At 29.5% G+C, this 72089-nt stretch overlaps 4 protein-coding genes and 2 pseudogenes across 6 annotated transcripts; 3 read left to right on the forward strand and 3 right to left on the reverse strand.

The window, feature by feature from the left end:
• The first annotated feature begins 13583 nt into the window (after positions 1 to 13583).
• On the forward strand, positions 13584 to 14504 carry LOC111297747 (large ribosomal subunit protein uL13w-like; annotated as a pseudogene).
• Positions 14505 to 17270: 2766 nt separating this feature from the next.
• Positions 17271 to 21676, forward strand: LOC111297748 (putative disease resistance RPP13-like protein 1). The gene is made up of 2 exons (XM_089741686.1): positions 17271 to 20624; positions 20778 to 21676. Exons 1-2 carry the CDS (start codon positions 17367 to 17369, stop codon positions 21654 to 21656), a joined length of 4137 nt encoding a protein of 1378 aa, XP_089597812.1. The 5' UTR covers positions 17271 to 17366; the 3' UTR covers positions 21657 to 21676.
• A 3323-nt stretch (positions 21677 to 24999) lies between these two features.
• Positions 25000 to 25733, reverse strand: LOC149515867 (formate--tetrahydrofolate ligase pseudogene; annotated as a pseudogene).
• A 12556-nt stretch (positions 25734 to 38289) lies between these two features.
• Positions 38290 to 43367, reverse strand: LOC111296560 (phosphatidylinositol 4-phosphate 5-kinase 6-like). Its single transcript, XM_022890927.2, has 8 exons — positions 41684 to 43367; positions 41023 to 41190; positions 40595 to 40760; positions 40147 to 40263; positions 39847 to 40040; positions 39442 to 39563; positions 39268 to 39346; positions 38290 to 39048 (listed from the first exon to the last, which is right to left on the reverse strand). The coding sequence occupies exons 1-8, from the start codon at positions 42799 to 42801 to the stop codon at positions 38760 to 38762; spliced, it is 2253 nt and encodes a 750-aa protein (XP_022746662.2). The 5' UTR covers positions 42802 to 43367; the 3' UTR covers positions 38290 to 38759.
• A 9418-nt stretch (positions 43368 to 52785) lies between these two features.
• On the reverse strand, positions 52786 to 57392 carry NQR (NADPH:quinone oxidoreductase). 2 transcript variants are annotated; one of them, XM_022892544.2, is made up of 4 exons: positions 57034 to 57392; positions 56740 to 56931; positions 54883 to 55176; positions 52786 to 53453 (listed from the first exon to the last, which is right to left on the reverse strand). In XM_022892544.2, the coding sequence occupies exons 1-4, from the start codon at positions 57128 to 57130 to the stop codon at positions 53062 to 53064; spliced, it is 975 nt and encodes a 324-aa protein (XP_022748279.2). In that variant the 5' UTR covers positions 57131 to 57392; the 3' UTR covers positions 52786 to 53061. The 2 variants fall into 2 exon arrangements, with proteins under 2 accessions (XP_022748279.2, XP_089597215.1); XM_089741089.1 differs by lacking the exon at positions 52786 to 53453 and having other exon boundaries at positions 54872 to 55176.
• A 4125-nt stretch (positions 57393 to 61517) lies between these two features.
• LOC111296993 (hydroxyproline O-arabinosyltransferase RDN2-like) lies at positions 61518 to 66759 on the forward strand. Of its 2 annotated transcripts, XM_089741090.1 has the most exons (10): positions 62265 to 62371; positions 62816 to 62865; positions 62958 to 63430; positions 64245 to 64312; positions 64403 to 64604; positions 64931 to 65028; positions 65117 to 65186; positions 65293 to 65364; positions 65502 to 65615; positions 66466 to 66759. In XM_089741090.1, the coding sequence occupies exons 3-10, from the start codon at positions 63011 to 63013 to the stop codon at positions 66526 to 66528; spliced, it is 1107 nt and encodes a 368-aa protein (XP_089597216.1). In that variant the 5' UTR covers positions 62265 to 62371; positions 62816 to 62865; positions 62958 to 63010; the 3' UTR covers positions 66529 to 66759. The 2 variants fall into 2 exon arrangements, with proteins under 2 accessions (XP_089597218.1, XP_089597216.1); XM_089741092.1 differs by lacking the exon at positions 62265 to 62371 and adding an exon at positions 61518 to 61874 and having other exon boundaries at positions 62816 to 63430.
• Positions 66760 to 72089: the final 5330 nt, after the last annotated feature.

Consider the following 72089-nt stretch of genomic DNA (forward strand, 5'->3'; position numbering starts at 1 on the left):
AAAGGTGATTTGAGTAGAAAATTTATCTAAGTTGAAAACAAAAGAGGCAATAATGACGGGTGGAAGTTCAATATAATTTAAAGGTCCTATGAAATTGAGCCATGGTTTGATTAGCTCAAAATGATTTAAAAAGTCAATAGAATGAGTTTTTTTTTAAAAAAAAAAATTGAATTAGAATTCAACATCATTTTAATATTCATTATTTGGAAGCCATTATCCTATCTAAACATTTGTTGTAGTGACTTGCTTTCGTTTATTGGCTTATTTGTTCTCGAGCATATTACTTTTATTCTTTTCTGCAAAGAATACACTTTTTTCTTTAAGTTATTTTATTCTTTACCACTTTTGCATCCTCGTCATGAATAGAGAAAATGTGTGATTGCATTATACTTGTTATTGAAATGATGAAAGTAAATGGATCATAATGCTCATAAGAGACTATTGCAAATGAAATTTTGAAAAGATGTTTTAGAAAAGGTAAATGGGGTGACCAAATGAAAATGGTGATGGATCAATTAAAGAACTTTTGAGTGGTGACCAAATGATGAAAATGACAGTGGATCAATTGATAGAATTTGTGAAACTGTTAGTGTTAAGAAGTTGAAAAAGAAAGATGAGATAACGAAGTCTTGAGAACCTTATTACCGCAATCAGAATTACATGAAATAGATTGACATTTGCACTCCATACATTGCATTCATGATAGTCACTTGATAGATAAGAGTTTTGACTTTCAATTTTGAAATTAATCCTATCAAAGGCTAAGGAATTTTTTTGAGAAAATGTTTATTCTTGGATGAGGAAAATTTTTTAGATAAGATTTTGGCATTGAAATGAAAATGAGATTATGTTTCTTGATTGAAAAGAGTTTTTGGTTAAAATGTAAAACATTGAATAAAGATGATAACTTAAAAAGATTTTAAAGTTGTTGAGCCTTTGTTTAGGAGTCTTTTTTTGTCAAAAGATTTCTCTAATGAGAATTTCTAAAATGTGAATCCCTAGGACATTAAATTTTAGATGTGAAGTTTCAAATGTGAATCTTTAAATTTTTAGTTAAGAATATGTAAAAATCTTTCAAAAGTGAATTGTTGAATTTTGGATGCGAATCTCTTGAATTTTTTGAATATGAATATTTGAACTTTGGATGTGAATTTTTAAAAAAATTTTAATGTGAACCATTGAATTTCTAGTTGAGAATTTTTAAAATTTTTTCAAATAAGAATATTTGAATTGTGGATATGAATCTTTAAGATTTTTCAAATTAGAATATTTGAAATTTTTTATTGAGTATTTCCAAATGCAAAGAATCATATCAAATAATATAAAATAATTAAGAATTGTTCCACAAAGATTGTAAATAGAGAAAGATTTTTTGAATTAGAATATTTGAAATTTTTGATTGAGTATTTTCAAGTGCAAAGAATCGTATCAAATAATATAAAATGACTAAAATTTGTTCCACAAAGATTGTAAATAAAGAGAGCTAATTACCAAAATTGAACCTTTTAAATATATTTAGAAAACCGAAAATTAAAGCAATTACTAAATTAATTAAGCAATAAACATAAATTTAAACTTCAATTACACATGTAAATTAAACATTGCAAGAATGTAATTAAACCTTAATCTAATACGCATAACCATAAATCAACAAAAAAAATCGAAATTTAAACCTACATTACTAAACCAAAGTTAAATCAATCTTAATTAAATAGCAAGAATCAAATTAAAGAACTTAAAAACATTCATTAACCCTAAAATTGAAAATGGAAACTAAAATTAAAAAACTAATCAACTAAATTAGATTGCAAAGCAAAAGGAATTAAATTGCAATAACAAAAAATAACCCTAATTAAATATTAGGAACCCAAAACCATGAATTAGAACTAAATCACTTTAAAATTATAAATTACATGAAAGTTAATATTAACTTTGCAGAAATCAAATTTTAATTTAATTGCAAGAACTAATGTAAATAAAATATTAAATTAAATTGCACGAAAGTTTAAATTGAAAAGTTTAATTGCAAGAACAAAATTTGAATACCACAAAATAAATCAAAACTGAGTTTAAATTATAAAAAAACTTAAATCGAATGCGCAATAATTAAATAAAAAAAAAGAATTGAAAGAAACTAATAAAACTTGAAAATAAAAAGAACAAGAAAGCTAAAAAAATTGAATAGGTTGGTTTGCCACCCCACCCCTACATGTTCTTTCCCTAAACAAGATATAGCTATTTATAGATAGAGAAACCTAAGGGTCGAAGTCCTGATAGAAAGCAATATGCTTCTTCAATTTGGAGTATAGTTCTTGAATGAAAGATGGCTTCTTGGAAAGTTCTTTTTTATTTTGTTTTTTTGGGTCAAAACATAATTTTAATTCTGTTTTGTTTCTCCCATGCATCTTCTCATCCTTTATCATGCCACATCTCCATGCAACGTAAACTCTTCAAATGCCACATCCTACCAGATTTAGGAATTCAAATTTAATCTATAATGTCTCCATGTAGCAACTAAAATTTCATGCGGCCTTAGCTTCTTTCAATGCCAGGTCCATTAGCCTAGGACTTCAAGACTACAATTCATGCAACTTCAAGTTAGCTTGCTTCCAATTAGCTTTTGAGCCTTTAAAACCTCAACTTTCAAGCAAGCTGTGATGTCCAATTTAATCCCAATCAATTGCCATATCATCCCACATAATTCTATGCATGTGTTATCTACACAAAAGTAAATAGAATTGCGTGAAAATTGAACTTGAAAATTTGCTAGAATTGTCTTCAAATTTGCCCAAAAAAATTTACCTTGATTTTACTTCAATTTTAGCTCCAAAACATCTTCATAAAATCTCAGTTTAGCTCACTAAAACTAAACATAATCATCCTTGTATTTTAATTCCAAAATCTAGCCAAATTGCCTCAAAATTCATCTTTTTCCATTTTTCCAAAATTTTTTCCTGCACATGCACAAATTAAACTAATTAGGGAGGGAAATTAAATTATTTTGCCATGAACTAATCAAAATTCACATAGTTAAGCACTAAAAGTAACTATTTTTTTAGAGTTATCAAATCTCCAAAATTTAACTTTTGCTTTTCTTCAAGCAAAATAAAACTTAGCTAAATCAGAATAAACATGCTAGAATCAATCATATAACTCTTAATATTAGATTCTCATAAGTTCCTTAAAATTGCACAATGAGTATATCTTAAAGAAAATCATTAGCATAGTTTAAGCACAAGAATCATTCAAGAATACGTAATTGGAAATGAGCTTTTTTTTTCCTTGTCCCTACAAAACAAAATCAAACAAAATAAGCATTATTTGTCCTAATAAAAATCAAAATAACAAATTTGATCCTAAATATGAAAACATTGAAATTTATAATTTAGGTTACCTCTCAAGTAGTGCTAGTTATAGTCAAGCTTAACTATATCCAAAATTTCATTCATTTAAGTCCACCACACCCTTCTTTGTATATGCATCCATTCATCTCACCATCTTTTTTTTTTTTCATGATCTCATTCATTGGATGATGCTTTAAGAAATTGGGCGAGCATGTTTCAACAAATGCAATTCCCTTATACACACTTTTGTTACTCATTGTAATCTTGAACTAGTTGATCTATTCTTTCTCCATGATATTGCATCCTTTACTTTATTTTTCTTCTTTATTGGACTCCTATAAGTTCGCTTTGGCTTTACCATCATAAGCTCATTCTTCACCAATTTTGGATCTCCATTGAACATTTCTTTCACAGCAACCTTCTCTTTAACAATAATAGGATCACCAATCTTGAACATAATGTTTCTTTTTTGAAATCTCATGATTAATTCTTTATTGTAAACATCAATTAATGATATTGAAGTTGCTAAAAATGGCTTTCCTAAGATGATAGAAGCTTCATTATCATTAGCTATATCAAGCCCCACAAAATCAACAGGGAAGGCATACTTATCTATTTTCACTAAAATATTTTCTACCACTCTCTTTGTATACTTCACAGAACTAATAACACTGTAAAATCAAAAGAGAAGGCATACTTATCTATTTTCACTAAAGCATTTTCTACCACTCTCTTTGGATACTTCACAAATTTTTGAAGGCTTCAACTCTCAAATACCAAGCTGTATAAAAATAGAAAAAGGCATTAGGTTTATGCTATATCCTAATCACACAAAGCTTTTTAAATGAAAATAAGTAGAATAAGGAATAGAAAAACTCCTAGATCATTAAACTTGGTGGTAAATTTCTTTGAAGCATAATGCTACACTCTTCAGTAAGTGTAACTTTATCCAATTCTTGAAGTAAAACATCCAAATTAGGCTTCTTTACATGTGGAGTAACATCAAATGACAATCAATTTTGAATGGACATTCTAAGAGTTAGCTTCATCTTTTTTGTTTTACCTTTTCTTCTTGAAATTTGAAATTAGTAGCTTTTTCTATGAAATCTAAATATTTAATTTTAACCTTCATTTTCACATCTTTTTGTTTCTCACTAGAAACTATACCTTTCTATTCTTTTTCATTTTTCTTCATCATCAATCACTAGTTTCATCTTGTCTCCTACCAAAGGTTCTTATTTCCTAATTTTAATTTCTTCATCTTTAGTATCCATTAATGTCAAATCTTTTTCTTCTATAGAATCTTATTCAATTGCTTCATCTTTAATCATTGAACCTTTATCTTCAATAAGATCTTTCACTACCTTACAAACCTAAACATCTTCACCACAATGGGTTCCTCTATAATATCATCATAATTCTAATCATAATCTACCCTATTCAACCCCTCATCTTTTAATGAATTAATAACATTGCATTCTTCCCTTCTTATCTTTTTTGATTTGTCTCTATGTTATTTAGTAAGGTGTTTTAAAGATGGCTACTTAAAGCATTGGCTAATTAACCCACTTGCAACTCAAAGTTTTTTATGAAAGTTGCTTGATTTTTTATGGTTGTTGTTTGGGTTTAAAGGATTTGGTTGAACATTTCCTCCAAAGATTGTTTCTATTTTTGGAATGGTAAGGAAGGTTAGTACTATAAAAGTGGTGTTTGGTATTGTGGGGATGGTAGTTGAAAACTAAAGGGTTAAATAGGTTTGAAATTTGAATATAAAGTTTGGCCTTGGTACCCTATGAGAAGTTTAGGTGATGTTTCTAAGGTTATATGTGTCATTATATGCATTATATTATTGCTTGGGTGATGTAACATATTAGACTGTTTCAACTTGTATAGGACATTAATCACTAGAATGGCTACCCTTATAAATATCATAAGTAAAGAAAGGGCTTTGAATGGATTAGACTTAGGAAGGGATGGTATTGATTCTTATAACTTTTACCTTTTTGGCTAAGGTTGTAACTTGGGTGGTTGAGGCAAAGTAGGCATCAGTCTCATAAACACTAACATTTTTTTTAGTGATTAATTTTTCATTAGACCATTGGTAGTTATTGGTTGCCATATCTTCAATCAATTCATAAGCATCTTCAACAGACTTACTCATCAAAATACCCCTAGCAATAGCATCAACGATGGTTCTAATCTGCCACACTAAACCATTATAAAAAATTTGGATATGTAACTACTCGACAGGCTATAGTGTGGGCATTTCTTTAACATCTGCTTGTACCTGTCCCAAGCTTTAAACAAGGATTTCGATAAAAACTACATAAAAGTTGTGATATCATTACGCATCATTGCAGTTTTAGTATGAGAGAAGAATTTAGCAAGAAACTTCTTTGCTAGATCATCCCATGTAATAATAGATCTAAGATGAAGAGACACTATCTAGCTTTTAACTTTATCTCTAAAAGAGAAAGGAAACAATCTTAGTCTAATGGCATCATCAACAATACCATTATGTTTAAAAATATCACATATATCAAGGAAATTTGATAAATAAATATCGGGGTCATCACTAGGCAACCCCTAAAACTATGTAAAAGTTAGAACCATTTGTATAATTGATGGCTTTATTCCAAAATTATTAGCTTGTATGATAGGCCTCCTATTTGAGAGCAGAAAATCAGCTATTTATGAGACTACATAGTCCCCTAGTGTTTTAGGCTCTTGAGGATCGACCATAATATTTTATAGAGCAAGAGCTTGTTTTCTTTCTTATCTTAGCCTCTTAAAAGTTCTTTCATTTTCAAGGTTAAGAGAGATAAGCTCTAAACTCTTAAACCTATGCATCCAAGAACCAAAACAAATTAAATCAAAATAAAATAAAAATATGAAAGTTTTACTACATCAGTCCCAGGTAATGACACTAAAAACTTGATTGAGTATCTGCAAGTGCATAAAAAGATAAAAAAATTAAAGCAATTGTCAAATTAATTAAGTAATAAACATAAACTTAAACTTCAATTACACATGTAAATTAAACAATGCAAGAATGTAATTAAAGTTTAATCTAATATACAAAACTATAAATCAACAAAAAAACCAAAATTTAAACCTAAATTACTAAACCGAAGTTAAATCAATCTTATTTAAATTACAAGAATCAAATTAAAGAACTTAAAAACATGCATTAACCCTAAGATTAAAACTAGAAACTGAAATTAAAAAGCTAATCAACTAAATTAAATTGCCAAGCAAAAGGAATTAAATTGCAATAACAAAAATTAACCCTAACTAAATATAAGCAACCCCAAACCATCAATCAGAACTAAAGAACTTTAAAATTATCAATTACATGAAAATTAATATTAACGTTGTAGAAATCAAAATTTAATTTAATTGCAAGAACTAATGTCGATAGAAACTTAAATTAAATTGCTAGAAAGTTTAAATTGAAAAATTAAATTACAAGAACAAAAATTGAATTGCATGAAATAAATCAAAATTGAGTTTAAATTATAAAGAAAACTTAAATCAAATGTGCAAAAATTAAAGATTGAAAAAAAAATTGAAAGAAACTAAAAAAAAACTTGAAACAAAAAGAACAAGAAAGCTAAAAAATCTAAATAGGTTAGTGTGTCACCTTAACTCCTACATGTCCTTTCCTTAAACAAAATATAGCTATTTATTGTTAATGAATCCTAAAGATTAGAGTCTTGATAAAAAGTAGAATGCTTCTTTAATTTGGAGTAGGGTTCTTGAATGAAAGGCTACTTCATAAAGAGTTCTTGTTGATTAGGTTTCTTGGGTCAAAATAGAATTTTAAATCTATTTTGTTTCTTCCATGCAATCTTCTCATCCCTTATCATGCTACCTTTTCATGCAACATAAACTCTTCAAATGCCACCTCCTACTAGATTTAGGAATCCAAATTTAATTTGTAAAGTCTCCATGTAGCAACTAAAATTCCATGCATCCTTGGCTTTTTTCAATGCCAACTCTACTAGCTTAGGACTTCAAGAGTGCAATGTAACTTCAAGTCAGCTTGATTCTAATAAACTTTTAAGCCTTTTAAAACCTCAACTTTTAAGCAAGTTGTGATGTCCAATTTAATCCCAATCAATTGCCATATCATGCCATATAACTCTATGCCTGTGCATTTACAAAAATTACATGGAATTGCATGAAAATTGAACTTGAAAGTTTGCTAAAATTGACTTCAAATTTGCTTAGAAAATTTAGCCTTGATCTTACTTCAATTTAGCTCCAAAACATCTTTATAAAATCTCCAATTCAACTCTCCAATACTAGACATAATGATCCTTGCATTTTAACTCCAAAATCTAGCCCAATTGCGTCAAAAGTTATCTTTTTCCATTTTTCCAAAAATTTTCCTACACATGCCCAAATTAAACTAATTAGGGAGGGAAATTAAACTATTTTGCCATGAACTAAGCAAAATTCATGGAATTAAGCACTAAAAATAACTTTATTTTATATAGTTATTAATTTTAGATGTGAATCTCTAAAATTTTTCGAAAGCAATTCTTTGAATTTTGATGTGAACTTTGAAATTTTTTATGTGAATCTTTAAAGTTGTTCGAATGAGAATCTTAGAAATTTTAGATGTAAATCCTTAAAATTTTTAAATGCAAAAATTTGAATTTTTTTTATCTAAACTAAGAAATTTTATATGTGGATTTACAAGAATTACAATTGCAAATCATTGATGTCTTTTGAGAATCTTTCAATTCTTGCTAATCTTTGAAACTTTTATGAACCTTGGGATCTTTTACAAACCTTAGAATCACTTATGAACCTTTGAATATTTTTGTGAATACTTGAATTCTTGAGAATCTTTAAATTGTTGTGAATCTTTAAAACTTTTACTAATCTTTGATTATTTTTGTGAATCTTTGAATTCTTATGAATCTATAAACTTTTTTGAATCTTTTTTAAATTCTTGAGAATCTTTGAGTTATTCCTAATTTTCGAACTCTTATGAATCTTAACCCTTGAATCTTTTACAAAATTTTAAATGTTTTATGAAATTTTCAATGATTTGCCAGTCTTTGAATATATTTGTGAACATTTGAAATTATTGAGAATCTTTGGATTTTAAATTGAAAACCTTTGAACTTTAAGTTGGGAATATTTGAATTTCAAATTGGGAATTTTAAATGTTTGTGAATCTTTGATTTTACAATTAAGAGTCTTTGGCTTTTATCATTGTAAATTTTTGAAACTTTTGTATATATTCATATTACAAATCTTTATTTCAAATGATAATCTCTAGATTTTTATTTTGAGTTAGACCCGAATGTAATAAGTGTATATATCTTTGCACAATTCCTAATGTACAAAAATTTACAAAGAGTTGTAACTGTAAACACCCTATTTTGTCCTTAGTCATTTGAATTGTTCTTGAAGCTCAAGTTAGTGTTGAAATTTTGATTCATAATGGTTCTAATTGGGCTTTAGATAGTCAACTTGTGTTTGGGCTTTACTTATTACAATAGACTTGGTTTTAGTGAAGGCCTATTTTCTTTCTTTTTTTAAATATTTTTCACTTTTTAATACTTTTTTTAAATGGTTATTTATTAAAAGAAAAACAAAAAATTTGGATAAGTAAAATAATTCATGAAGCTGTTGGATTATAGTAGTATTCTTTTAAAGATTGCTCTAGGGTTGATTTTCAAAGATAAGTGCAAAATTTTTTATGTTTAATCTAGTTTTAACTAGTCTCTTATTAGAATTGAGGTTTATGGCTTATAAAAATAATGTTAACAATAAGGAGTGGAAGGGGCTTAATTTGAGTGTCATACTGGTTCTAAAATTTTTAAATAACCTGATTTCCAGCAACAATTGGTCAATAATTTACCCAGCATTATCTCATTCTTCAAGCACCTACACCACCCAACTGTTAGCAATACTTAGACAAGGAATCAATCATAATTCAAACACAAAACACCCACAGAAATGTAGCATAATCAAGAACCGCTAGCAAACCCAAAGGCTAGCAAATAATTGCAACACACAAGCTAGAGCCACAATTACACAAAAAGCAAACATCATTTACTAATCAACAATTTTCAAACACAATATACAATAAGTAAATAGGAAATACAAATCTTCTAGATCATTTTGTTTGAGGCACAAATAGACTTATTAAGGCAAAGTAGAGACATGGCCAGGTAGTAGACAATCTCTTTCTTTTTGTTGAGTTTTTTCTGATTCAACCTTCAGATTAATAGGTGATTGACATTTGGCAAATGTAGATGAGGCACAAACTAGACGCTTAATGGATTCCATAAAAGATTTTGCTAAAAATAACTTCAAGATAATTATTTTATACAGTCTTTATGAATGCTTATGAATATGCAAAAAAAAAAAGCAAAGAAATAAGTTAGTTAGTATAGTAAAAGAATAACAAAGAAATAGGTTAACAAATAAAATACAACAACATGATTCCAAATTCAGGTTAATTCTAAGGGAAAGGGAAACATGACTTTACTTTCAAGTTAGGCCTAAAAGGTTGACTATACAGGGTTTGGATTAAATCTAAAGGTTCCCAATCTGTTCCTCACATTATTATCGATGACAGACTAGTAAGGCACCTCAATCTTCACCCATCTAAGCTACAAGCAAAAAGAGTTCAATTTGAGTGGGGTTATTTCGCTAGCCCATGCAAAGACATGAATTCTCATAAAAGTGTAGGTATTTTACCCTCTCTTAAGGGATGGAGCGCGAATATAGAGCTTGTGTTATGTAATGCATATAATTAACATAATAGTAAATATTTGAAAATAAATAAAAAATATTAAATTTATTAAATTAGGCTTGGATGGCACGAATTCATTTATTGGCCTAACTCTCGACTACCCTAATGGGGCTACCAAACTGTTATAACGTATAAGTCTATGAACCTATAGCTAGAAAAATTTTAAAAGTCATCACTAATCATTTTTGGTTAAGTACGATTGGTCACTTAATTAAATCTATCCTCCTTTAAAGAGAAATCTTAAATTTGACTTAGGTATAATTTAAAAAGATAGATCATAGTCTACAAAACCAAAACTAAATCTAAAAGTGTAATTACACATGATGAAGGTTATAGCATCCTCACAACTCTCATCTAAATGATGGGATCAATTGATTTCATGTTATACAAGTCTTAAAACAAATTTATAATTTTATCAAATAAATTTAATATTAAAAATTAATTTTAAAATTACTCTAATAGTTTGATAATAAATTAAAAAAATTTCTTCACCTTAACAATATTTATGAAGACTAATGTTTCACTATGAAGAGACGCCATTGTCGGATTCATTAATGTGTTTTCAAGAAATTAATTATTTTCAAAATCAATAAAATCTTTCAATAGTATGATAAAATTTTATTTCAAGACACATCTTCTAATAGTTTATAAGATTTTTTTTCAAAAGTTTATTTATGAATTTGTTTAGAAGAATCATTAAATCTTTCAAAATTTTGATAAGATTTAATTTTGAGATTTAAATCTTTTAATAATTTAATAGGATTGATTCGAAAATATTTTTAATTTAATTTTATTATGAAATCCTCCAATAAGATTCATAATTTGAAATCATTTTTAAACTCACGAAAATTTTCAAATAATTTAGTAAGATTCATGGATTTATTTAAAATATTTTTAACAAAAATTGATTTAAACAACATGAATAAATAAATTTTAAATTAAATAAATAAAAAAGAAAAAAATTACCAAAAAAAATCTCAACGGCTTCGCTTGTCGGCGACTCGGTTGCAGATGATGGTTTCGCGACACGATGCATGGCTTGGCTCGAGGCTTTAAAGAAGTAAGTCGATGGATCTTGGCGGGTCATATCTGCAATCAATGCGACATGCGGGTTGTGTAGTATAATGAGATACAAAACGGTGCCGTTTCTTCAAGGTAGAAAAGTATATTTTTGTTTTCTGCTTTACTTTTTTTCCAGCTTTCTCTCTCTTCGGAGTAGTTCTCTAACGTCTCTCTAAACTGCATGCCAAAAATTAGTAATGTCATCGGAAAGTCTAAAGTTTCGCCAAATTTTCAATGGATTCTGGGAATAGTCAAAGAACGTGGGCGGGAACTGGGAACTATCACTGGAATCACGTTGGGAATTGGGATTTTCGTCAAAAAATCCTAACTTTCATTGAAAATTTTAAGGAAATCCAGAAATCTCCGGAAATTTTGTAGAAAAATTCACTTTTGACAAAATTCAACCTTTCAATGTTGTTCTGCCCTCTAATTCCCTCCAATTCTTCAAAACGACTCTGAATCAAAACAATAAACACGTAAACTAGAGCAATCAGTGCCTATCTCACTCTCATATTTCTCTTCGATTATTCTCCCTAATTTCTGTGTATCTGTTACTGTTAAATACTGGTTTATTTATAGGGAAAATATTCAGACTTCATAAGGATTACAAGTTGAATAAAGATTAAAGTTTCTGATTTTCAAATATTACCAAGAACAAACATTTTAAATTAATCTCTTTAAAACAGACCAACTTGATCTAAATCCCTGTAAGTCCCATGAATTATCAACCTCAAAAAAATATACACATTTTCGCATTTAGCCAAACCATCACTTCGTTTTTTCATTTTTGGGTTTTTTTTTTGAACAAGCAAAGTCAAATAAAAATAAAAATAACATAAAGATAAAAGAAGGATAAATAATATAAATAAAATAAAGATTACTATAAGATAAACATAAGATAAATATAAAAAAATAAAAATTGGACATTGAACATTTGAATTTGAAATTAACCCGAGCTCAATTGATTTAGATTTCAAAAAAAAAATGAACTGTCTTCAAATAGCTTTGGCACAATCCTCCTTTCAATATGCCATATGAGCAATTTAATCTTTTTTCTTTAGTTTTTTTTAGGAAAGCTGGAAGCAGTGACAACTAACATAGTCTTGATATCAACCATTTTAAAAAAGTCAGTGGCTTAATAACATTCTACATTTTAGAAGTTGCACTAAATCCCATACATAGAACAAATTACCGGCCTCTCATTTCCCCTCATTCACACCCATCAGTAAAAACCGTGATTCAAGTAAATGTGTTGTCAATCATCATATTCTTAATCAAGAAAAAAAAATTCAAATATACTTCAAACCTTACAAAAAGAAAAGCCAACTGACTCCATAGAAATATGAGAAACCAACTAAAAAAAAACAACAAATGCAAGTTCATTGACAAATTCATGGAAACAACTTTTTTAGATCTTAACCTTTTCCTATAGCAATAACAGTGACGCAAGAGGCTAGCATTTCATTTGCTCTCTCTTTAATAGGTTTACTCTCTAGTTTTCATGTTCTTTTCCTCTTTAATTTTATGTTGTTTAAATTTGCATTAAGATAAAATAATAGTTACCCGTCATCGTAGAAACAAAAACTCAAACCTCTAAAAGCAATGATTTAATACAAAACTTAATATATGACTTAAACAGTCACAGTTCATGGAAAGAAAAGATCCTAACTAAGTGACTGTATTGTTGGCTTCTAAGTAGCAGAATATGAGTGGGAAAAAACTCATCTACATGGTTTAGAGCATAATAAATGACTATCAACATGTTAAAAATAGTCTCACTTGATTAAAAGTAAAGGTAAAAAAAAAAAATTCACTTACCTGGATGTGCTCACTAGATCCAATATAACGAAACTATCACCATCCCATTTCTTAACAGAAGCGAATACAACAGTTTTTGTTATCATATTTTTTTTTATTAGTTTAACAATCATATTTAAACCCATTACAAACTGTAATAAATAAAATTCATCATGAAAGCTATTCAACATTAATATATGAGATATAAATATAATGAACAATACCATAAAAACATATCATACTATCAGAAATTGATTTATTATAGATAAAATTTTTCTATCAATAATTATCGATGAATTGTTAATGAAATATAATTATAAATATATTCGATCACCACGATAAAATATCGATAAAATTTATTGATAGATTTCATTTTGTCAATAATCTATAAGTAAATATTTCACAAAAATTAACTAAAAGTTATTGACAATATTTCCTATCGCTAAAAAAATTTTCTGAAAAAAAATTTTAAAGGTGCCGATTAATCTGTCAGAAAATGAAAAAAATAAAACCCCTAATCCCTTAATTCTGAAACCTTAATTTCCGCATTTTCAAAATCTCTAAACTCCCTCTCACTCTTCTCCCTGTCTCCCTCTCTCCACCGTGACTCTCCTCACCGACCGCATCTCTCTCTTGGCTGTCGCGCCCCAGCCAAGATCTTCTGGCGCATCGTTCGTGGGTCAGTTTTTAATTCTCTCTCATTCACTCTCTATTTGGCGTGTTTATTTTGTCTGATTTTATAAAATCAAGAGCTAAAGTGAAATAGGTTTGTAGAGATTTGTGTCTTCTTTTATTCTGTGAAGAAAGGAAGCTAAACCCAAATAGTTAAATGCTTGCATTTTGAACTCTAAATCGAAAATTGTTTTATTTTTAATGAGATTTAATGGTTAATGACATTTGCAGAATGATACCCCATATGACTAAGCGTGGAGCGGCGGCCCTTGCTCGTTTGAAGGCTTACGAGGGTATTCCCCCCCGTATGACAAGATTAAGTCCCTGATGTTCTTAGGCAAGTTTCTCTTCTAACTTTCATTTTTTTTTTTTATTGTAACGTAATCTTTTGAATTTTGTTCTAATATTTTTTGCTATCTTAAAAAAAAAAGGGTAATTATAGCCTTGAGGCTTCATTAGGGGCACAAGTACTGCTTGTTAGGCCGCTTGTCATCAGAGGTTGGATGGAACCATTACGACATCATCAGGGTGAGCTTATCTTTCATTCAGTGTTTTTCTATAGACTGTCCTTAAATTGATCTACGCCTTTATGAGTTATGTCTTGAAATTTACTTCAGAGTCATTCTTTTAAACCTCGAAGATATTAAGTTGATAATTTGATTGAAGTTTTGTTTATAATTATACCTTGGACTCCAGGAGCTAGAGAAGAAGACGAAGGAAAGGGCCCAGGTTGCATATGAGAGGAAGAAGTAGCTGAATAAGCTTAGGGTAAGGCTGGGAAGGTTGCGAATGAAACACTTATCTCTCAACTAGACATCTTTGCTCCTGAATTTCTAGTGGCTAGCTAGTTTCTTACAATTTTGTTGGTTTCAGTGTTTAATTCTCTTCCAGATGTGAAGGCTGAAAATTTGTTGAATCTGACTTTCTTGTTTTCCTATTTTGGCCGTAGGATTCTTTCAAATATGTTTTATTTGCTATTGAATTTTATATGTTTTGATCACTGAGATGGTTGTGCGTGGATTCATCGTTAGCAAACATAGACAGTTTATAAATTATGGTTTTGTTATCAATTTCCTGTTTTCCAAAGAGTTTAGTGTAGCACTTGGAAGTTGGAACTTAGTTCATTTCATCCGTACATCCCTGTTCCGAGAGACAACATTTAATAGATATAAGTTTAAATTTTAGCACTTATATTTTTTTTATCTCTAGCTTACGTATTTTTGTTTAAAAAAATAAAATAAAATAAAAGTGGGGTTGATATGCATTCTGCACTGGTGAAAATTCGATTTCCCATTTCTTATCAATCACTTCCTTGCCAGGAGTTGGGAAGTCAGGGACCAAAACTGTAGTTTTATTGGTGTTGAAAGAAGGGCTAACGAACTTAAAAGGTATAAACAACCAGGCATATATGGTAGTTTCTTACTGCAAGAGAAAGAAGCTATATTATAGCTTGATCACAATTCACAAAACTGGATCTATTCAATAGTGTCATAACAGATTTAACAGGTTCTTGAAAAATCAAGTGGAAAAATTTTGCTATTTAGATCGCAGATTAGGAAAGAATTAGTTCATAATTTAATGAGAAATATTGATTGTGAAGGTTCTTAAAAGCACCTTTTAGTGATCGATTATCAATCAATTATCAATAGATTATCGATAGATTATCGATATTTTTATCAATAAATTATCAATTGAATTACCGATGGAATTATTATCAACAGAATTTATAAATAAAAAATTTTATTGAAAAATTATTGACAAATTTTACACATTATCGATGAAATAGTATTACTGATTTTTTTATCATTGACGAAAAATTTCAATGAAAAAGATGCTGTTACCAATGAAAAATCTCATGATAAAAGTGAATTTTCTATAATGATGAAAAATAGTTGATTGAGTGATGATTTTATAGTTTGTAACAAAAATGCCTTTATAAGGCCTTTCTAGAAAAAAGAGGCTTCACTAATTCTTTGATAACAGGAAGAAGATCAAAATAATGTACAGCAATCGGTAACATAAAATAGTGTCCATTTTATACTTTTTTCTTGAAAAAAAAATTAAATCCTTTATTGATATAAAATTAATAAATTAAGACATATTTGGGTTGTTTAACTCAATTATTGAAAACAATGTTAGTCTACCCGTACTTTTATTAGCAAAAGATTTTCAAAATCAAATACACCAAATTAATCTTTACCAACGTCACTCCTTTTAGCTAGCTTAACTCTTTTTTTTTCTTTTTTAATATTCATAATTAAAAGATTATTCATAATTAAAAAACTAATTGGTAAAAAATTGTAAAAAAACTTTAAAAATAATTCAAAATTTTAAATATTAGTAAATTATTAATTTGAGTTATATTTATTATTTTTATTAAATTAATATTTAAAAATAAAATTATACCTAATTTAAATTTGAATTATTTTCAATCATTTTTGGTTGAATTAATTTTTATTAGAATAAATTCAGATTCAAATTATTTCAAATACTCAAATAATTTTAGATTCACATTATTCATGGATTTGAGTTATTTCTAGATAGAATTGAACAAGCTCAAATCATTAACTTTTTTATTAAATTGAATTGGTTTAATTTTAATTCGAATTAGATAAAATTTTTAATTTGAATTAATTTAGATGGATATAGATAGCATAATTGATGAAATAGATTTTCATTGATGATGCGAAGAAATTTAAATTAAATGATGGATATTGAATGATAGATTAAGAATTAAAATGAAAGCTGCTTAAGGAAACAACCCATCTGTTTTCCAAACAGCATCCCCTTTTGTTAAAACATTTTTGTCAACTTCTGTTAGTAGCAATTCCACTTTAGTTTGTCGCAGATATCACCTCCCTTACAAAGGCTAGCACTAGCAAGGAAAAGAGTTTCCAATAATAATAGTCTGATATAATATAGTCTCCAATAATACCATTTACTTATACTTAATTTGACATTATTACACAATTTATATTAAGATGTTTGATATAAGTCCAATATTGACTTGCAAAAGATTCCCGAAATCAAGGAGCAAAAGAAAGAAAGAGAAACAAAGATCATTCAATACAATACAATTCATCTTTAACCAACTTCACTTGTTCCTGCTAACCCAAACTCTTTTCTCAATTTTCTCTACTCTCATTTCTTCCCAAATTCTTTTTTCTTTTTTTTTTCTTCATTTTGGATTCTGAGAGGTTTGATTTTGGATGGATTTGTCAAAGTCAGATATATTTTCACAATTTCTTATTTACAAGATGGTAATCACTTTATTATTTTAACTAAAAATATAAATTTTTCATGTTCCATTCCAATTTGCCTTTTTCTTTCCAAGAGGTGAAAGCTTAAATATTAAATAATTAGTACTAGGGCTAGAGGCGCACTTACTACCTTTAAGGAAAGATGTGATTGACCTTCCACTACCCGATGAAATTTGATTTTAAAATTTATAAAGTCCAATCTCCATTAATTGGTTTTTGCACCCTTTAAAGTTGTTGTTAATATCGCCATTATCGGGGAGTTGTTGGAGTAAACGCTAAAAAATAATATTAAAAATCAAGGGGAAGCTTGTTGGAACGTTCCTCCTCTCGTAGTTTTTAATTTTTTGAATGATTATTATTCAACATATCTTCTACCCACCTCAAACTCTTTTCTCTATTTTCTTTACTCTCATTTCTTCCCCTAATTTCTTGCGAGAACGCAATCCAATCATGTCTTTGCTTGGAGCCCTGTCCACTATACGAGAAGTTGTTGTCTCCAAGTTCTTTGACTATCTCTTAGACAAGTTGGGTTCTTCTGAATTCCTGCAATTTGTCAGTGAAAAGCAGATTCAACAGGAGCTGCAGAAGTTGAAGAAGGAATTGTTGGAGATTCGTGCGCTGCTTGATGACGCCGAGGAGAGGCAGATCAAAGATCAATCTGTGAAAATCTGGTTGTCAGACCTCCAAAACTTAGCATACGATGTGGATGACATTGTGGACGAGCTTGAAACCGAAATTGCCAGGCGTAATTTGATGTTGGAACGTCATGGTAGCTCAACTGAGAAACCTAGACTCATTTCTGAGACATTCAATGTTGTTTTGTTTAACAGAGGCATGATGTCAAAGATAAAAGATATCACTGCCAAATTGAAAGATTTAGAGCCTCGGAGAAATCAGTTACAACTGAGAATGATTGACTGCTCGAAATCCAACATAATAAAAGAAAGGCAGCAGCCTACTTCTCTGGAGATTGAAACTCTGGTGTGTGGCAGAGATAAAGACAAGGAGATTATACTTGAATTGGTCTTCAACAGTGATGATGAAGGAAATTTTGTGATTCCCATCGTTGGCATGGGAGGGATCGGTAAGACAACCCTGGCCCAGCTTATTTACAATGATGCTACTGTTCGTAATCATTTTGATCTCAAAGCATGGGTTTGTGTTTCTGAAGATTTTGATGTCACAAGAATAACAAAAACAATTTTTCAAGCTGTCACTTCTGAGCCATGCAATGACAATGATTTGAATTCTCTTCAAGAAAAATTAAAGAATAAATTATCAGGAAAAATTTTTTTGATTGTTTTGGATGATGTCTGGAATGAGAATTATCATGACTGGACCATTTTGCAGTCTCCTTTTCTAACAAGGACTCCAGGAAGTAAAATTATCATGACAACAAGAAGTTTTGCTGTTTCATCTACAATGGGTGCTTCTCATGCTCATTCTTTACAAGTTTTGTCAGAAGATGATTTTTTGTCTGTATTTGCTCAACATGCATTGGGAGCAAGAGATTTTGGAAGACATCCAAATCTAAAAGAAGTTGCTGAGAAAATAGTGAGGAAGTGCAATGGCTTGCCTTTGGCTGCTAAAATCCTTGGAGGCTTGCTTCGTACTAATGTTGACCATGATGCCTGGAAAGAAATATTAGAGAGTGAGATATGGAAGCTATCAGACCTTCGGTGTGGTATAATTCCGGCTCTCCAATTGAGTTACCATCGTCTTCCTCCACATTTGAAGCGGTGTTTTGCATATTGCTCCATTCTTCCTAAGGACTATGAATTTCAAGAGAGAGAAATAATCTTGTTATGGAGGGCAGAAAGCTTTTTACAGGAAGCAAGAGATAAACATAGCATTGAAGATCTAGGCCACAAGTATTTTAGAGATCTAGTATCAAGGTCTCTTTTGCAAATATCAAGTAAAGATAGATCTCGATTTATTATGCATGACCTCATCAATGATTTGGCTCAATCAGTTGCCGGAGAAATATGCTTTAGAATAGACGGTGATCAGAAAATTTCAAAGTACGCTCGCCACTTATCTTACATTGGTGGCGAGTTCGATGGCATCAAAAAATTTAAAAGCATTAGTGAAGCACAACATTTACGTACTTTTTTGCCATTTAGGCTGTCAAATTATTCGAGTTGCTGGATAACTAATGATGTTCTCACGCATTTGTTGCCAAATTTGAGATGCCTAAGGGTGCTTTCTTTGAGAGGGTATGTAATCTGTAAGTTGCCGGATTTCATCGGAGATTTAAAACACTTACGGTACCTAGATTTTTCTCACACTCCTATTAAGTGCTTGCCGGAGTCTGTAAGTACCCTCTATAATCTAGAAACCCTTTTATTAAGGGAGTGTTTGAATCTTGAGAAGCTACCTTCGGAGATGGAAAACCTAGTCAACCTATGTTATCTTGATATCACTGGTGCATATAGCTTAGAAGGCATGCCGAGTAATTTTTGTACACTAAGTGATCTTCAAACACTATCCCATTTTGTTTTGCAAAAGGGCAAAGGATGTCAAATAAGGGAGCTAGAGGGTTTACCAAATCTCAAGGGTCAACTTTGTGTTTCAGGGTTGGAGAATGTGGTTGAAACTCAAGATGCATGGGAGGCTAAGTTACATGAGAAATCAGGACTGGATAAGTTAGAATTGAAGTGGAGTGGATGCTTTGAGAATAGAAGAGGAGATATTGAGAAAAACGTGTTGCATTTTCTTCAACCTTCCAAAAAGCTTAAGGAGCTTGCCCTCGAGTTCTATTGTGGTGTGAGGTTGATGGAATGGATAGGAGATTCTTCATTCAATAAGTTACTATCTTTATGCCTTGATGATTGTCCAAATTGCACATCATTGCCATCAATTGGGCAATTGCCATTGTTGAAAAAATTACGCATCAAGGGATTGGACAACGTAACTAGTGTGGGAGTGGAGTTCTTTGGAAAGAATGCGCCAAATGCATTTCCTTCGTTGGAGACCTTAGAATTTGAAAACATGCTTAAATGGGAAAACTGGAACTTTTTTGAAGTTAACGAGGAAACTAGGAAATATCCTAAACTTCGTGAGCTTAGTATTGTGAATTGCCCAGAACTGTTGGGGAGTATTCCGGAAAATCTTCCTTCTTTGGAGAAACTTGTGATTTCTTATTGTAAGAAATTGGTGATTTCAATTCAAAGCTTTCCAATGCTTTCAGAATTGGATGTTCGAGGGTGCCACGAGGTACTGTATAAAGGTTTTAGAGACAACAGCTCATTAAAAAGAGTGTGCTTTTCAAGAATTCCCAAGTTTACTTGTGTAGCTGAATGGTTGACATTAGGATCAATAAAAGTAGATTCCCTTGTGATCGACGATTGCGAGGAGTTGTGCTCTTTGCAAGAGAATAATTGGGGATTACTAACTCAATCTATGTCACTTAATGAATTGAGTATTGGAAAGTGGTCGCAGCTTGTCTCCATAGGGGCAGAAGAGGAAAGAGAAGAATCGATGCAACTGAAGATCCCTTGCACAATTCAAAAACTAACAACAAGGGATTGTGAAAGGTTGGAAAAGCTGTCAACTACCTTGCACTTCGTCACATCACTTAGGATGCTAGTGCTTTGGTATTGCCCAAATCTGATTTCTCTTTCAAACAACAATTTGCCTTCGAATCTAAAATGCCTAAAGATTGAAGGTTGTGTAAATTTACGGTGTTTGTTGGAAGAGGGAGAGCATGTTAACCTCAGTAGTGCATGTCCTCTTGAGCAGATGAATATTAGCTATTGTCCATCTCTGATTTCTCTTTCGAAGAACAATTTGCCTTCGAATTTAAGAAGCCTAAAGATTGAATGTTGTGTAAATTTACGGTGTTTGTTGGAAGAGGGAGAGAATGTTGACATCAGCAATGCAGGTCTTCTTGAGCAGTTGGATATTAAGGCTTGTCCATCTCTGGTATCTTTATCATCAAAAGGGGAGTTACCTACGAGGCTTAAACAACTGGCAATATACAGTTGTGAAAAGCTAGAGTCCATAGCTCAAGAAATTCAAGATAACTCTTCTCTTGAAAGTATTATTATAAAGTGGTGCAGTAATATTAAGTATTTACCTCAAGGATTGAACAAGCTCAGCCATCTCCGGTGCATACACTTGGGTAATTGTTCAAATTTGGTCTCCTTTCCAGAAAGTGGTTTGCCAACCTCAAACCTCAAAGTGCTCTGCCTCTATTCATGTGAAAAACTCCAAGCTCTGCCAGACTGTATACACAACCTCAGCTATCTAGAAGAATTAGAAATAAAAAATTGCTCAAGTCTGACATCCTTCCCAGAAGAGGGCATTCCTACTAATCTCAGACAACTTACCATCGAAGGACCCAACATTTGTAAGCCACTAATTAAGTGGGGATTGCATAGACTCACTTCTCTTAAATCTCTCAACATTTCAAATGTATTGTTTCCACAAGAAGAGATACAAATGACGCTGCCCTGCTCTCTTACCCATCTCACCATCATCAATTTTCCAAAACTAGAAACCCTATCCTTCAAGGGCTTTCATGACCTCACTTCTCTAGAGTACTTGTCCATTGATTCTTGCCCAAATCTCATGTCTCTTCCGGAAAAGAAAATGCTTTCTTCACTTTTGCAGCTATATGTTTGGATATGTCCAGTGCTAAAAGAACGGTGTGAAAAGGATAAAGGATCAGAGTGGTCCAAGATAGCCCATATACCTTGTGTGGAAATTGATAACAGACACATCCATGATTCCTGCTAACTCTATTTCAGAGGATAATGGTTCAAACAACAATTCTTCAAAGCAGCGAACTTTAAAAGAAAACTAATAATGACTCAAAGTGGCAGGTATGTCAATTTCGAGTTTATTATAACCCTTACAAATTTTTTTACGATTATAGTGTTCCTTACATCTTGAAATTTATACATTAAAGAGAAAGGTAAACACTTTGAATTTATTTTATTAATCTTCAGACATTTATTTTTTTTTAGGTTCTTGGTCCTTTGATTTTTTTGCATTAATTCAAAAAGAAATTGAGATTTTTGGTTATTTTTGCAGGATATGATACTAACCATGACCTTATCTAAATTGCTTGTTGTCTGCTGAGGGTAAAGATTGAAGTTGCAGAAAAGGATTTTCTTTGGTTTTTTTGGGTAAGTAAAGTGAATTTTTTTCTATAAATAAAGTCATTTCATAGCAAACCATCCATACTTTGGCATTAAATTAACACCTTTGACGCAAAAACCTCCCGATTTCCATAACACAAGTATAGCTCTTTCTATATTCAATCTAAATATTTACTATTTTGGAGCATTAGCAAATTTGTTTTTATCATATTAATGGTTGAATTGAAAACACTAAAGTAGAGGCTAGTCAAGTTAACCATGCCATTGTTATCCGTCCTTTAAACTATGATTTAGTCTATTTTGGTTTTTGTAGGACCTACCAACTATGGATGTCTGGAAGGTTAAATGATTTGTGAGACCATAGCTGCAGTTGTGAAAATGACATTGGTTGCATCTTGTAACTTGAACTCATCTCCTTTATCAAGAGTTCCGGACTAGGATAACTAATGGTTCTTTCATTTTATTGAAAAGAAACAGAAAATCCAGGTATGTCTTTTTGAAAACAATAATTTTTTCACGTTAACAATATTTTTGGGATAATTTTACATGTTTTAGTTTCTTCTATAGCTAATTGAACATGTAATTATTGGGAGTTATGATCCATCACTGCAACAGTTTAAGAAGCCCTCATTATTTGTTCTTGCAGAGTTCTTGTGCTAATTTGTGAAATAACAGCCTTTCACCTAAGAATACATGGATAAAAGATTCTATTATTAGAAGGTGGAATCATTTCATCTCATGGAGAAGAAAATGGCATAAGTAAAGAGTATACCTTTTTCCATATTTGCAATGAAACATAAGTAAGGAAGTTAAAAACTACATTTTGTTTTTCTCTTTTGCACTACTTTAAATAACCTTCATTATTTATATATTTACAATTGTACATTGCCAACAGAATGGTGCAACGGAAGGTGACAAAGAACAAGAGTCGTTCAACATTGTCCACGTGCTCTTTTCCAAATTGATGATAGTTTCATATGTTATCAAGAGGAATTTGACTAAAATCAATTACAGGATGTCCCAGGTATGACAATTTGGAAATGCATTGGAATAGTTGTAACACTTAAAACTTTAGGAGGATTTCGGTCCACAATTATATATATGATATCGCATATAAAAATCAATTTTGAGAAATTTGCATTGCCTCTGACCAATTCTTGCATATGTTACATGTGGCATAGAAAGGTTCAGTTTATTTTGTTATATATTTCAAAGATGAAATTGATTGTATATTCATCTATGATCCAGAGAAGTCAAATTGAAAGCTGTTTAATCTCTGAAAAGTAAAGGGAGGAATCAGGGATTACAAATTTACATTATCCTTTGCTTATACTCAAGGTTAGGTATTTCAATTTGTAAAAGCTTTTCCACTTTCCTCCTAATGGATTTCCAATTTCAAAAAACATTGCTGTTCATCTTACTTCCATTTTGAAGCTTACACCATATTATAATTGTTCATTTTTCAGGCGTGCGAGGAGTCTGTACCACCTGTCACATGGATCTTTGTCTGGTGTCTGTCTTTCCTGTCAATTTGATTTTCATCCCTTTTTAGCATGAAATGACATTAATTAAGACCGGCATCCCAACTTTGAGTTAGGAAAGAGGGAACTGATAATTTTCAGTTTACAGGCATTCATGGAAGTTGCAGAATGTGCAAGACAATGTAGATGGTAAGAAGCTAGTTTTATTTAATGTTCAGGCATTTACGTATTTATAGCTTCGTTTTTGTGCTTCAATTTCAGTAATTTCAGTCGAATTGGAGCTCAATGAAGGTCTAGAATCCAGTTCCATACTGAAAAAAAGGTGTAAAAATGGATGATGGGAGGAAAAGATAATTACCAACAGAAATAATACTTTTTTCTGATCCAATGGTAAAATTCAAAGATTTGCTAATTCTGAAACCTTTGATAAGGTCTTTTATTCCTAAATACTTCTTATTTGCAAGTTAAATTACAAAACTTTATTATTAATTGCTTTAATTGATAGATATTTTAAAAAGTCTTTTATGTTTTCATATCATTTGATTATTTCTCAAAGAAAGAGTATTTGTTCTTGTTGCATGTAGTTTAACCTATATTGCAATTTCTAAGAAATTGACAAGAAACCTTTAATTTTTTCCATTTTTTTCTTTTGATTGTGATAAAACTTGAACCAGGGAACGTAAAGAAGATAAAAAACGGTAAGTGGCAATGCAGAGCAGATACTGTTTCTTACCAGAACAGGCAATGTAGCACGTATATTGTTTCATACCAGAACAACTGTACAGATGCATTGAGCTTATGCTTTATGGAGAAGCTTCCCTGCCTGTGCCTCAATGTCTGAGAAATGTAGATACTTTACCAGCAGTGACATTGAACCTAGGCATCAGTAAGTGACACCATTGACGCAATGATTAAAAGAAACACCTGAGCTTTTTCTCCTGTTTTCGACTAAACCATCTTACCTTGTTGAGTTAAACCACTTATGTTTGGAGATATGATATATCCAGGTTACAAGCATGTTAAACCACTTAAAAGATGGCGGGTAACGAAATACTGGTATCTTGCTTTATGATTTTGGGTAGCATGGAGATGCTGATAATTATGATTTGCATCTGAAATTCAAATCTTGAAGAAAGTATCTGAAGTAATCTTGATGTTTTGAAATTAATTTTGTGGGCAGTGTGCAAGGTTTACAAATTACAATCTGTGAACACAACGATTATAGTAGCCAGCTAACTCAAGTTAGAGATCAGGTATAGTTCATATCTATACAATATTTTGTTCCATCTGATTTGAACACTTGTAAATGAAAGTTCCAAACCATTAATCCTGCTTCTTGAAATAGAGGAATATTGAATGCTCCTTTCACCTAAAAGAATGAACTAAATTTCTCCTGGATCTCTCTGTGGATTTGACTTTCTGGCCTATAAAAGGTTTGTTCTTTCTCCAAGACTTTTACATGTTATTTATATTGATATAATTGAAAAAAAATGGAGCATACTGAGCTTTGATTGATTTATATACATGTTATCTTTTAAATACATGGAGGTTTAATTTGATTATTGATTTTGGTTGCAGTTCAAGTTGCAGAAGCGTTCGTTCTACAAAACCAAATGAAGTAAGTTTAGAAATGCAGTGTTCAACTTTATGTTAAACTAGCACAAAGGACAACTGGAAAAAGTGAAGGAACAGAGGTTCCAAGAACTGTGACAGATAGAGTTGTTGCTTGATTGCTGCATGTGCGCACTTGAGAAGGCCTCAGCAAGCACCTTAGAGAATCACACCTGCTAGGGAGATTTCAATAAAAGCTTCATGAAAGACCAACAACCTTTGCGGTGGCAGTGTCAATATCAATTTCATAGGAGCAAGGCCTTGTTGGTAGCCCTGGGCATTGTGCATATTGTACCAACTAAAGGACAAATAAACCCAGCTTCTATGCTGGCTCTTACATCCCTTATTGGTAAAGTTAAATACACTTGTCACTCCCTTCTCCGAGGCATCGTGTGAAAATGAGTACTATGTTTTTGCCATGCAGATTGGTATCAGAAAACCCTTGTCCGGCGTACATCTCAATCTGTTTCTCAGCCGGATTTGACAAAAAGAAAAGACAGTGATTATGGTAGCAGGCTAACTCAAGTTAGAGATCAGGTATAGATCAAATCTAAACAATATTTTGTTCCATTTGATTTTAACATGAGTAAATCAAAGTTCGAAACCATTAATCCTGCTTCTGGAAATACAGGAATATTGAGTGCTTCTTTCACGCAAAAGGATGAGCTAAATTCTCTCTTGAATCTCTCTGTGGATTTAGCTTTCTGGCCCATAAAAAGGACTGAAAAGGTTTATGTAGAGGTTAGTTTCCTTCTCCAATACTTTTACATGTTATCTATATTTACATAATTGAAAGAGAAATGGACCATACTAAGCTCTGAATGACTTAAATACATGTTTTCTTTTAAATTCATGGAGGTTTAATTTGATTATTGATGTTGGTTGCAGTTCAAGTTGCAGAAGCTTTTCTTCTAAAAAAGCAAATAAAGGAAGTTTAGAAATGCAGATACTTGCAACAATCAGCAAATCTTGATAGGTAGAAGGACAATGCTACAATGATTTATCTGCTGACACTACCATTCACCATAGCCATGTGCAGCTTGGTGGGCTACTATCAACATCTCTGCCTCTTAAGATTTGTTAATGGTGATACTAACATCAGTGGCACAATCATCCAAACCAGGGAAACAAAAATCCCTCAAAAAATGGTGATGTATTTTACTATTACTACATGGAAGATTAAACTCAAATCATCCAAAACTTTCTTTCTTGGTATGTAATCAGTTTGAACTTTGAAGTGATCTTTCTGTCTTCCCTTAACACATATGTTAATACAGATTCCAATTTGAACTTTGAAAGTTGATTTCATTTTCAGAAGAATTCTTGTCCCAAATTTTGAAAAATTTGTGCATTCAAGGATGTGACTAGTTATAATTTTTGCTTTAATAATCTCCCAGAGCTGGAGTCAATTGCAATAAAAATTTCACCTCGAGATTTATGAAATGGATAAAAAAAATGAAAAGAAAATTATTGACCGGTGAAAAAAAGGGCAAGATATATGTTACATCTCAAACATATTATCTCTATTCTAAATATCATTGTGAAAAAAGATGCTTTTGGCCTAATAACTGATTGTTTAATATCTCCAGTCCCGTTTAAAAAATGCGCCCATCCTTTGTACTTTTCTTCTTTGTGTTTGGACATCTCAGTTTCTTGAAGACATTTGAGGTTCACTGCCATGAAGATATTTGTCACAGCTTTGACAATTACAATGCCTCTGTGATACTCCAGCCCAAATAATAATTAAGCTAGATTAATACCAAAGCCCATCAATTTATTAAGAGATTAATTAATAAAAGAAAAATTATTGAGTTATTAAAAGAAAGAAAATCTAGCTATCAAAAATCAAAACGAAAATAGGAGTTTTTCTTTCTCATCTTCGTTAAGGTTAGAGAATATGAAAAATCAAGTTGGCAATTCAAAATCAAAGGCTACAATCAAATTAATCCCTTAAAGATGAGTATATGTTCTCTTTTTATTTATGAAGAAATATCAAGTTGATTATTATTATTTGGAGTTGAAGTTTTGAGAGTAAAACCAAGAAAAATTATGAAATATTTCATTAATCTTCATGATCTATTTGGGTAAATTATCGAGCTTTATTTATTTCATGTCCTTAAGATTTATTGATGATTATTGAATGAAGTTTAAATGCTGAAAGTAGGGATTTTAGTTTTTTCTAAAGATTGAAGGAGAAATTCTATTTTTGAATGAGATGTTGTGATCTGTAATAATGAATTAAAAAAAATTTTGTATTAATGGATAGATTATTGCTATGATTATTATATATCGTTGGAAAGCTTGCTGAATTTACATTCCAAGAAAATAAAACGGGAGTCTATTCCGAGTTTTCATGAAGAGTAGTTTAATATTTACTTAAGGATATGCAGGCTACCTAGTAGCAGCAACAATGAGGAACTACGAAATTCTTTTTAATTTTTTATACAAGAAATTATGTATTGAGCCATACATGTTTGAAAAGATCATTAAGTCTAATTTTCAACAAAATAAGGAGAATTGAATTTGGAGTTTCCTATGAATAAATATAAAATTTTTATTAGAAGGTATACAGGCTATCTAGCAGCAGCATCTGATGTGGATTGCAAAAATTGTTATAATTAATCTACAAGGAATTACGAGGTTGGCCATAAATGCTTAGAAAGCTTATCAAGTCTAGTTTCTAACACATTAAAGAGATCTTAATTCTGATTTGGATATACTGAGATATGATTGTTTTAATGAAAAGATGTCAGGCTGTCAGTATTAATTAGTTGAGTTAACTCTTGTGTAACTTAGTTGATTTTTGTAGAAATGATCTCAAAAAGGCTTGATTAAATTCTGATGTGTTGAAATGATCTTGAATAGGCCATTAATTATTTTGGGGGAAAAACTAAGTGGTGAAATCGAAAAGAGGTAAGTAGAATCTTACACACTTTATTTGTTTTTTAACTTATGTATATATGTATGTTTCTAAATGAATGAATGTTTTATTTCTTTATTTTTGACATATGAAAATAGGGTCAAGTATATGATTATTTTGTATTTTTTTCATGTAAATGATGGATCATACTTATGAATGAAATGAGAAAATGATTTATGTTTAAAGAATGATTTTATGATGGCTACGTTTTTATATCCCTGGGAAGTGGAATCATCAACACCAGAACTAATTCTACGACCCTGACTAATGGGTAATAATAGTTAACGTAAGACCCTGGCTAGTGGATTATAATAGTTAGCAATGATCATGATGATGAAATTATCGATACGACCAATGTCACGGGTTATAGTAGTGACCGTAGCTAACGATAAATGAATGATAATGATGATTTATGATGATGGTGATGATTTATGATGATTTTAAACATTAATCCATGATTTGTATGAATTATGTATTTGATCATGTTTTATGATTTATAATTGATGAATTGACATATTTTGATATTGATTTATGAATTTGCGAAATGTTTAACAGAACAATGATCTTGAAATGTTTTAACATTATAATTCTTTTTAATTTTTTATACAAGAAATTATGTATTGAGCCATACATGTTTGAAAAGATCATTAAGTCTAATTTTCAACGAAATAAGGAGAATTGAATTTGGTGTTTCCTATGAATAAATATAAAATTTTTATTAGAAGGTATACAGGCTATCTAGCAGCAGCATCTGATGTGGATTGCAAAAATTGTTATAATTAATCTACAAGGAATTACGGGGTGGGCCATAAATGCTTAGAAAGCTTATCAAGTCTAGTTTCTAACGCATTAAAGAGATCTTAATTCTGATTTGGATATACTGAGATATGATTGTTTTAATGAAAAGATGTCAGGCTGTCAGTATTAATTAGTTGAGTTAACTCTTGTGTAACTTAGTTGATTTTTGTAGAAATGATCTCAAAAAGGCTTGATTAAATTCTGATGTGTTGAAATGATCTTGAATAGGCCATTAATTATTTTGGGGGAAAAACTAAGTGGTGAAATCGAAAAGAGGTAAGTAGAATCTTACACACTTTATTTGTTTTTTAACTTATGTATATATGTATGTTTCTAAATGAATGAATGTTTTATTTCTTTATTTTTGACATATGAAAATAGGGTCAAGTATATGATTATTTTGTATTTTTTTCATGTAAATGATGGATCATACTTATGAATGAAATGAGAAAATGATTTATGTTTAAAGAATGATTTTATGATGGCTACGTTTTTATATCCCTGGGAAGTGGAATCATCAACACCAGAACTAATTCTACGACCCTGACTAATGGGTAATAATAGTTAACGTAAGACCCTGGCTAGTGGATTATAATAGTTAGCAATGATTATGATGATGAAATTATCGATACGACCAATGTCACGGGTTATAGTAGTGACCGTAGCTAACGATAAGTGAATGATAATGATGATTTATGATGATGGTGATGATTTATGATGATTTTAAACATTAATCCATGATTTGTATGAATTATGTATTTGATCATGTTTTATGATTTATAATTGATGAATTGACATGTTTTGATATTGATTTATGAATTTGCGAAATGTTTAACAGAACAATGATCTTGAAATGTTTTAACATTATAATTTGATGATTATTTTGACTACTCTTATGATATGTATAAAAACGATGTTTGATCCGGTAAGATGTGTGAGCCTATACTTACTGAGCTATGATTTGCGTATTTTTCTTTTACTTTTTCTTTACAGATGAGTAAGTGATAAGTTTGGTTAGTTTTGTGAGAAGCTAGACGATGAAATGGGAAAGTTTACTTAGTCGTCGGAGAAAATGTTGGCCAATGAGATCTTATAAAATGGTTTTGTATTTTATATGGTTTGTATTTGTATATGTAAAGATGTATCATCAGTTGGATTAAAGATATGAATTTTACTTGATAAATTATTTTATTGAAGAATTTTAGAATGGTTAAGAAAGAAGGCTTCATATTACTTTGAGGTTTACTTTAAGGTAATATGGCTATGTTATGTCTTGATCTCAGGGCATGACAGCCTCCATTTTCGAAAACCTTGGCTATAGTTTCATTCAATTTGAGTAATTTACCCAATGGTGTTTGTACGTTGTTATCAAAATGTATCTTAGTGCAAGCATATTAAGCTTTGAGCCATTAAAATAAAATGATTTTCTTCTTAGTGATGATCTTGGAAAACAATAGATTGTGTTTTATCATCTTATGTTGATTTCTTTCAGGGTTTACATTTTTGAAACCTGGTATACACAGCAAATAATAAACCTTTTTTGTAATGCCTATATGCATTGTCATATTGAATTTTCAATTTCATTTTTACTGTTTCATGCTCTTTGAAAATATTTTTTGTTCGTCTTTCTATTTTATGAGATTCTTTCTTAACTTTTCACGAGATTGTGTATGTATGGTGGGTGATAGAATGGGATTCAACCTGTTCTCTGGTAGCCTCTATTGTAGGGACCTTACAATCACAACCGTTGCTTCATTAACTTACTTCTGCTAGTCACAAGCAATGCTAAATGCTTTTCATTAATGTTGAAACTGGTAGAAAGAGTGGGGTTCAGTCGCATTGGTTTGGCCAATTAAAAGGCCTAAAGCTTTTTTTTTTCTCTTTAATTTAAGAATGCCCTATTTATATAAAGTCTTAAACAATAAAATGAGGGTTGTGCAATAGAAAAACAAAAAGTGGTAGTGTAAAAACTAAGAGAAAGAAGAAAACAAAGGAAAAATATAAAGAAAAGCGACAAAAGAGAGTTTGTTGAATGAAAGTAAATCCGTGATCCGATTGAGCTGAAATTTTATCAGCAGGTTTATAATTCAAAAGTTTACATTCTGAACAGTGAAAATCGAGTTTGAAGCTTTCTAGTAACAAATCTAAGGTATATTTGTTGAGTTACCTATTTGGTAAGATTTCTCCAATTGTTTCTATAATTGTTCATTAACTCTAGTTTTAGCTAGAGAAAAACTTTGTATATCCATTATTTGATAGTAAAAAAAATTTTAGTAGTCCGTGATTTTTTTCCTCTACATTGGAGGGTTTTTCATATAAATCTTGATGTGCTTTATTTTTTTTTTCATTTTTTATTATTGATTGTTGTCTATTACTGTGAGTTTATTTTGATATATTACTTCTGCATTATTGTGTTTATTGCTTCAAGCCCAATAAGTGGTATCAGAGCAAAGGTTATTTTGAAATATCGATATAGAAGCAACTCAAGACAGAAGTAAATTATATTTGAGATCATGGAGGGTGATACAAGTTTCATAATAAAATTAATAGCATCAAATTATTCAATTTAGAAGCCTATGATAGAAGATCATTTATACTGTAAAGATTTATATAAGCTAGTATTAGACGATTTGGCTAAACCATAGATATGAAATATGAAAGCTTAAAGAAGTTAGGTAGAAAGATGCTAGCTACAATCAGAAAATGAGTTGATATCAACATGTTCCATTATGTAGCGTAAGAGACAGATGCCCACACTATTTGAAAAAAATTGACAGCATTATTTGAGAGAAAAACAGATATGAATAAAGTTATGCTTATTAAAAAGATTACAACTTTACAGTACAAGGATGGACGATCAATTACATAAAACTTAAGTGATTTTCAAAATATATTTAATAGGATGACTACTATGAAGCTTAAGATAGATGATGAAATGAATGCGTTATTTTTTTTTGGTTCATTATCAGACAACTGAAATATTCTAGTTATGACTGTTCTTAATTCAATTCCTAATTACAATGTGACATTGGAGATGGTAAAAGACAGTATGCTTAATGAAGAAGTAAGATGAAAAGATTTAGACATTGAGAATCAAGCTTTGGTCACAAAGAACAAAGGTAAAAACATCGATAGAGGTTAGAACTCAAAAGGTCATAATAAGTCTAAACATAGATCCAAGTCCAGAGATAAATTGAAGTATTTTTGTTGTGATAAAATAGGTCATATAAAATGATATTGTAAAATCTTAAAGCAAAAGCAAAAAAATGAGAAAGGTAAGAGTTAAGATGATAGCAATGTTGCAATAGTAAATTCAAATAGTAATTTAATTACTTTGATTTGTACACATGGTGATTGTAATCATGTTGGTGATCCCAACATTAAGTAGATAGTTAACACAATAGCGACATATCATTGTGCTCCTAAGAAGGAGTTATTTATAACTTATAAAGCATGAGACTTTGGTTACACCAAGATAAAAAATAAGAGTGTATCACAGATTATTTGGATTAATGATATTGTTGTACAAACTAGTATAAGATACATGTTGATTTTGAGGGATGTTAGACACATTTCGAATATGAAAATAAACTTGCTTGCTATTAATGTCCTTAATAAGGAAGGATATGAGAATCGACAAAAGAATGGGCAGCGGAAGCTTTTCAAAGGATCTAGGTAGTTACAAAAGAAAAATTATGTTGCACAATGTACAAAACATGAATACAATTGAACAATAACCTGATAAACGCCGTTAAGGATGATGCTTCAGTAAACTTATTACATAAGAGGCTGGCACACATGAGTAAAAAAGAGTTATAAGTTTTGGCAAAACAGTCTCTTATTATCTTGACCAAAGGTATGTCTCTCAATTCATGTGATCATTGTTTGTTTGACAAGCATCGTAGAATTTTTTTTTGTAAGAGTTAGAAAAAAATTGATTGAAATTGATTTATTCTGATGTATGTGGTCTCATTGAGGTTGAGTCATTGGACGATAGTAGTTATTTTATTACTTTTATTAATAATGATTCACATAAGACTTTGATGTATATGTTGAAAAATAAAAGCCAAGTATTACAGTATTTTCAAAAATTTCATGCTATAGTGAAAATGATGATAAGGTTACCCTTGAAATGTATTTGAACTGATAATGGTAGAGAATACACATCCAAACACTTTGAAAAGTACTATACAAAGTATGAAATCAGGTATGAGATGACAAAATCTAAAACACCGCAGTATAATGGTGTAGCTAAAAGGATAAACCGTACTATTGTAAAAAAAATCAAATGTATGTTGAGGATACAAAATTACCAAAGTCATTCTAGGGTGAAGCAATCAACATAGCTTATTATTTGCTTAACAGATCACTATCAATTCTTTTGGGCTTTGATATTTCAGAAAAAGTGTAGATAGAAAAAGATGCTTCATACTCTTATTTAAAAGTTTTTAGGTATAAAGCATTCATGCATATGTCGAAAGAGTAAAAGTTAAAGCTTAACAGTAAAATCACACAATGTGTGTTTGTAGGATATGGTAATGAGAAATTTAGCTACAAGATATAAGATCTAGTGAAAAAAAAAGATGATCAGAAGCAAAAATGTGGTCTTCCATAAAAAAGTAATCATAACAGACCTCAAAAAAAATAAAAAAACTACATGAGTTACTGTTAAGTGTAATGTTTCAACACCAACAGGGGTTCCATAGGAAAGAGCCACAAAAGGTGAAAATGAGCAAAAAAATAAGACTTAGGGATATAAATGAGCCAGCCACAATTAATGATGAGCTAGATGCATTCAATTTTGAACAAAGAGAGCAATCATCTCTACCTAAAAGTGTTGAACAGGGTGAGCAGTACTTTCTATCAGAGAGTGTTGAGTAAGAAGAGTTACCTTCAGCATCAGATGGTATAAAGTCTCAGCCTAAGAGATCTACTGAAGAGCACAGGCCATCTACTAGGTATTCAAGTTTAGATTTTATTTTAGTTACTAGAAAGAGAAAGCCAGAGAGCTTTCAAGATGTGTAGGCTACTCCAAATAAAAAGCACTGGTTAAAAGTAATGAAAGAAGTGATTAAGTCATTACAGAAAAATGATACATATGATCTTGTTAAACTTTCAAAAAGAAAGAGACCGTTGAAAAATAAATGGGTGTTTAAGTTTAAAAAATATAGTGACAAACTAGTGAGGTATAAAGCTCGATTGGTAATAAAAGATTTTTTTCAGACTAGTATCAATTTTGATAAGATCTTCTCTCCAATTATGAATATGAGTTTCATTCGAGTGGTACTAAGATTAGCAGCTAGTTTGAATCTTGAGCTTAAGCAACTTGATGTTAAGACTGCATTATTGTATGGTGACTTATAGAAAAATATTTATATGAATTAGCTTGAGGGTTTTGAAGTAAAAAGGAAAGAGCACTTAATTTACAAATTGAAAAAAAGCTTGTATGACTTGAAACAAGTCCCCTAACAGTGGTACAAAAAGTTTGATTCTTTTATAGTGAGCCATAACTATAAAAAAAGATAGTAGATCCTTATGTGTATGTCAAAAATTTTTCTGATGGCAACTTCATTATTCTCTTATTATATGTTAATGACATATTAATTGTGGGACAAGATGCTGGTATGGTTAGCAAGTTAAAAGAATAATTATCTAAGTCCTTTAACATGAAAAATTTAGGTCTAGCAAAGTAGATTCTCAGTATAGACATTATCTAGGATAAAAAAGTTAGAAAGTTATAGTTGTCACAGAAAAAATACGTTGAATGGGTGCTTAGTAGATTCAACATGCAACATGCTAAATCAGTTAGTAGTCCACTTACAACTATTTTCATCTGAGTAAAAAATCTTATTTGATGACTAAAAAAAAAGAACTAGCTATGTTTAATATCCTTATTCTTCTGCAATCGGTTTTTTAATGTATTTTATGATTTATACCCAACCTAACATTGCTCATGTAGTTGGTGTAGTGAGCAGATTTCTTTCTAATTTGAAAAAGTTTCATAAGAAGCAATGAAATGGATTTTCAGATATTTGAGGGACACTTCAAAAATGTGCTTAAGTTATAAAGTTTTACAACTAGTTGTAGAAGGGTTTACTAATACTAATAAGGGAGGTGATCTTGATGGTAGAAAATATACTTTAAGATATTTGTTCACTTTTATAAAAAAAAAAAAAAAAACTATTTCTTGACAGTCTAAGTTGCAGAAGTATGTTGCCTTATCAATTATAAAGACTGAGTTTATTGCAACAATTGAAAAGGTAAAGAAATGCTTTATATGAAATGTTTTCTTCTTGAATTAGGATTGAATCAAAAAGAATATGTAGTGTTTTGCGATAGCTAGAGTGTTTTAGATTTAAGTAAGAATGCCATATAACATACTAGAACGAAGCACATTGATGTTAGATATCACTGATTATGTTTAGTGATTGAGGAACAACGGATGCTGTTAAAAAAAATCTATACTGACGAGAATGTAACAGATATGTTAACTAAGATACTTCCTAGGGAAAAGCTTAAGCTTTGCAGTAATTTGGCTAAAATGGGTTCCTTGGCCAAGGTAAGTTCCAAATGAAACTGCTATAGTGATGAATCTTCTCCTCATGAGGGTAGAAAAAGAGATTGTTAAGAAGAATGGGGTCTAACCTTATTGGTTTTGGCCAATTAAAAGGCCTAAAGCTTTTGTTTTTTTAACTTAAGAGAGCTCTACTTATATAAAGTCTTAAATAATAAAATGAGGGTTGTGTAATAGAAAAACAGAAAGTAGTGTCATCAAAACCAAAAAAAAAGAAAAAAAGCCAGAAAAAATAGAGAAAAAAGCAAGAAAGGAGAGTTGGTTGAACAGAAGTAAATCCATCATCCAATTGAACTGAATTTTGTCAACAGGTTTATGATTCAGAGTTTTACATTCTAAACGGTAAAGATCGAGTTTAAAGCTATCTAGGAACAAATTCAATGTCTATTTGTTGAGTCACCTATTTGGTGAGATATCTCCAATTCTCTCTAGTTGTTGATTAGCTCTAGTTTTAGCTAAAGAAAAACTTTGTATATCCATTATTTGATAGTAAAAATTTTTCTAGTGATCCGTAATTTTTCTCCTCTACATTGAAAGATTTTTTATGTAAATCTTGATGTACTTTTTTTTTTACATTTTTTATTGTTGATTGTTGTCATTACTATGAATTTATTGTGATATATTACATATGTGTTGTTGTGTTTATTACTTCAAGCCCAACAAAAATTGGGTTCAGTTTCTTACTTTCTTTCTTCCACCCTCAGCAACCAGTCGCTTTTGTATAAATAATTAAGCTGTCAATCTATACAGAACATAATTTGAAAGTTCATTTTGTCCCATTTGAGAAGTTTATTCAATGTTAATGTAAGAGTCTCAAGGCATTGGAAGGTTAATTAATCTTGTATTTAGTGAGAACATTTTATAGAAGTGTATGATCTATGCTTGTTTCTAGTCTGTACCAATATTAAGGGTAGATTTCTTGCACTAAAAATGCTAAAACTATGAAATTAGGGAAGATTTGGTGTTGACCGTGAAGAGATTAAAGAATCCCCATTACATAAAGGAGAAGTTAGAAGTTTAGCATGTAACAAACTTAAAAAGGAAACAAGTAAAAATAATAGACAAAAATAACATAACAAAATTTAGACTTTAATATCTACCTAAAATCAGTTGAAAATAAGTGAAAATAATGAATATAGAATTATAAAGAATTTAATATTTAATATTCGTAGGTAATACTGTTTAACCCTTTTACCATTAAAACTATTATATCTAAGCAGCCGTGAGGAACAATATAAATTATGGACACTTTTATTATTTGCAGAACTTCCTCCTTGTATCCGTAAACATTTAACCTTCTGAGGTATCACTCTAGCTAGCCCAAATTTGCTATGTTGTAGGTTATGGACAGTGAGGGCAATCTCTTGCACCTGAAATGAGAGCATTGCTTGTGCTAGATCAGTTTCTTGCTGCCAATTTTTTTATACCTGAAACTTTCATTGGCAATGGGCCTCATAATTTGCAACCCATTATCAAATCCTATTATAGATCAGGTGTGATTTTCCACAATAATGACTCTAGTCCATGGGGCAAGTCAGAAATGTCTGGATAGGAGCAGGGATGGCTTGACAGCCAAACCTCCTTGACTTGGGGACTTTTGGCACCCATCAGGCTCATTAAATCTGTCAAAGTGCAATGATTTTTTAAAATGGTCCCTTCTTAAGGACAATGACCATTGAATTGGTTGCTGCCTCAAGAACAGACAATGTTTTGGCATTGTTGTTAATGCAATAGACTTTGATGTACTAACATAACTGAAGTAGGCCGAGTGTGTATTGCAAACTCTCTAACATGTGCTTGTTTGTCGTTCTTCCTTGCTGCAGATGCAAAGGTGGATTGAAAGTTGATTGGCCCTGGAGGGAGATTGATGGTTAGATTTGGAATAAAGAAAATGATAGTTTGATGCATTAATTTCCTCGAGAAAAACCTATAGAAAAAGGTAAGAGAACTATTAAGAAATTCTCTAGCCTGGCAGGCTGACAGTGGGCAGGCAGAAATTATGTACCAAAATAAATAGTTGGCAGGGAACAATAAATTATGTCCAGTGAGTAAATTGTACCCTTAAATATAGGGAATTATTTGTATTAGGATCTTTTTCAAATTGAGTTGGCAATAAGATATTATATTTATAGATGTAAAATTATTTAAGTTTGATTTGAGAAAAATTTAAAATTCATTTGTTTATTATTTAGTTAGAATTCGAATTATTCAAATAATTTATTATTTCACTCGAAATTTTGTGAATTTAATTAAATTTTTTAAATATATATTTAATATATATAATTAAATAAAAAAATATAATTTTTAATATCAATATTTATAATTTTATCAAATTTTTTTAAGTTTATTAAGTCAAATTCGAATTATTTAATTAAATTATGAATCAAAATTGTGACATAAAAAATTAAATTCAATTAAATTCAAAAAAAATTTTAAATATTTAAATTAAATTAAATAATATATTATTTGAATTCGACTCTATTACATCTCTAATGTACCCAAAGATCAAAATGGTGAATTCTTCGTGTGCCCCGATTCATCCCATGTTTTAGTTGTACATTGCTTGGCTAGCTGGAAGCTGCAATCCTTACTCTCTATAGCTCTGGACCTTAGGTTCTATTAGACTATTTTTGTTGAAGAGGAAAACTATTTTATCAGCAATTCTTGGTTTTAAGTGCCATTTCCAGTCACAACTGACCTTCGTTTCTTCAACTTTGAAAAAAACTAAAATAGATTAGAAAAAAAAAAAAGCAAAAAACAAAACAAAAGCACGAAAATCACAATCCAGCCATGTCAAAAACAGATGCTCTCATACAAAGAAGAATGGTTTGTAGATTGAATGTAGATACGATAGATAACTTCAGATGTCATGCAAACAGCATATACAAAGAATGAAAACAAAATTTTTCATCTTCAATATAAGCAACTAAAAGTTAGCTCCATTCCAATCACTTTCTGTACATTATTATTTCAAGCTGAACCCAGGGACTCCTCACCTACTGGGGAAAAAAATTTTGGTACAAAAAGAATCAATTCCAATGTATGTTTCACCACTCGGCCAATTCATTTACATTTGAAGCTAGCTTTAGTAATTCTGGTTACAATGTTAACCTACACCTTGACTATAATATATCATATATCTGCAACTGTAAAGTGATAGAGATGAAGAGAGGGTGAGAAACTATTCCTGAATTACAAAGGCGTGTCCGGGCCTGCCATAAATCATCCTCCATGGCCGTGTCAATGGCAAAAATGGTAACCTTTTGCTTTTAAGAATTCACATCTCCAAAAAATGATTGAATGTACATGAATGGACACTGGTTCCAAGTTGAAGATCTTGTCAAACCATAACTTTCAAGTGTCCTCTACGAAAATTCTGAAAATAAAATCACGAAAGCGTTTTGAATATTGCTTTGGATCAACAGCAGAAATTGATGTTGGATCATACTGCATTGATTTATATGCATGCTCAAGCTTCTTGCTAATATCATAGTCTTGTAGAATGTCTATTATACCAAAGAAGAGGATGACATCATACAACACACCAGTTGGTTCTCCAACCAGCTGAGCTTCACAATCACTTTTTCTCACTGTCTTTTCAGCGCGAGCCGGCATGTTTATACCTAATCTAATGGAAGACCACCTGCATTGTCAAATTTAGAGATCATCATTATCATGGCCATGGCAATCAATTTGGATTTCTTTTTTGTTGAACAAAAGAAAAGGAAGAACACAAACACACACAAGCATGCAACCAAGTGAGATTCACATAGTGATCGGTTTAAAATCGGACAGCTGAAGAAACTAATTATTTTTATGATAATTATAAAGGAGGATCCAAAAATGAAAATATTCAGTTTACCGAGAGGGATCAATAAGAAGCTGATCCTTTCCTAATTGAGATAGCTGAGGAGCTCCTTCATTTTCATGATCTTCATTTCCTGCAAGGTAAGTCCAAAACATATCTTAATCAGTTAAGCAACCACTGATTTCAAAGTCATGGAAAATTTTAATTCCAGAGATGACTAGAAATAACCAGTAGGTGTAGGAACTCCAGAAGTACAAGATGTGGAAACTTCTTGAAAGTGAAAACCAATCAGCAGACTATAGTCCATAATTCTCTCCTGTTCAAGGAAGTCACAGTCTCGGTCGACTTGCCTGCATGAAGGGCAACTTAGATTAGAATAGAAAAATCAAAAAGTTCCAAGCTTATCTGTCCAAAAAGTAGATTTCAACTCTCTGAATTTCATACAAAGGTTCACTCTTGCCAATTGCAGCTTTTATAAGTATAATTTTGGAGAAAATTACCCCATTTAGATGCAAGTAACAAATCAAACAAGAGGAACCTAGTACAATATTGCATTCCCATCTCAAATACATAGAATGTTTCAGAGTATGATGATAACTTAAAAACAAAATGGTTATTAGAAACGATAATCACCTGCAAAACTCTTGGAACCACAGTTTCTGCAATCGAAAAATATAATTGAGATCAAGGTCTTTGAGGGTTGTTGTCAGATCAATTTCTGATTCAGGTTTAGCAGTTGTGCGACCATGGGAAGAACCTTTCAAGTCAAAGCGCCTATGAATGGCATAGTCAGTACAGAACAGATTCCCCATTATAACAAATCGTACCTGACTCATTGATCCCAAATGAAGAAAGTATGAGATTGATTTCAGAAATTTACGACTTCAAAGAATATTTATGTTTGAAGCTGAAAGTGTGTAACATTGACACTACCTTTTTCTGCGCTGCGCCAGTTAATTTCACACAATGAAGACCATAAAATTTGGTGACTAGAGTGTTCTCAAAGGACCGAACATGATTGTAGTAGGCAGGAAGCATCCTTATGAGAACCTGCAACAGTGGTCCCACTTGGATTAGTAAATATTTAAAACCAGGTAAAGCAATGCATGCATTTTCAGAAAGACATTTCATGTCATGATTATTTACTCATCAAGAGTCATTTCTGCACTTTATGAGTAATACAAACATTGTCTGAAAACTTAAAAACTTAGCGAACAAATGAATTGTGAGGGACCGATATTGTCATCTAGGAAAATTTTTATGATCTATAATGCCTACCCTTATGATAAATAAAAAGTTGTGTTTATCATAATGGTGCAAAGCTAACTTATAGTTTTTTAATTCAGCCGGAAAATGCAATAGAAGCATCAATAACACTTACTTTTACTTCCGCCTTCTTCATTGTCTTTATCATGTATCTGTCATCATTGGTCAAGTAAAAAAAGCTTCCACTTTTTCCAGGGGATGATAGTTCCCGAAGGGCATCATTCCCACATATTGAAATCATGTAATCAGCTGCATCCACATTGAACAATTTCCTAAGGGTCCTGAAAATGTAAAAATGATGACATGTCAGGAACTACTTCTAAGTTCTAACCACAAAATTGTGGAATCAGATTCATATCATATGGTTAGTATTATTATCACATAATGAATTAGATAAAGTGAACTGTTTACTATGTTTCCATTTGCATACAACTATTTTTATAAGAGCATTATATTGTTATATTATAGTGGCATGATTAAGACCAAATAGTTCCACAAAGAAGGATTATCTGATGGGTACAAGTCGATGATCCAGTCTCTAACCTGAATACAACTGGGCAGTAATCCTTCCACCTGAATTCACAAGATTGATGAGGTGGAGTGTGCTTGGATCCTTCAGGTGGAAATTTGGTCCATACTTTTTCCTTAGGATCAAAAGCTGAAGACTTCAGATCGAGGGATATAGCTGGAGCAGGCCTTCCAACAGAGTGCCTACATAACCAGAGAACCAATAAATGCATGATTAGAACACTAATCATTATATCTCAGAACTGAAATGAGTTTAAGATCAAGAAATCTTAGCTACAAACTAAAGGGTGAGCAATTACCTCAAAGCAAATGTTGGAAAACTAAAATAAGGGATTAAAGACTTTATCAGATTGATTCTTAAGTGGCGCATAAACTCACATTCCCTTCTTACAAGCTTGAACTAGATAAACATAATCAGGAAGGCAATGAATACCAAAAACAAGCAATAACTTTTTTAAACCTTGAAGCTATCAGGATTTGAACATCATCACTGAAACTAGGAGTTCAGTATTCTACCAACAAGCCAATGCAGCTGTTGGCAAAAACAAGCAATATTGACATTAAAGTTTAAGATAAGATTCAGTTTTCTTCAACTGGGCATAAGCTGTACCTTCAATACCTAGCAAACAACATTCAAACTAATAACCAGAGGAAAATATACATAAAGAAACATTACCTGATACCCAGTTGCAAATTGAGCATGAGCTCATAATTTTTGTGCCCTTTCGATATCGTCTGCCCCTGCTTCTTCATTGGCATCTTAAACTCTGTACAACTCCCTCTTGTATCTGAATCTTCAAGATGAAGACTCCCCCCTCCTTCATCCTCATCCCTCGAGTCCCCTTCACTAGCAGCAGAAAAATCATTCATATACGAACCCCAACTATAACTACTTAACTTTCCATCAGACATTCTCCTCTGCCTTCCATCATTCCCTTTGGCCATTCCAGGCCAATTTGGCATCTTTTGTGACGGAAAAATTGACACCTTCTCACCAGGGCATATCTTGCAGTCTTTCAAATCCTCCAAAAACACCTGTTGAGGATCCCAATCTAGATTCCCACTTTGAGAATCGGAAGGATAATAAGTTCCACTTTGTTCCTTGTCATCCTTACTCCAAACACCAACATATGAACTCCCATCTGCCCATTTGAAATTCCCATTCCCTTTAGGAAAACCATCTTCCCAAAGACCATCATACTCATTCCCATTACTCCAAATCATTGTTCCATTGCCATTCATCAATCCATTCCTCCATTGACCAATATAATGGTTCCCATTCTTCCATTGGTACCTGCCATGCCCATCCTGGAATCCACGGCGCCATTCTCCTTCATAGTAATCCCCATTGGCATAACTTTTAGTGCCTTGTCCATGTTTAAAGTTCATAACCCAATTACCTTTATAAGTATCTCCTGAAAAACCTGTATAAGTCCCTTTACCATCCATAAAACCACTCTTGAAGTCACCTTCATAGGTAGCACCTGAAGGCCAACTAAACTTGCCTTTACCCATCGTCTTTCCTTTAAACCATTCACCAACATACATACAACCATCAGTCCATAAATATTTTCCATTGCCATGAGGCAAACTATCACACCATTCGCCTGTATAAAAGTCACCATTTGGAAGGGCTTTTTCAACATGGCGAACTTCACCAGGGCCAGGCTCTTCATCATCAACATGAGCTACTGACATTGCTGTAAATATGCTGATTGCTTTCTTCTTTGCAGCTGCTTGTGATTTCTTTACTTTAGTTTCCAGGGCCTTTCTAAAGCCAAGCTTTTTGCTCATTTGCTCATTCTATGTATGGACGAATAAAAACTATATCTTTGTTCAAACTCTGCATTCCTTTTTCCTTTCTTTAACCAATAACCCAAAGATCAAAAAATGTCTCTTTCCCTTGCATCAATGTGGGTTTTTCAGGAAGACCAAAAAAATAAAGAAAAAAAAATGCATTTCTGAGACTGACCCAGAAGAGAGAAGAATTGGAGGGAAATGGAATCACCTAAATAAACAAAAACCAACACAAAAAAACCAATTTCTTGTGAAAGTTTTGAGCTTTTTGTGTTGCTAAGTTGGCTCAAAGAAATGGGTATTTTTCAGATTTTGAAATAAAAAAATTACAAAGAAATGAGAGCTGTTGGATTGATGAGGAAAGCAAAAAAGAAGAGGAAAATTTCTCTTTGTTTCTGGGTTTTTTTTTTTTCTTTTTTGTTTGTTTGGTTGGGATAGAACAAAAACAGTTTTCCTCTGATTTCCGGTTATGGCTGCTAAAATGACTAGCAGACCAAACAGTTGGAGGGAGCATAGAAAGGGCGTTGGTGTCGATGTGATTGCCATTTTTAGTGTCTGAAATCTCCCATTTACCACTAATTTTAGTACATTAATATAAATTGATTAACCTTGTTTTTACTGGCCAAAAACAAAACCTTCTTTTTATTTTGATTTTGCAGTTTTGTCCTTCTATTTTATATAATTTCATATTTTTATTTTATAGATAAAGGTTTTTAAAACTTAATTTTAATTGAATTAATCAACCAAATCAATTTAATTTTGTTAATCAATTAACTATAAAATTAATCTTAATCAGTTATCAAGAAAATAATTTTGAGAGAATTTTGATTTTCAATTGATTCATTCAAAAATCAAATTACTTGTAATTTTTATAGAAATATAACAAAACTCAAATATAAAATTAAAAATACATGAAATGAACTATTTCATTTTATAAGTGGTTAAAGTTTTTAACTAAATATTTAGGTATTTGAATATTTTATTTAGTTTTTTCAAATATGAAAAATTAAATGTTTAAAATATAATTTAACTTGTATGTATTTTGTTATTCAATTAATTAAAAAATTAATTGAATCAATTAAATTTAATTTAATTAATTAATTTTTGAAACTACTAAATTCAAGTTGATTAATAAAAATAAAATAACATGATTTTGTTAATTTAATTTTGAATAATTCGATTTGAAATAAATCAATTTGATTAAATAAAAAGCGATATCCATATATTAGAATAGTTATTCTAAGTGTGTTAAAAACATACAATGTAAGTTTAAAATTAGATATAAAAAAGTTAAATTAATTTTATCCATCAATGTTAGACAAATTTATGCAATTCGCATCACATTTCCTATTCTAGTGGATGAAGAAATTGGTATGGTAAAACCAGAAACAAAACAGAATTTTTTAATTAAGAAATAAATAAATTAGAATTTTAGTAAGTGCTACCAAATACAGTTCCCACATTAAAATTATTAGTAAGAACTACTTTTTTAGAGAATTATTTTTGTGGTGAAACCTTGTTGATTTTAATGCTCCATTTATATTTTTTTAGACTGTTTCACATAACTAAAAAATTGTTACCCTTTCACAAGTATTGTAGTTACACAAGGTAAATAAGAGATTATCAAAAAAAATTTTGGTCCCATCCATATACCTTAGGGTAAATGATTTATTATCATATTAAAATTTCGATCCAAAGGATGTTGATGTAACAGATCAATATTTTTTATACAAAATTGTTGAACTGCACTCAAAACAGGTTTTCGAACTTTTAGAATTAACATTATCTCATAGAGAAAACAATCCAATAATCTTTGTATCAACAATATTAAATAAGCACATGATCACTTGATTCAATGGTAAGTGCCTATATTTTTATGTTCAAAGAATTACATGCACAACATTATTTTTCTTTCAAGTGAAAAACACCTGTAAATAAAATAACGAGCCAAAAATAAGAATTGTAGATAGATGGGGGGAAGAAATGAAAATAAGCTAAACTTAAGGACGCAAAGAGAGAAAATGAAAAGAATTTTCATTAACTTAAGTCTGGTTGGCCAAATACGGTAACGCATCTAATGTTGTCTTGTTGCAATCGTGCAGCCTTGCTCTGTGTTTCAGCTCCGGACAAACAAGGTCAAACATTAAACCTGACGGACCCATGTTCTGGTTGGATTCAAAAGGTGACACTTGTCACCTCGTTTTACATTTTGTTTAGGATTTGTCATATAAAAAAAAAAGCCAAATCTATAGTGCTTTCCATTTTATGTTAGATTCATAGATTTAATCACTTTCTTATCTATCTTCTTCTAAAGTTAGCATTTGAACTTTCTTTTGCATTTTGTCCTTCTGTTTTTTTTTTTTATTTAAAGTAAATTAAAATACTATTTCATCAAAATTGTTCTAATAAATATAATTAAAATAATAAAATAATATCACAAATAACTCTTGAATTATAATAAAATATATAATATAATATTTAAATTTTAAAAATTTTTAATATAATATTTAAATTATAAATTTATTAATTATAAAAATAATATTTGAAAGACTATTTGCTAGTAATGTGTCATTATTTGGATTAATCATATTAAGGATAAGTATCATATTAATTAATAGATTTTAGATCCAAATATTATATTAAAAGTTTTTAAAATTTAAATATTTTATTAAATATTTTAATATAATTTAAAAGTCATTCATAACATTAATTTCAAAATTATTGTAATAAGCAGTAATTTTAATAAATTAGACTTATAAATAAGCAAAACTTTTATTTTTATATAAAATTACATCCATAAGTAAATAGTATATTTACATATTTATTACATCTAAAATAAAATACTAATGAATAAACAAGCAGAAAGTTCCTTCAAACTCATACACGTGTAAAATAGTGATATTGCAACCTAGATCAAAAGGATTCAAGATCTGTTTCATTGATTATAAATTAGTTAAATAATAATTTTTTTTTTAAACAAAAAAATTACCCACCAATAATTTTAAGAAAAAAGAAGATTCAAATCCCATTCTTCAAGCAAAGAGATACAAACAGTAACTGTTAAATCAAATGCTCTATTTTCATAAATAACAAGGATTAAACAATGATATGATCATTATCATTTGTATGTAGATCTAAAAATTCATATATTATTTTTGTGTCTCATTTTGTGTTTCTATTTAGACACAATAGGAATAATTAAAACATGAAAATGGGATGAATAATTAAATATGCCAAAATCTTAAATATTAATATGATATATTTTATTATACGTATTATACATGACACGATATGATTAAAATAAATATTAACCTTTTAAAATATAATTTATTTAAACCAAAAATATAGTTTTTATTAATAATATAATTTAACATAAATAAAAATAAAACCAAAGCTCCATTATCATAATAATTTGTGTGTTACACTATAATTTAAATTACTAACATGAAACATCTAAAATGAAATTAAATGAGCAAGCACATTACAAAAAAGAAATCATGGATTTTAGTTTTATCTTTATTACTGATAAAACATGTTGATGAAAAAGAAAAACACACTTGCTCATCACTTCGGCAATTCAAATTCCAATACCCAAATGGAAAGGGGGAGACAAAAGGGTTTTGATAGGGTTTGTGTTGTCAACATAAACATGGGCAATTGCAAATGATAAGGATCACATAATCCCAACCTCTGCATCCATTTTATGCATTGACAGACAATATGTTTGATGTTGCACCATGTTGATTCTTGGTCTCCCTTTTGGGTGCCTCGTCTCAAACTAGAATAGTGTTTTGTCTTCTTAGCTTCTATACGCTCAACTTTGAGCAGAGATAAGGGTACGAATGATACCAATTTGGTTCGATTATTTTAATTAATATATAATATTATAAATTTTTAAAATTTTATTCAAATTTGAATAAAAATTTTTTAGAATTAAATTGAATTTTAACAATTTGATTTGATTTTTTAAATTTTAAAAATTAATTTCTTAATATTATTTTAATATAATTTTTAATATATTTAACTAAATTTAGGTATAAAATATTTATTTTTATTTTATAAAAATTTTAAATACATATAAACTAATAAATATATATAATTTAGTTTAGTTCTTTTTTTTATTTTTTACTTTTAATTCTAAATTCGATCCAAATTAATATATATTTAATATTCAAATTAAATAAAAAAATCGAACCGACCAATATGATTTCAAATTTTTTTTTTATTTTTTTATTTTTTCCCAACCCAAAATAAGGGCACATGAACTTAAGCCTTTGGTTTGCTTAACTTAGAATAGATAGCTCAACACAGATCTTGAAAATTGTACCATGAAAGTTAAGGATGATTTGTCTAATTTGTAGCTTTTCCAATTTTTGTATGCTCTGTTTTTTCTTTGTAATTATCCATTTTGAAAACTTTTCTTTGAACATTGAATTTTAGATGTCAACTTTGGATTAAATCCCCTGCATCAACTACCATTGACTTCAGAAATTTGATATTATTTTGTTTAGAAAATGGGGTAAAAATAGCTATAAATATCAATCTCACAGGTGTCAAGAAAATAATAAGTCTTACGTCCAAGTTTTAACATAGATTTATTCAATTTTTCAATGATTTTATCCAATTATAATGGCTTGTTTGATGGTTTATCTATTTCATTGAATTATTATATGAAATACAATATTTAATTGTGATTGTAATTGTAATTGTAATTGTAATTGTAATTTTATTGGTAAATGTAACTTCAAAATATTTGATTCTAACAGTAAGTGAACGTATTCATTAAAAAGACTGAAATTTGGTTTTTGGCCAACCAAAAAACTGGGTTTCAATCTTCCTTCAAAAATTATAATACTTAATTATTTTGAGAGAAAATAGAGAATTTGAATTTTGGATTTCAAACTTTTTATAGTACGATGATAATTTTAGGTCAAATCTAAAATATTTTGCCAACAATTGCATGTTTTTTTAAATAGAATACTGACTCTTAATTTTAGTAATTATGATATAAATGCTAATAATTTCAAATATCAAAAAAATATTTCTAAAATGTTTCGAATAATTAAAATTTGAGATATTATAAAAAAAAAAAAAGTAAAGAATGTTAAGTGGCAGTTCCTTTGAGTTCAAATTCATATAAGCATGGGCATATTCTCCATCGCACATGATCCAGATTTCAATACAAGCACTTGCTGACATTTTTTGTCAATGGCAGGCATCAATTCTTAAAAGATTTGATGATTATAAAAGCATGATTATTTTTCCCTCTTTAAGTTGCTATGAATGTGCATCCAAAGCATGATTTTTGGTTGATATTGGCAATCAAGGAAGATCATACTCGGGAAAAAAAAATTTTGAAATGCTATGCCACTTCTCCATGCACATAATCTATATTTAGATTTGAGTAGCTTACAAGTAAAAAGGAATTAGGTCAGAAAAATTTTTAGCCATACCCTTCTTGATTCTTAATTCTTAACCCCAAAAATTTACAAACTATTATTTTTTTTGGTCCCATTTCCTTTGTCTCAAATAAATTTTTTAAACACTAATATTCTTATTGGTTGTTAAGCTTATTGTTAATAATATTTTTGTTCGACGTATTGAAAATTATCAAATTATCCGTAAATTATTATATTTACAAAGAAAACAATGTTAAAGGTGTTTATTACAATAATTGAGGTGATATTTATAGAAAAAATAAGCATATTCATATATTATCCTTTCTTGAATTTAGTTATCATAATGTCTTGATCTTTTTTGAATTAATGTTTTAATTGTCTTTAATTAGTATCTATAAACATTGATAACTAGACTCATCAAATATCTTTGACAAAATAAAGAATCATTGGTATATTGAATTGTTGGTGATGAAATTTTACTTCATGAGATTCTGTATCATTAATTCCCTTAACTAATTGTTATTGTAGTTTTGTTACTTGTACTAGTGAGGGCAGTAACAAAAAATGAACCATATGCATGAATGCCATAATGAAAGTTTGCGATTTGTACAAGAAATTTGATTAAAAAACCAAAAAAACATTGTTGAAATGGAAGAGTTACATGTGAACTGTTTAATTTTACTGGTCACATCATTAGAATCTTGTGTGTCAACAACATTTACATATGATTTCAATGATTTCAATGCAGGCAAAGATTTATTCATTTAATCACATCATCATTCATAAAATATATATATTTTTTGTCTTATCTGATTTTTTTTAAAAAATATTTTAAAAATATTTTTCAATATCTAAAATTTTTATTTTTATATTAAAATTATTTATTACGATTTTTTATTTTTTAACATTTAAATCCTAAATTTTTAATTTTATAAAAAATATTAATTTTAATATTAAACACATTAAAGTTATTTTTTTTTTTAAATTCTATGAAAGTCAAGAGCACTCAAACAATTTGACACGCAGAGAGTAATAGTGTGTTTGGATTAAGAGGAGGGGAAGAAAATGAAAGTAAAGTAAAGGAAACAATTTTTTTTTTTTTTGATAAATTTTTAATTTAAAGAAAGAGATAGAGGTGGAAACAAAATAATTCTTAATTTTTCTTGTAAATCAATTTTTTTTTTAAATGCTAGAGAAAGGAAAGTTAAAAAATCCTTTTTTTTTTTTTATAAAAAATCTGTTATGTCCATATTTTTATTAATACTAAAAATTTAATAAAAAACTTAAGCAAATCACAATCATCTTATAATTTTTTCAAAGTCATATTTTTTTTCAAGTAAGTTTCATATATCTCTTTCAATATAAAATTTTTTTATAATTTTTTAGTGATTTAATTTTGATGAATGATTGAATATGAATAGATATATTTTTTAAGTTTATGAGATAACTGACTAGCTCAAAATTTATCAATGCATGTTTGTAAAATATCTTATTATATTATTTGATTAAAAATCATTGATATAGTAACAATTGTGATGCTAGATAAAATAGCAAGTATATCATGATTTAAAAGTGCTCTAAAATCACAAGCAATAAAAAGTTATAATCGAAAAAAATTATTATAATGAATTATTTCATTTTTTTTCACTCATTATCCAAACAATAGTTATTAAAATTCCTTTCATTTCCTTTTATTTTTTTATTAATTTTAATTATCAAAACAAATGTTACATGTATCATTTCTTTTCTTTTAAAAAACTTTCATTTCTATTTTTTTTATTAATATTTATCCAAACATAATGTAAAAGAAATTAACGGAGCATGTGGTTTGTTTTCTCTATTCTTTCATCTCTCTTTTAGATTTGATAATTTAAAATACGATATTATCATATAATATGAATATGATATGAAAACAAAATTATAAAAGTGATACTATTTAAAATTTTAATAATAACTATATATGTGTAACAATATTAAAAAATATATATTTATATTTTTATAGTGATACAAATTGTGATATATAAATTTTATATAAAATATAATATAAATATATAAATATTAATTTTTTATATGATATAAATACACGAATTATTATATATATTTTTTCAAACTTTATTCTCATTTTCTACGGATTGCTTCATTCTTGTTTTTCAAATACTTATCAATTTGAGCATCAAAGTGGATTCTAAAATCCTAACACGAATGTGTTCTAACTTATCTAAAAGTGAATCTAAGAGCAATTTTAATGCATAGATTTTTGTAGTTTATCTCAAACATTTTTGAAGAGAAATTGTTGATTGGCAAAGGTCAGGTAGCTCTAAACTTCCATAATATTTGAGCGTTGAAAGCAAAGTATTCATCAATAAAGAAGAACCGACAAAATCTTGATAAGAAAATGGTAACTTTCCCCAGTATCCAATATCCTTATTGTTTCTTTATTAAGTGACCAGTTACCAGTCTTTGTAAGTTAACTTGCTACACCAACCAATTATCATTCGACAGCCTCATTTCTGAGACCTCAGGCGGCTGAGCAGCTGCGATTCTAGCTGCAACACAGCCAATCAAACCTACTCTTGTAGATTAGTTCTTTAGGCTTTTCCATGGTTTTGAGATTTCAGCATATCTAAGTTCACTCAGACATCAGCTTTTTCTTTTCAACTTTTACTTTTGCCGCCCAACAATTGGCCCTTCCATATTTTTTGTTTTAAAACTTTACACTGTATTGATTCTCTGGATTTTAAAATTTCACTTCAACTGTCAATGTTTTCACCCATTTTGCCCTTCTTTCTGTTCTCAATCTTATTTTTTATATTATATAAAATATTAAAATTTATATATTTATATCATATTTTATATAAAAATTATATATAATAATTTATATAAAACATAAAATATATTATTTTTTATTAAATTTATTTATAATTATTATTAAATTTTAAATCATATTATTTTTTTATTTTATATCATTATATTATATTTTAAATTATCAAATCTAAACTTCAATCTCATATAAAAAAAAACATACTAGCAGCTTCTTTATTTTATGAAATGGATTAAAATTTGGATAACATCAATAAGAAATCATTGAGACTTTAACCAAAACTTTATACTGTATTGATTATCTGGTTTTTAAAATTTCAGTTCACCTGTCATAGTTTTCATCCAATTTTCCATTTTTTTTATTTTGAATTTTGAATTTTTTATATTATATAAAATATTAAAATTTGTATATTTATATTATATTTTATATAAAAATTATATATTATAATTTGTATTTATATAAAAATATAAAATATATTTTTTATTTTATTAAATTTATTTATAATAATTATTAAAATTTTAAATCATATCATTTTATTTTTATATATCATATTTATATTTATCATTATATCATATTTTAAATTTTAAATCTAACTTTAATTTCAAATAAAAAAACATACAAATAGTTTCTTTATTTTATGAAATAGATTAAAATTTTGATAGTAACGATGCAAAGTCAATGACGCTTTAATAAAAAATTTCTTCGAAATAATCGAATAAGTCTCTATTTGAGAGTTTGGTGAGAACATATTTACTGCATTGAAAAATGCCATTTTTTTCATTGAACTCTAATCAATGGAATAAACTTTTGGTGGATATCTCAGTTCAGTTTCAGTTAATGTTTTTCAGACTTCTGCAGTCCATATTCTCATCCTTTATGGACAAGCCCAAGTACTAAACTAGCACAACGGTTGGCTTCAAGTCTTTCATCCCTCAATCCTGAAAGAACATTTTCTTATATTGAAAAGAAAAATGGAAGGGATCAGAGTATAGTGAAGTCTTCACATTGAAAAGGCTGTCAACGCACTTGAAGCATCAAAGATTAATGAGTTGGTTGCTCCTAACAAACAAAGAAAGTGCATTTGTGCCTGATAACCCGAATGAAAGCAAAAATTCAAAACTTAATTCAATTGATTCATGCAGCCATCGACCTATTCATCAATCAAGCTGCCATTGCTTTCCAACTTTGCAGGAGGCTCATATTCTTTCAAGAAAACTATTGTTTATTAATTTAATTGTAATGAAGATCAAGATAAGCCCTGATTTGGTGAAGATGAAACTGTATTCGTCTTCCATCAAAACTTCCACCTGCGCTTATAATAGAAGCATCCCAAACATTTGGTGAACATGATGTCTAATCAAGTGCATTCTTCATAGCTGGGGGTATGAAAAAGAAGGATTTAAAATGAACATGCAGAAGAAATATCTCTAATTCATGCTATTCAATCAAACACTATAACATTCAGGACTAATAACTGTGATGTAATTAAACACAAATGGTACACTTTTTCAGTGCACACTCCCTACGCATTTCATGCAAAATCTTTCTAAGATTAGTAAGATCCTTCTAATTAATTAATGAACAAAGTATAAATCTTACCACAAAATATCTTAGGAACAAAACCCGTATCCGAAATCAAAAACTTGTGTTGATAAAAGAAGTTTTTGGTTTCATTGCTTGTTGCTTTGTCTGGTTCAATAATACCGCTTATGAAGAAATGAAAGAGGATAAGCAAACAGAAACAGAGTAATTTTAATCAGGTGAAGCAAACAGAAAGCAATTAGCTTCCTTAATCTTCTGATAAAACTGTTATTAATGGAGTTGTACATTTCCAGACAGAGCGACAGAAGCACAACACCATATACAACAGCATGTCTACTTAACCACACTAGCACTTCCAGTCTGTTTCAATAACATAGCTAAATTTCATTCTGGCAATGCTTTTATGCATGCTTTTACATAGCATGCATAAACGCCCAAGAGCCTACAACTGTGACTGTGCATAGCAGTTTTTCCGTTCAGACTAGTTGAAGCAATTTAACCTTCGGCCACCCAGAGATCAAGGCTCCTGCCAAACACATTTCTCTTGCAGCAAGCATCCTCAACATTCTTAACCCAATAACTGAGCATGAATGCAATCAGGAAAAACACCCAAGACGCAACCAATGCCATTTTGTACATCCTTTCCCTAACATTATGATTGTACTTTTTATTCTTAAGCTTGAAATGCTCTCTTCTTTCATTGTTGCGGGTTTCCAAATCATACCAATCATAAGATTCAGAGGTTCTTCTAAGCTTGTATTCTGTGCTAGCATGGAATCTTTGCCCAAGATTTTCTTTGGTGAATGGTGTTAAGGCAGGTCCTTTCTCAGATACTCTGTCACTCTGCCTTGGGAAATCCGATATTGTTGAGAGATTAGAACTGCAACCTACATCAACAGATTAAAGAGGCCAATTAACAAGTGAAAGAACCCTTAATAGATCTTGCCTTAGAAACTGAAAATTGGGAGTAAATGCATAAGCATAATCTTCACTTCTTAAGTGCTTTTGTCTAGGTCAGATTGCTCTACCAGGAACTGTACTGCAGCAGGGGCGGACCCACATTGAAAAAGAAGAAAATTTGTAGAAAAAATTTTCCCTGGACACCATTTTTATATATTATATATTATATAAGTGGACACACTGGAAAATAATCCTGGATCCGTCACTTACTGCAGTCAGTAGTTCTAAGTTTTAACCAGATTTTGTAACAGATTGAGGAACATAGTTTGGAAATACTTTCCCTCCCATTAGAAGAGAGCAGAGAAGACAGTTTGATGAAATTCTAGAAAATAAAAGTAGTTACAAAAGAATGGCATCTTTTATAACTGAGAATATTATGTCTTTAACAAGGGCTGGAGCTGGGCCACAACTTCAAGTTGGCAGGTTTGAATAGTTAATATACAAGCTAATTTAAAAACGAGCCAAATCAAATTAGAAATATGCATTCTCCAAAATAGCCAGTGCACTACAGCAACAAACAGGATCCAACAGTTGAGGACTCGAATAGCAGCTAATTTTAAGCACACTCACTCTCCGATGCACAGGTGACCATTCAGATGAAATATGGACGATGTTGTTCCTACCTTACATTTTCCTAATATTCATAAAGTTACTTAAGATCGAATAATTTCCAACTCTCTTCCCTGCTTAGATTCAAGTAAGGTTTGAGAACAAGTACATACATTCTTAATAACCAGAAAGAAACAAAGTTACAGACAAATTTTTGGAAGGGCAATTTTTGTGTCTAGACAAATATTTTAAAAATTGAACATCATTACATTCATCACAAATTCAAGTGAGAATTTTTTTCTCCATTATCTTTCAAGCAAAAAGATGAGTATGAAAGCAAGAAACTAGACAAGTGACAAACTGTCTCAGAAAACCTAGTAAACAAGGACAACTTTCTTGCTCAAAACTGCTTAGAAATAACTGGCATTATTCTGGAAGACTGTATGACTACATATAATCTGTATGTTCATAGAGCCATAATTGGTGCATAAGGAATAACCAGTTCAACATCTTTGCAGGTAATGTCTATCTTTGCATAATGAAGTAGCTGTTTGCAAGGCAGTGGACTGTCAGATGCATATTATTACTATTACTGTGTTTTTTTTTTTTTTTTTTTTGTCTAAGTAGCACATGCATTATTAGTTCATAAAGTGAACCAGAATTACAAGGTTTGAGCTGCCCTGCCATGTTACTCAAGAAAATCTAAACAAAAACAAAATTACATTTTCAAACAGAAAATTCTTATCCATCACAGCAAAAATAAAACAATTGACAAAAGCCTGAGTGAGTAGCTTACTCAGCACTTACCTTGTAGTCGCAGGGTAAATGCTTGCAATGCATGAAGAACTTCCTCAATTCTCTGCTTGGATGCTGGGTCAATAAGGTTGCCATCACCATCAAACTTTGCTGGAGGCTGAAATGCATTCAAGAAAAACTCGGGCTTATTGATAAAATGAAGATCAAGATAAACCCCAATTTGGCGAAGATGATACTGTGACCGCGCGCCACCTAAGCTTCCTGCAGCGCTAATAATGGCAGCAGCTTTGTCAGCCCAAACATTTGGTGGTCTAGAAGCCCAGTCGATCGCATTCTTCAGAGGTCCTGGTATAGTGCAGATAATAATAAATGTGAACAGGATGGTGTAGATATGTAAAATCTTCAATGCTGAATACTAGACTTAAAAAAGGTCAAACCAGTTTAATAAACATGTATCTAAGTTAATGCGATGGAATCCAAAAGTGAGAGATCCTACTACACCATCTACCTTATTGAAAATCTGACATTTAGAGTGTAGACCTTACACATGAGAAAAGTACCTAAGTACTCTTACGTAGCAAGGTGGTAGCCTTGTCTCAATTTGCAGTATAAACTAGTTTTGAACTACCTGACTACAAAAGCCTCAAAAGGCATATGTTTAATCAAAATTCTTCAAAAGCAAAGAATGCAGTTTTAGGGTGTCTATATTGCCATTTGAATATTAATCATCCCTTTAATAGATCAAGTTTTTTTTGTTTCTTTCTATGTCCAATATTAGTCCAAGTTTAGCTGTAATCAAACTCATTAAACCTCCAAAGTGAATTTAACAAGGGACTCAAAACCAAACCAACCAAATTTTTTCAGTCACAGTATTTTCAGTATGCATGTGCACATATGGGTATTTCATCTTTAAAAGCTTTTCAAAGATTAGAATAACCAAAAACGAAAAAAAAAAAAATCATAAAAAATATTTTCAGAAACTGAAATTACACACTTTAATCCATTAAGCTGGTTTTATCTGAACAATGCACACCCCTGACATGAGGCAACTTTGGGTTATATCATATATACTAAAATCTTTGACAGTACTTTAGCTTTGAATTGCACTCATACAAAAAAAAAAGCAATAATGTAGCCATGAATCACACATATATAGGAGAAAACAAGCATCTGAAATGGCTTTCCTTAATCACACAATTTTCTACTGACATTTCTTATTTCTTTCTTAATCAAAAGCATATCGAATGATGACATTCTATATGTATTGAATCTATTGTGTGTAAAACCACAGAGATCCCTTGCGAACACAAGAAATACTAACTTTTCACCCTTTACAACTTCAGCTAAGGAGAATTAAACTTTGTTACTTGTTAGAGTCAAAGAATTTTTGCCTTTCTCTTACCTATGACTTAAATCAACAATCACCCTACCTTTTTTTTTTTTTTAAGTGGATGCCATAGTCTAGGGATAGGGGAATGGATTGCTATTGCTGGAATTTGAATCTCAGCTGGATGCCACTTCTTAAGGGTGGCTGAATCACAATCACCCCACCTTACAAGTACCATATTTTCAAATAAAAAAAAAAGGCACCTACAACTTTAGATTTTAATACACCCTCATTAACTCACAGTTCCTCCACCTTGTCAAATTAAGATTTTTAGACAGAGATATGAATTTTGATGGAATGTCAAACTATTTTAATTTACTGATAGTTTATAAAAAAAGTTGCTACAACTCATCAAAATCAACATTTACAATGATGACATTAAAATTGTTAACAAGATTGTAATTGATTGGCAGTGTACAAAATCTATAACTTATAGAAAATATAAATAAATAAACACCAAAAATATTGTACCAAAGAAATACAGAACAATACAAGGAGAAAGCTTTGGGATAAGATACTACCAGTAACAGAGTAGTTGTACTCAGGGGAAGCAAAGAGGATGCTATCAGCCTCTAAAATCTGCTGCCTGAAAGCCTCAACAACAGGCGGATACTTCCCATCAACCTCAAGATCGGTGTTGAGCATGGGAAGTGGTGATATGTCTATGTACTCCATCTGAATCCCATTAATAGACTCCTTGCATATCTCCAAAGCTGAAACGCAAAGACAAATCAACATTCCCAGAAACCAAACACGAAAAAAAAAAAAGACCAAATTCAAACAACTCAGGCTTGACTGTTTAGCAGAAGCATTACCAGTACGAAGTAAACCTCTGTTGTAAGAGCCTTTCCTTAAAGACCCACAAAGGGCAGCAACTTTGATCACTGGTTTTGCTGCTATGACTGCTTCCATTGCTTTCTAATCTAAAAAAACTATCCTGTTCTCAGTTTCACTTGTGTCACTATAAAGAGGGGCCTAAGGGTGTGAGAGAGGAAATAATCAAATGCGGTAGAAAGCTGCAAACTCTTTTATCAGTTTGGGTTGGTGGGTGGTGAGATTTGTGACCGTGTGATTGCAATAATTGGTGGCCGAGTGATACAACAACAGAGCGGGGAGGAGTAAATGCTTAGAATGGGGCTTTTTTCTTTTCTTTTTTTTTTCAAAGTGAGGTATTAAATTTGAGCCTTTGGCAATTGACGATATATGATGGCAACATAAAAAGGAGTTTGCCTTTGAGTTTGCCAGCAATTAGACTCGGAGTGAAACAATAAGAATTTGGTTGCTTTTAATTGTACTCCAAATTTTGCATTTTATATATTTTTTATTTTTTAAAGTGGATTTATTTAATTATTTTTTAAATAAATTTTCGGAGTTTTATATTCAATATATTTTATAATTTATTAGAAATAGACCTATTTATAGAGAGTTTGATATTGAAATTTTAAGAAAAATGATTAAATAAATATTTGGCTATTAAATTTTAAAATTTTTTATATTGGTATTTAGAAATTTTTTTGTAACATTGATATTTGATTTTTAAATCATTATTATATTGATATTTTAGACTAACACCATTACTTAACTTTATTAATGTGACATTAATATATGATAAGATACTGACACGTATCAACAAAATTCAGTTAATGTCACATGATCATTGTTACGTGAGCATAAAAAAATATATTAAAAAAAATTCTTAAAAATATTAAAAATTTTTAAAAATTCTAACAAATTTTAGAAAATTCTTAAAAATTTTAAAATATTCAAAACTTTTTAAAAATTTTAATTTAAAAACCTTATAAAAAATTCTAAAAATATAAGAAAATTCTAAACAAATTCTAAAAAATTCAAAACCTACTTAAAAATTCTCAAAAATATTAAAAAATTTATTTTTTTTAAATTCAAAAAATTCAAAAAAGTTCTAAAAATTTTAAAATAATAAAAAATTTAAAAAAACTAAAAAATTTTTAGAAAATTCAAAATATTTTTAAAAAATTTTAAATATTTAAATTTTTTTTTAAATTTACCAAAAATTTTTAAATTTAATAAGAATAAAAAATATGAAATATTTTTATAAATTATAAAAATTATCATAATTTGAAAATTTTTTAAAAATTATGTAAATTTTTAAAAAAATAAAAAAATCCAAAAAAATTATTAATTTATAAAAATTAAATTTTATAAAAAAAAATTAAAATTCTACAAATTTATAAAAAATCTATCAAATTTTTTTGAAAATTTTCAAGTTTTTTTTTTGTTATTTTTGAATTGTCTAAATTTTTCTAGAATTTTTTTAATTTTTATAAATTTTTAGAACTTGTTAGAAAATTTTAAAACTTTTTAATTTTTTAAAATTTTTTTCAGAAATTTTTAAATTTTTAAATTTTTTAAGAATTTTTTAAAATTATTTTAGAATATTTAGAATTTTTATAAAATTTTTAGAATTTATACAAAATTTTCTGAATATTTTAGATTTTTTGAATATTTTTATAACTTTATAAAAAAATTTTGGAATTTTTTAAAATTTTAAAGAATTTTTTAGATTTTTTATTTGAATTTTTAAAATTTTTGAATTTTATAAAAAATTTTAAATTATTTTAAAATTTGTAAAAAAAATTTAGAATTTTTTAGAATTTCTTAAATTTTTTTAGAATTTTTTTTAATTTTTTATGCTAATGTAACAATAATAACGTGATACTAACTGAATTTTTTTAACACATGTCAATATCTTATTGAATGTTCATGTTATGTTAACAAAATTTACTAACGGCATTAATCTGAGGTATCAATATGATAATGAATTGAAAGTTTAGATATCAATGTGACAGAAAAAAATTTTAGGTACTAATTTGATAAAAATTTTAAAATTCAGGAACCAAATATATATTTGACCCTAAGATAAATTATGAAAAAATAAAATTTTACTAGAAAATTTATTAATTGGTGTAATGAAAAAAGTTATTATTAAGAAATTATAGATTTTAAAATTAATAAGAAAAGTTAATTTAATTATTTTAACCTTAAAGAAAAAATAAAATCTTATGAGATTCTAATAAAACATTTTATCTCTTGATATTACAATGATGAAAACATTATCAAATCCAATCAACATTTGAGAATTAAAATTCCTAAAAATTATATAAATAATATTATTGAATACTATACAATTTCATTAAAATCTAATATGCTAACAAAAAAAAATCCATTGTGATAAATAAATGGAGAGATTTTTCCAAAATATTTATTTTAGTTAAAGTTATTATAAAATTTTAATAACCGATATAAAAAAATTTTATTAAAAAAATAAATTTTAAATTTTCAAAAAGTAGTATTTACAATTTTATCTTTAGTTTAATTAGAGCCTCATAAAATTTTTTTTTTACCTAAGATCAAAATAAAAAAATTATTCTTTTTATAATTTTAAAGTTTATGATTTTTTCAATAATTTTTTAATTACACCAATTATTAAAAAAATTTTAATAAATTTCTATTTTGTATTTTTTTTCTTTAAGTTTCAATCTTAAACTCTTGGAAATCAAAATTTGAAAAGTTATATAATTTTTTGAAAATAATTTTTTATGAGTTATATAATTTTTTATAAATTCATTTTAGGTAAATTATAAAATTTACTAAAATAGATATTCAAAAACTTATGAAAAAAATAATTAAATAATTTCACTTATTAAAATTAAAAAAAAAAAAGAACAAAAGTTAAAGTACGTTTAGAAGCACCTTTAAATTTTGGGTGGAAATTTGAGTTTTTTTTGGAAAGAATTTGGGATTTGGTTGTAGTTTTCCTTGTACTGCTATTTGCTTATCATAAGTTTCATTGACCTTTAAAATATAGTGTAATACTAACTAATACACTTAAACTTTAAAAATTTTTAATATGATATTTTAATTATAAATATATTAATTAATATAATACTTTGAAAGTAATTTATCTATCATGTGTATTTATTTGAAGTTAATCATATTAAAAATAAAAATTACATTTAGGTACCATATTTAAATTTTTTAAAATTTAACTATTATATTAAATATTTTATTATAATTTATAGATCATTTATGATATTAATCATAGTGTACACTATAAAAATTCAAAATTCATTGAGTCTTATAAATATAAAGATAACTTATATCCTTTGAATATGAATGTCAGTATATAAGATATGAGGCATGTAGCGTATTTTTATTCCCATTCTTAAATTTTTATATTATATCTATTCTCTTAACTATATTTAATGGATATTTCAAATTTATTTTAATCTCCATTCTCACATATATTAAATAGTAATGGGTGATTCTTTTACTTGCAACTTCATAAAAAAGTAAAAATCAAATTTATTTTTTAGTTTGTTTTTTAATTTTTATCTTACATAGTTATATAATTTTTTTATAAATATATATTAACATATTTTTAAATAAAAATATATTAATTTTAATTAATCTAAAATAATAAATTATATTATTGAATAAAAAATTTATTTACTAAATATATATAAATATATACAAATATATATAATATATGTATGGAACATGTGTTATATTACTCATTTATATTTCATATTCAATAAAAAATTTAAAATCATATCCATTCACATCTTTGTTCAAATAAAAAATTGAATTCTCATTAAGTATGGATAAAATTAGCATTTTTATCTCATTAAGTATGGATAAAATTAACATTTTTATCTTTGAGCCTACAAAGAAAATAAAAAAAGAAGTGAATATTGAGCATTTGACTCGATCAATTGAAATATTTTTAACCTAATAAAATTTTTATTTTTATTTTTTTAAAAGAATAAATTGAACTCGATTTTTTAAAAAAGTAATTTAAAAAAAAATAAAAAATGAATCATGAGCATTTAACTCAAATTTTTATAAAAAAAAAATAACTTTTAAATGAATAAATTGAACCCATCTTAATTGAATAAACATTTATCATTAAATCTCACATGTTTTTGCATGTCAAATTTTACATTTTTATCTCTAATTGAATACAAGATTTTTTATTTGGAGTTTTAAATTTCAAATATGATACAATTTAAGTATATCTTGAAACATAATTATTTTTTTAATTTGAAAAAAAAAGAATTCAAAATATATTTATTACATAAAAAATACAGATACATATCATGGAATCAAATATTCAATGTTTTGGGACACTATTAGGGATAAAATGTAACCCCACTCATAGGTTCAGGTAACGTATTAATTTTGGTACTAATGGAGGAAGCCAATGAGCTATAACACTAACAAAGAATAAGATAAATCAATTCCGTTATTGGTGCCTATTGACCAAGAAAAACCTGTCAGAAAATCGGAAGCAATTTTTCCACAAAAAAGAAAAGAAAATTTTAAGGAATTTTCCTTGCCTTTTGCTTCATTCTGTTGTTCATGATTCCATTTATGATGTATCTTAATTTCCAACTTTCTTCTTTTCTTACTACATCCAAAAATAAGTAAATTTAAATCCCACCAACATCTTCTGCAGGAAAAAGAATAAAGAGGTTGGACTTCTAGTTTCCAAGTGCCAAGACTCTAAACTTTTCACTTTTCAAATCTCTCTCACGAGATTCTTGATCCAAAGAAAAACAGATCCTTTCAGTTAATTGCTTTTCTCTCTCTCTCTCTCTCTGCTCACGTCACTGCTGTACGTTTTTCTCTCTCTTTAACATGTAAAAAACATAGTAATGAACATACGGCTTTTCTTTTTGGTTTGTATGTTTCCATGTTTTACGCTATGTAAATTTCATGAAAACAGGTACATGGGTTTTGAGCTAATGAGCTTTTAATACTATCCTCACTCCCAAAGTTCTTAACTTGCATTTGGGTCTTTTTTACTTACCCTGTTCTTGCATTAAAAATACTTGCTTTGCTGTCAAATTCTCACTCTTTTTCAATTTTAATGGATACCCATTTTTTCTATTTGGGCTAAGTTCAATTCTTGTTATTCATTTATGCATTTTTTTTTGTTTGTTTTACATTGACTTGTAATTAGTAAACCCTTTCAATTGTAATGACTAGAAGCAGGTTGCTTAGTTCTAGCTTGCATTTGTGTCTTGTTTTAACTTTTTTGTATGGTTCCTGTTTAGTTCTGTTATGTCTGAAGATTGCTTGATCGACAGTAGGGGCCTTGAATATTGTTTGGTATGTTTTGAAATTTCTTGTTTGAAGTTTGATCCTTGTAGAAACAGTGATTAATTTCGCTAACTGCATTGTTGTTTTGACTGATATTGATGAATTTGAAGGTTCTGTTTGGTTTAATGGAAAATGCATCTCTCTTTGTTCTTTTCAGATATCTTTGATTCTTATATGGAGAAATTCTGTTATTGTACTTTAAAACGTTTCTTGAATTTTGTATGAAATGTGAGCCTTTTTGTTGGTGTTTCATCTCAGCAATCTATGTCGATTTTTGGCTACTCTTTTTGCTTTTTTTACAGCAACATCTGTATTATTGATATCAAGTAGTACTTCATATTCTGACTTACGAAAAGCCTTGCTTGTTTTTGATTTCCTGGGAACTATCATAAGTCTGTAACCTTGTGTAGTTCTTGATCTACATCAAATTGTTTTACAGTAATTCTTTTGCAGGTACTATTGGAGCTTGCATTCTCCTACAAGTCAACCCGAACTTCGATCATGTTAGGAAACTAATGGATTAGTAGCTTTTTCATTATTAACCAGTTTGGACACTTTTGCAGTATATGGCTTATTTTTAAACAATTTGAAATAGGACGGTTTCTTCTGATTTGGAGAATCCAAGTCTTCATTTAGCTACAATCATCAATGATAGTGAGAAGGAACATGAGACGTGCTTCACCACTCTTTCTGGTTACATTAGTTCTTGGGTTTTGCTTTGCTACATATAATCTCGTAACAATTGTAATGCACAATAGATCTATTTCAAAATGGATGGTAGATGACTCCAATGGCGGGATATTTTTTGATCCTGTCATTGGGAGGCCTGAAAATATGAGGAAACCAAAGAATGCCAAACTGCCTTTCCATGTTGCCTTAACAGCTACTGATGCTCCATACAGCAAATGGCAGTGTCGCATTATGTACTATTGGTATAAGAAGCAGAAGGACTTGCCTGGGTCAGAGATGGGAGGTTTCACGCGTATTTTACACTCTGGAAGTCCTGACAACTTGATGGATGAGATTCCTACTATTATAGTAGATCCTCTTCCAGCAGGGCTGGATCGAGTGAGATTTTGGTTACTGCTAGTCATTTCTTTCATTCGCTATCACTTCTTTTATGTGTGTTAAAAAGGCTTAGGATGGTCTTACGTTTTTGTTTTATTAGTTTGATCCATCAGTCCACTCATAGACAAAGTAACTTTATTGTTAGTGTAGTTAGTTAACAAATAAATTAGAGAATAATATTTCAGACAAAAAAAGAGTATTGTCTCCTTGAAAAGAAGTTAGCATTTGGACATTTTCATATTTTTTATTCTGTCAAGATAGTTTGTCTTCTTGAGTGAGTCATTAATTATTGAATAAATAGCATCAAGCTGAATTTTTGTTATATTGAGTTCTTATGTTTCAGAGCATATGAATAGTTAGTGTACTTTAAATGGTTGCTTATAGTTCAGAACTCTTTCAACATGTCAGAACTATCACGATGTTGTCACTTCTAATAGAGAAAAGTTGAATATGATTGCAAGAGGCTTTTCAACTTATCTTTCAAAAAGTGGGATTGGTTTTCTCATTTATTTTCATGAACCTTAATGACATTGAAACAATTATAGATTGATATAACTGGAAAGAATGCATTCTTCATATGTGTTTCTTTCTGTTGACCAGCTATAAATGAGAATATTCATCCGCTGAAGAAATGAACACAGAAGATTTATGGCTGAATGACATGTTTATTTTGGCAAAATATACTTGAATATTCTTCTGTTTTTTGTTTAGTAATTTTGTTAAATCATTGTTGAGGCAATTGCCATGTATGTCTTTGTTTCTAGAATATGCCATTGTGTGTGCCTATTCTGAAAAGGTTCCTCTCTGTTCTCAGGGATACATTGTCTTAAATAGACCATGGGCTTTTGTGCAGTGGCTGGAAAAAGCTACAATAGAGGAAGAGTGAGTGTTTTTACATGTCATGATTTCATTATCAGTTTCATCATGCCTTAATCATTTTTTAAAGCATGTTAACCTTTTTTCTTGATGCAGATATATATTGATGGCGGAGCCTGATCACATATTTGTCACCCCCCTGCCTAATCTGGCACATGGAGGATACCCAGCAGCATTTCCCTTTTTCTACATTAAGCCGGCTCAGAATGAAAAATTGTTAAGGAAGTTTTTCCCAGAGGAGATGGGACCTGTAACAAATATTGATCCAATTGGCAATTCGCCTGTCATTATCAAGAAGGTAAAATCTCCTATTGTGGGAAAGTTAATAGTATCTGATGCAAATTTTGTTACTAGTATAGATTATGCTAGATGCAAATTTTGTTGTGGGAAAGTTAATAGTATCTGAAGTAGTTGGGCTTGTTTTCCACTTGGTTGATTGTCACTATTGATACTTTGTTAGATCCGTTCTCAGGTGATTGTATTTGTTCATCTGTTTTCACCCTTAATGTCATTCCCTTTACATTGTCATTTTTATTGTTTGTCATAGATTTGCATTTGACTATTATAAGGCTTCTGTTAGATTAAAATGAGAAGATTTGATGTTGAACGAATTTTCCTATGCAGGATTTACTGGAAAAAATTTCTCCTACTTGGATGAATGTTTCTTTAAAAATGAAGGATGACCCGGAGACCGATAAAGCTTTTGGATGGGTGCTAGAAATGTAAGTATTGGTGCTAAAAGGCTGTTTATTTTGGAAGATTTTAGATCATTTGCTGATTTTTGGTACTGACATGTTTTTCAAATCTAAGGTATGCTTACGCTGTGGCATCTGCTTTGCATGGTGTGCAACATATTCTTCGGAAGGACTTCATGCTGCAGGTTTGGCACCTTATTTTTCAAAGGTTTTCATGAAGGTTTTTCCCTGTAGTTTTGATTGGATTTAGATACAGCATTGACAAGACTTATTGCATTTTAAATATTTCAGCCGCCATGGGATCTAGAAATTGGGAAAAAGTTCATAATTCATTACACCTATGGATGTGACTATAACATGAAGGTGAACCTTTTCTTTTATGTATCTCATTAAGTTATCTTTCTTGCTTTTCCAAATATGGCTACCACCAGGATTTGTTTAAAATTTCCAACTTATTTCTAGAATGTTTAAACTTTATTTATTTGTCATTTAACATTCAGGGTGAGTTAACATATGGTAAACTAGGTGAATGGCGATTTGACAAGAGATCGTTTCTTCGTGGACCGCCACCACGAAATCTCCCCTTGCCTCCTTCAGGGGTTCCGGAAAGTGTGGTATGTATTTATAAATATCAGTAATTCTAAAAATAAGCTGAAAAGTGAAACGATTGAAGAATGAATTGTAGAACAATCGTGTGTCTCACTAAAATAATTCTTTCATAATTGATTTGGTGTATAGTATCTGTCTCCTAAGGTGTGTTATCCATCTGTGAATTTGCATAACTTGATTGGTGATTTCATCTTCTATATGCTCCATAGGTCTAATGATTGAGGATATCGATGGACCAATAGCAACCAATCTTAGGGAACTATATTTGCTATTTTTAGTGGATTAAAGTGCTTTTCTTTCTGTACCATACTTTCTTAGCATGTACTGAATTTTGTGTTTCAAGACAGTTTTTGTTTCTTGGTGACTATGCTTAGGGAAGCCGAGCCTAGCCATATGCAGGCTATTTGAGCTTGACTAAGCCAAAATAAGTGTAAGATCTGTCTGATCAAAACCTAGCAAATCTGAGTTTTGTCCGAGATGAGCTTGAGCTTGATTACTGAGGAAAAACAATTAGAGAGCTCAAAGTTTTGATTGTGGTAGCTTGAATATTCTATTGAGGGATTCTACTTCTTGAAGCATATTGTCAGCCAATAGCTTCTTCTCCCCACCTAAATTTTTTTTTTCCAAGTTAAAGATCTTCAAAGCCAAAATATCAGGTAATGTGTAGTTAGTTTATAATCATGATTGCAAATTTCTTCCGAATGCAGAAGCCAAGTTGAGTCTTGAAGCTCTTCATCTAAACCTGTTTGAACTACACTTTTTTCGCACTTTTCTGCCCTGTAATTCTGGCATTCATAGTTCAATATTACAACCCTTTTCCGAAATAATTACATGCTCTTGTTACTGTGTCTGCAGGTGACCCTTGTGAAGATGGTGAATGAAGCAACTGCAAACATTCCCAATTGGGACACAGAATAAATATGGTATATGATGAAGGGTGGAGGAATAACACATGGAAAATTTATTTGGGATAGAGGAAATTTTTTATCTATCTTGACTCTAGAAAATTGATGTACAAATGCCTCAGGTCAATTGTTTTAAAGCAATAGATAGAACAGTTGAATATCATCTATAATCAACAAGAGAAAAAGGTAACAAGCAAGATAATGTGATTGAAGTGGAGTTGATAGAAATTCTGAGTTCAATTCTGTAATACATATCCAGTCTTTCTTAAATAATGGGTAGAAATGTGTAATTCTCATGCATGTTCACACTTCTTTTCTTCTAACATGAACTCTAGGTGTTTAACATTCAAGATACCAGAAAGTTCTTGGAAAGAAATTAGACCATTTTGTTGTCTTACAAGCTCTTGACACAAGTTCCGGACCTAAGGATCTCAAGGAAAGCTTTCTACAACATAAACAAACATACACGAGTTTCTTCCAAAGCTTTTTTTTTTCCAACACTAAACTTGACATCAATTAGATAGAACATGAAAAAATAACTTTCAATGTGCAACTTAAATGAATGAAAACCAACATAACTCAGTTGTCTAAAGTATTCAAATATGGCTTTTTTAAAGTTCTTTTTAAGTAGTCTGAAGACATGTAAAATTATAACATATGTACATATCTCATAAATATGTATACATACCATATCTGTGTGTATATTTTAGTGATAGAAAAGATTAAATGTCTCCTTCCTTAAAATCCAACAAGGTTAACTTGTGGATACTAATTACTTGCATTCTTCAGCAAGGTTAGTGAAGTTAGGTTGTTTAGTCTTGGAGTTTGGAGTACAAGAATACAAGGGGTGGAGTTGGGTGTAATGGAGCTAAGATGATAAAGTTAGAACCTTAAGCTCAACTCACAATTCGTTGTTCGAAATTTGACTCAAGTTTGATTGAGTTTTAATTTTTAAGTTCGAACTTGATTCAAAATAAAAATCAAGTTATTTGAATTTATTCGATTATACTCATTTATAGAATAAAAAATGAGTTCAAATCTCATACTCGATTTCATATTCGATTATTTGTATTTGAATTTGAACTTAAATTCATAAATATAAAAGTAAAATAACAATTTTTATTTAAAATAATAAAAAATGTATATTAAAATATAAAAAATTAATTAAGCTCATGAATTAATTAAGTCAAATATTAAAATGTTTGAATTTAACTTATTTTATAAATCGAACTGTTTAAGTTTAACTCGATAATAATTAAAATGAATTTAAATTTTATTTTAATCAAATTAAAATAACTTAAGATCACATATATCATTTCACTTGTAGAGCGGAGGACTCTTCCTTTGACACATTCTTTTCTCACCAATAGAGACAAAATTGTAAATGCATCCTAATAACAAATTTGGATTGTTGCTATTTCCATCCTATCAATTATATTTTTTCATGATGGCAGCTAATAAATATTTGTATTAGACCGCCCTTTATTGTAAGTCCCCTAATGATTAATCAATTAATTAATATCGTTGCATTATGAAAACAAAAACACGGAGTATTATAGTATCTGTTTATTTTTCAATATGTTTGACGGTTAAGCCTTTTTTTATTTTATTTAATTACCAATATATTTTTTGTATTGAAGAAAAACCTAAAGGAAAAAAAGTATAGGTAAAGTGGTATTTTTGGGTGGGTGTGGCTAAGCTGTATTTGTAATTTTGTTTTGAGTAATAACTCTTTTTGACTTAGAAAATATATCACAGAGAAAGTGCAGAAATTGAGAGTTAAGAGTCAAGAATCTTGATTTTTGCTTTTATTTATTAATAATTATTAAGAGTAATAATAAATTTGATAAATTTTAATATATTAAAAATAATAATTTGATTAATATGATAATTTTTTTAAAAAAATTTAGGCACTGATTAATAAAATCTTTGTTTTAATAAAGCTAAGCTATAGATGAGATGAGCATAAAATCAAGTAAAATGATGGGTAATCAAGTATAATCAAGGTTAAAAATATGGATATTTGGGATAAATTTGTAAGCTGACTATAAAGCTCAGGGGAAGTTGTTTTGCCAAACATGGTAAATTTTACAAGGTTTAGGAGATCTTTATCAAATATCTTAGAACACTTGCTTTAGGTCACTTAGCTTTTCTGGGTCATTGAGACTTGGGCCAGGTGGGCAGCCATTGAGGATCAAGTACACATAATTGCTAAAGAACCTTAGGAGACCACCACTTTGTGAATCTGATTGGAATTGGAGTCGGAAGGAGACTTGTTGATATCCCACCAAGTGCATTAGCTTTCAATCCCACAACTGGTGTTGGTGCCATTATTGATTCTGGCAATGTTGCTTTATTCTATATTAAAAAAAAAAAAAAGCATTTGCCAATTTTCACTTTTACGTCCATTACTTTGTTTTTGGCAAATTAAGTACTAGTTAGTAGGCCCAACAGCAAGGACGGATTATGATTTATATTAAGTGAGGACAAAAATTTATAATACTAAATATGTATAAGTTAATTAAAATACATAAAAAAACTATTTTATTATAATAAAAATAAAATATTACAATTGTTTTCTACAACTTTTTATATTTTGAAAGTATTGTAAAATTTTTTCATTATCAATATTACAAAATATATCCTTTTCTATACATGTAACTAAACAATTATTCATCCAATAATTTTCTATTTGGTTACATAAACGGTTCTTTATAATCTTTATAGTAAAAAAAGCTCTTTCAACTAATGAAGTAAATATTGGTAATATCAAAACTAATTTCACAAACAAGTATATCAATGGATATACAAAATGTTTCCTTGTCTTAACAAGTTTCATGGAAAGATCACTAATACTTTTCAAACTTGTAAACTCATCATGAGATTTTAAATCAACAATGTAAGTTTTAAGTTGATTATTAAGAACTAGTAGCTTTACATTAAAAAATTCAACCGGATAAAAGTGAGCAAGACGAATCAACTTTCCTTTATCAGAAGCTACAAAAGAATCACAAGGATTTAAAGAAGTCGCACAAAAAAATAATTCCATATTCACCCCATTAAAACGATTGTTGAGCTCTTGAATTATATATCAATTACTGTATAAAATAACTCAACTGGATATTAATGTAAATTTGTCATTGTTAGAGCATTGCGTTGAGGTCTTTCACGAGCTACAAACATATCATTCATATTTGGGAAACCAATGTTGTTTTTCTTAAAAAATAAAGAAGCCTCTTTATGCAAAGATTCACATCATCTCTCATCGTTTGTAGTCGTTGCTTTGCTACTCTTACTAATGCCATCGCATTCACAATATTTTGATCTTGCCTTTGTAATGCCAAAGATAATTCATTTGTAATCCCTAAAATATTTTTCATCAAATGCAAGTTGAAAGCAAAATCAAAAGATTGAGTTGAATTTAATAAGGCAAAAGCTTCACCCCTTTACTCAAAGCTATTCCCATCCTTCACAACAATTTCAAGCACATTAATGATGGAACTAAACATAAAGATAAAATTTATTAAAATCCCATAATGTGAACCCCATCGTATATCCCCAACTCATTGAAGACTTATTTGTTGGTTTAAACTTCTTCTCATAAAAAGTTCACTGACTCCTAATACCTTAATAACTTTATCAAGTTATTTTTCTTAAAGAACATCTGTTTGTTTACATGAAGCCCTGACAATATTCTCCATATTTGTCATAATGTTGAAAAGTAATGCAATTTGAAAATGATTTTTTGCCACGGCTACAAGTGTCAATTGAAGTTGATGAATAAAACAATGAACATAATATGCAAATGCATTATCTTTTATGATCAAAGTTTTTAATCCATTGAATTCACCTTGGATGTTGCTTACTCCATTGTAACCTTGCCCAAGAATCCTTGACATACTCAAATTATGCTTATAAAATAATGCTTTAATAGCTGCTTTAAGTGACAAAGTAGTTGTATCATTGATATGTATTATACCAAAAAAATGTTCAATAACAAGCCTTTTAGAATTCACATAGCACAAAACAATAGCAGTTTGTTCTTTGATTAAAACATCACAAGATTCATTAAGTAAAATAGAAAATAATCCATCTCCAAGATCTTCCATGACAATATTAGTAGTTTTAATTGCTGCAGCACGAACAAGATCTTTTTGAATATCACATACAATTATTTTTAAATTTTTTGGTGTATTCTCCAAGACAACACTATTAATGGTTTCATTATGATTGACAAGAAATTTAAGAAGCTTAAGAAAATTTCCTTGATTATGAGAATTCTTAGTTTCATTTCTACCACAAAATGGCAAACTTTGACATAAAAGAAAGCAAATACAATCAAGTGTTGCAATTAAGCAAACGTGATAACTTTTTTTTGCTTGATCGGATTGTTTTGCAAAAGCAAATTGAATATGTTGCTTTTGATTTAGTAAATCTTGACAACACTTTCAAGCTTTGTTATCAACATTATTGGGACCTCCAACATGAATATCAAATATTTCTTTCTTTTTTCAATTTTTGAATCCATTTGAAACAAAACAATCACCACATGCTTGCTATCAAATATCTGTTCTATAAAGATAACAACACAAACAGAAAATGGCATCTTTCTCTATCCTATATTCCAACCATTTAGCATAATTTTTATTCATGTAGGAATAAAACAACGTAACACCTTTCCAATTTTTCTTTGGGGAAAATTATGTTCATAAAAGTTGACATGGACCTTTTTGCAAATAAACTCTTCAAACCTTGTCTCTATCATTAGCATTATAATTCAATTTTTTTTTTTTGTAACCCAAGATCCGAAGGAAGATCATCTGAGTTTAATTCAACACAAACTTGCTCTATACAATGTCGTACGCCACTAGTATTGATTCTAGATAATTCTTTAAAAATTGACTTTCTCTTAATAAGATATTTTCTCCATAACTAATTAAATTAAATAGTTTAGTTTATATAATTTATAAAAAATAAGAAAACATATTCAAAATATAATTATGCATGTTAATGAAAATCAACTGATTCTATATTTGAAATATATAAGTAGAAATGTAATTCACATACCATAATCATACTGTTATGCAAGAAATTAGATAAAACTTTTAACTAATTTTATAATCACTATATAAAAATTAATCTTTGACAAACTTAAAGTTATTAGTTGAATGAGTAATAAGTAAAAAAATAAAGGAAAATATAAAACACAAAAAATTCAAACATGATAAAAAAAATATAAATGCTATCAATAACATGAATATATGATCAAATTATTTCATCAATATAACAAATTTCAAATAATAAACAAACACTATATATAAAAATATAAAAAAATGATTGACTAATTAAAAATATAAAAAATAATTTACTTGAATATTTTGTTGGAAGAAGAAAATAATCAACTTGTAATTTATGTTTTTAGTTTAAAGACTTTCTTTTCCCTTGGTTGTCTCTATTTTTGTTTAAAAAACTAAAAGCTGCAAATGAGGTAAATAGAGGAAAATGGAAAACCAATTTTTTTATTTACAATTCATTCATCTGCTTTTTTTTTTTTTTTATAATAACATTAAAATT

This window comes from Durio zibethinus, chromosome 12, assembly GCF_047325235.1.
Source record: "Durio zibethinus cultivar Kanyao isolate XHJ-2024 chromosome 12, ASM4732523v1, whole genome shotgun sequence".
Lineage (NCBI taxonomy): Eukaryota > Viridiplantae > Streptophyta > Magnoliopsida > Malvales > Malvaceae > Durio > Durio zibethinus.

Coding starts and splice junctions, on each gene's coding strand:
- LOC111297748 (XM_089741686.1), top strand. CDS start 17,367: ATGTCTTTGCTTGGAGCCCTGTCCACTATACGAGAAGTTGTTGTCTCC. Junction 20,625..20,777: donor TGTTGGAAGAGGGAGAGCAT/GTTAACCTCAGT, acceptor GAAGAGGGAGAG/AATGTTGACATCAGCAATGC.
- LOC111296560 (XM_022890927.2), bottom strand. CDS start 42,801: ATGAGCAAAAAGCTTGGCTTTAGAAAGGCCCTGGAAACTAAAGTAAAG. Junction 40,041..40,146: donor CTGGCGCAGCGCAGAAAAAG/GTAGTGTCAATG, acceptor TCAATGAGTCAG/GTACGATTTGTTATAATGGG. Junction 39,049..39,267: donor CTTCTTATTGATCCCTCTCG/GTAAACTGAATA, acceptor TTGACAATGCAG/GTGGTCTTCCATTAGATTAG.
- NQR (XM_022892544.2), bottom strand. CDS start 57,130: ATGGAAGCAGTCATAGCAGCAAAACCAGTGATCAAAGTTGCTGCCCTT. Junction 56,932..57,033: donor CAGAGGTTTACTTCGTACTG/GTAATGCTTCTG, acceptor TTTGCGTTTCAG/CTTTGGAGATATGCAAGGAG. Junction 53,454..54,882: donor ATTTACCCTGCGACTACAAG/GTAAGTGCTGAG, acceptor CTGTTGATGTAG/GTTGCAGTTCTAATCTCTCA.
- LOC111296993 (XM_089741092.1), top strand. CDS start 63,011: ATGATAGTGAGAAGGAACATGAGACGTGCTTCACCACTCTTTCTGGTT. Junction 63,431..64,244: donor TTCCAGCAGGGCTGGATCGA/GTGAGATTTTGG, acceptor CTCTGTTCTCAG/GGATACATTGTCTTAAATAG. Junction 65,616..66,465: donor CAGGGGTTCCGGAAAGTGTG/GTATGTATTTAT, acceptor CTGTGTCTGCAG/GTGACCCTTGTGAAGATGGT.